Below are 72,089 nucleotides of genomic sequence, written 5' to 3' on the forward strand. Positions count from 1 at the left end.
TTTAATTCGTTCTACTTTCTCTTCTTCTACTATTCTCATGGCACCTAGCAGACGTAGCATTAGGACTTTTGTGAAAAATCAAGAAAAATCAAAAGGGAAAGAGAAAGTTGTAGAACTAAGGGTAGAAAATGAGGATGAACTGTCAACGATGTCAGAAGAGGATCTTTTAAAGTTTTTAGACTTAGGGAATTTGCCCGAAAGTACTGTCATTAGGAACGCTGAGTCTGACGAACCACCAGAGTCTTGTCTCAGAAAATGGTTGGTGCTCTACGAATACCCTTTTAAAATAGGTCTTAGACTTCCCTTCACCCCCCTAGCAAGGGGTCTGATGCAGATTTACCAAATCAGCCCTAGGCAAATTATGCCCCAAGTCTGGAGGATTCTGAGTGTCATCGACAGGGTGACAGCGTCGTGGGAAGAGGCCTTCACCCTCCACGACTTACTGTTACACTATGAGATTAGGGTCAAAGCAAAAAATAGGATAGCTCTACACGCAAAGGCGAGGTTAGAGCCTCTGGTCGGGGGAATACAACCGAATGACAGAGGTTGGAAAAACAGGTTTGTGTTTGTGAAGAGGTCGTCGCTAGGGGAAGCTCGACCGTCCTTGGTTGGCGGCTGGAATACCGAAGGTTTGTTTATTTTCAGTCTTTTTAAGTTCGTGTCATGTCGTTAACACTACTCTTACATCGTTTCTACTACAGGTCTTAACCCAAAACTGTTGTCGCATCGCGACGAATCTCAGAGTCTTTGTGACAAATTTCTGAAGGTGCCAGAGGAAGATAGGCAATTCAGAAGGGTTTTATTTATTTCTCAAGACAGTTGTTCATATATGGCATCTGGTTAGTCTATCTATTTTCTCTGACTTTTATTTTTGAGTAGGACTTTCCAAGGAAGAGTTTCGTGTTACTGACTCAGACACTCTTGGATAGGTTCATCGCAGTCGCGTCCTAGGGGGAGTTTGGACGGGCAAGCGTTAGCTGAGATGCTGCGCAAACGCAAGAGGGAGTCCTCTAACGACGCTGCGTCTCTGTCGTCAGCGTCAACGAAGATAGACACAGCAGTTATCGTCCACTTGGATGACGAGCATGACGTTGCGTCTAAGACGCGCAAAACTGACTTCCTGGCCCTCCGGACAAGAGTGGGCCTTCTTATATTGTGACCGTCCCTAACGATGGAAGAGATTAGGCAGAGGGCGGCTAAGCTGGAAGACTCTTCGCGTCAGGAGATCAAGAATCTCCAAGCGAGTATTGACGCACAGAAGAATAAGCTGGACCTTCTTGAGGCCGAGGTGACAACCAGGGTCAGGGCTAAATTCATGTATCAGTTCCTGATGAAGAAGACGGCGTCGTGGACGCCGCAAAAGGATATTGACCTATACCTCCAGTACATGGGGTCAATGAAGGACCTGATGGACGAAGAGGACTTGGCTGCGACGGCGGATTCTTCATCAAAAGCTGATGAAAACGCCCCGTCCTGTGCCGGGTTCATAGCGTCGGATGTGCCCCCTGACCCCGAAACTGAGAAGTGTCGCCCAATTGATCTTTAAACATTTGGTTGACCAATCGCTGATACGTGGCACCTGCATTTTTAAAACCAAAAGGCATAACCTTATAACAACATATACCTTTATCAGTGACAAACGCGGTCTTTTCCTGGTCGTCCGGATGCATCAATATTTGGTTGTACCTAGAATATGTGTCCATGAACGTTAAAAGCTCGTGACCTACCGTCGCGTCAACCATTGCATCTATATGAGGGAGAGGGAATGGATCCTTGGGACACGCTTTGTTCAAATCTGTGAAGTCGATGCAGACTCTCCATTTCCCGTTCTTTTTGCTAACCACCACGACATTGGCTAACCAATCTGGATACTTTATCTCACGGATCTTTCCGGTATCGATCAGCTTTTATACCTCGTCATTGATGACTTGATTCCTTTCAGGTGCGAATTTGCGTCTTTTCTGTTTTACGGGCTTGTGAGCGGGGTCGACGTTGAGCTTATGCGTAATAACGTCAGGACTGATTCCTGTCATATCCTCATGGGACCAAGCAAAACAATCTTGGTTTGTTTTCAAAAAATCAACTAACTGACCTCGTATTTCTTGCGACAACGTCGCTCCGATTTGAACGACACGATCGGGGATGGATGAATCGAGCATCACTTCATCCACGTCCTGCTCGCTGGGCGCGTCGGGCGCTGATCCATCCTTTAATTGCTAGATGGACGCTTTCTGGGTTTTGAGCGACGAACTATAGCATTCTCTTGCAGATTTCTGCTCGCCCTTTATTTCTTGGACGCTCCACTTGGTTGGAAACTTCAGCGACTGCTGATAAGTTGAGGGGACGGCCTTCATCTTGTGTATCCATGGAGTGCCGAGAATGATGTTATACGCGGAGGGGCAATCCACAACGTTGAATCTGGTTGACAGGTTGACACCTTTGGCTAGCGTTGGCAATGTGATCTCTCCGACAGTATGTTGAGCCTCTCCACTGAACCCTACCAAAACAGTAGATTTTTTAGTAATATCTTTATCGCACAAACCTATAGCTTCGAGGGCGCTTTTGAATATGATGTTGGATGAGCTGCCCCCATCGACTAACACTCGCTTCAACAAGCAATTGCTGACAGTCAGGGATACGCCTAATCCATCGTGATGCTCCACGTCGCAGACGTCATCGTCGTCAAAGGTTATTACCATTGCTTCGAGCTTGCGTTCTTCACCTGACCTGCAAGATTTAAAAACGGCAGACGAGGGAGTACCCTCTCTTGCTAGCCTTTTAGCTGCGGAATACGTTAGTCCACATACATAAGACCCACCGGAAATCACGTTGATTACCTTTACGTGCGTGGGCGACGCAGGTGGGTCGCACTGCGAGGTATTCCTAGCGAAGGACGCTTTACCTTTATCGCTCAAGAGGTCTTTAAGGTGCCCCTTATTAAGCATGAATACGACCACTCGTCGCAACGCAATGCACTCCTCCGTCTTATGGCCATGGTCATGATGGAACTAACACCACCTTGTTTGATCTTTTTGCGCTTCCGGTCGGTCGCTCTTTTTTTGGCCAACGAACGGGTGCTCCGATTTTGGATAAAGCATTCACGACGCCTCCAATATCGACGGAAAATCCGTAAGAGTCTAGATCGGGGAAGGTCGGCGACTCCGTCCTTGCGTCGTTACCTGCATTTTCGACAACGTCAGTAACATTGTTTACCTGGTTTGAGCGGTTATAAGGGTGGCTTCGCCAATTATTCTTCTTTGGGACGAAAGCCTTCCGGTCAGCAAGGGTCTCTGGTGCACGTCGGGTGGATATGGTGTTGAGGATGGCGTCATCTTCCTCCAATCTCATCTGTGCTAACGCTCGCGACTTGACTTCCTCGAACGTCTGGCACGGGTACTTTGTCAAACAGTTGTATAGCTTTGATCGCAAGATTAATCCTTTCCTGAAACATTCAATAGCAGTTTTAGTATCAAGATCTTTAATGTTAATAATTTCTTTATTAAAGCGATTATAATAATCGCGAACAGATTCTTTAGGTCCTTGAACGACGCTATATAGGTCGCTCGTCTGCTTTTCCAGGCTACGACTGCCTTCGAACTTCTCATAGAACTTATTGACTAGGGTGGAAAAATTGCCAATGCTTCCTGGCCTGAGAGATCCGAGCCATTTAAGAGCGGGACCAGTGAGCGTGGCTCCAAAAGACTTGCACATGCAAGCCTCTACCAAATGCAAAGGAATTGACGCTTGCCACATCCGCTGCTTGTACTGTGCGACATGCTCGCCTGGATCGGTTGAACCGTCATAATTAGCAGCGAGGGTAGGCAGATTGAGCTTTTTGGGAAGCATAGCCCTCGCGATCCTTTCGACGAATGGTGACTCTGCATAACCGTCTGGATGCTCCACGATGCTTGGCGTCAGAGCCCCGGAGAGCTGGGACATGAGATTCATTAAACGCTTATTCTGCTTTTCGATCTGGACCATGCGCTTTGCCATGAGATTCGCTTCTCCTTCGCCTTGATCGTTCTCTTCATTGTTTAAGGGATCTTCATCCTCGTGCACTTCGTCGTTCTCAGGCTCCTCACTATCTGATTCAGAAAGGTTCCCCATGAAAGGGATGTCGTTCATGTTAGCGCGACGTCGGACCTTCGAAGTTTTGGATGACGCTAACTCCTCCTGCAGTTTCTGGATTCTCTCCTGCGACGTCATGAAGTCGGTAGCTAGCCGCTCGTTGGCTTGCTTCATTTCGAGCATTTCTGCTCTCATTTGTTCATATTGTGTCTGCATTTCCTCGAGGTTAGGTGTTTCTCCCATTTGATGGATTTTGAACAGTAGATAGTCTGGTTATGCCCCACGGTGGGCGCCAAATTGTTTATGCTAAAATTTATCACTTATGACGAAATTAAAGTTTGGGACGATTTAACCAGATTATGTTTAAGACAACGCAAAAAAAGAATGCAAAGGGGATCAAAGGGGATGAACACACAAAATGGTGACGCGGAAAACCCCAATGAAGGTGGGTAAAAACCGCGGTTGGATGGAGATCCACCAAACTAATATGGTTCACTATCTTTCTTAGTGACTGACTGCCGTTACAAGAATGTTATTTTCTCTCTAGTGTTCTTCCAATTATGTTGCGTAAAAAACACGTCAATGACCTCTCTCTCCCTTTTATATGCCTTCTTTTTTCCCTTGGCTTTTCCTCTACAAAAATGAATTCACTAATTATTAAATTAACTTTGGTGCTTCAATCACGGGAGATCTTCTCCATTTACGCTCCAACGTCATGATTCGTGCTCTTAAACGGCTGAATTTATGCCTCACTACACTCCTTCCTTATTGAGCTGGACTGTTGCCACTTAATGCTCTGCTCCAAGCTAGCGTCCCTCGCTGTGTCATCAAGTCATAATTACTTTGTCGTCATGTCAAATGGCATCATGTCGTCGAGTCATCACATCGTTGCGTCAGTGTCATCCTGTCAAAAAAATTCAGCCATAACAACTTCCATGTAGCGGCATAGTAGTAGTCGAAAGCTTTGATTGTTTTATTTTATCCATATGAGCCACGAAGGCAATATAAAGTACAAAGACGAGGAGTGGGGGTTCGAACTTGAGATCTATCGTTTAAATCACCTCCATCTTAACCACTATGCCAAAACATTCTTAGTTCGAAAGATTTAATTGTGATTAATATATATTGGACATACAATAGTCTTTGTGGGAATTGGTTTTTCGAGCTCGTGATTAGAATTTGCGGCTCGAGCTCGGCTCGTTAGCTCGATTAGGCTCAGGCTCGGGTCGTGAGCTTGATTAGGCTCGGGTCGTGAGCTTGATTAGGCTCGGGTCGTGAGCTTGATTAGGCTCGGGTCGTGAGCTCGTTTAGGCTTGACTCTTCTCTATCTTTTTTGTTTTCTTTTTAATTTTTTTTTTACCTTTTCTTTTTATCTTTCTTCTATTATATACCTTAGTTAATATCTTAAAAGAAATACTTAATATAATTTTTAATATATATAAATAATTTTTTAATATAATTTTTTTTTAAATATAAATATTTTTTTTAATAAAAAATATTTTTTTAGTATAAAATGATAATCAAGTTGTTCACGAGCTTTACGAGCCGAGCTTTGCCTAACTCGGCTCGGCTCGTTTAAGTCTCGAGCCGAACCCGAGCTCGAGCTGAGCTTCAACTAGCCAAGATTTGATCAAGGTTTGACCGAACCGAGTCCGAGTTGCTAGCTCCCGAGCTTTTCATACTCATTATCACCACCAGAGGTAGGCATAGTGTATAGTGGCAGAGAATTTCATATATGGGAAAATAATTCATTATGTGAAGATGAAATATATATAGTAGTTAGGTAGTAATGGAATGTACATGTAGAAATGATAGAAGTAGAAAGAATGGGCTGTAGGAACACACTAAGGCCATGAATAAATTATGGTAGCTTTACTAATGGGTATTCAAGGAGTAACTAGTAGCTCATGGGATTAGGGAGTATAAACAATAGTAGTTTCATAACTTCATGCTTGGATACTAATGCTTTGTAGGGAGATTGTCATTAGACTGCAAATGATGTTTTTAGAGAAAAGGTGATTTGGACGAATATTACCTGTAAGAGGCAGTAGACAATAGCTTTTTTGGAACAATTATGCGGGTGCCATCCACTCCAGTGAATATCTATATGATATCCCTTTTATATTTCCTTTCTTGGTTATGGGTGGTTGGCAAAGCTACCCATTTTCCCCTGGATCTAGGACTCAAAGGTTGAGGCTATGACTTAGTCTCCTTGCTTTTCTCCAACTATGTTAAACTTTTTCACCAAGTATTATTTTCCCATATGTCGACAAACATTATCAAGTAAGTGGGGATGATTATCATAATAATAGGGATTACTTTGACTTAGTTTTATTTGCTTGTAACCACTTTTTATGATTCTAGGAACTTCTTGTATTGCCTCTTGTAAAATTTTGTTAGTCTAGTAACTTCTCCACGATCTTCTCCATAATCACACGTAGCTTCAACCACTTCTCCCATTGATATGTCCGTTGAATTTTTACCGTTAGCAGTTGGTTAGTTAGGCTTCCACATTCTCAGCCACTAACACACGCGCACTTCCACGTTCACACGCCTTGTTAACAGGTTGGTTGTTGTGGTTCCTAAATTGTAGGAACTACCTCAACGCATCTATTTTTGAGCGCTTGTTTAGGTTAGATTTTGGCGGCTCCTTGTTTATAGAAAAATCAAAAAGACTGCACACAAACTAACTAAACAGAATATTATGGAATCATAATATATCAAATTTTTACCTCCATAATATTAACAGTTTGTCACAAATAAAGTTTAACAACTTAATCTTGATTAAACTCCTAATCGATTCTTCATAAGTTATTTAACATATTATTTGTGAAGTCTAAAAATAAATAAACTAATTAAAACAAAAAGAATAAATCTAACAAAATAAAATAATCAAAACAGAAAGAATAAATCTAAAACACACGAAATTAAATCTAACTAAAAACGGACTAATAAAATAAAATAAAATCAAATAAACTTTAATTATTTGTCATTCTCAAAATAATGAAATAACAATACTCCCCGTTTTTTATTATGACAAATAATTAACAAAATTTTTTATGTTTTGATGTTTTGAAAGAAAATCTAAGGACTAAGACTATAACTCACAAAACAAATAAAATACACAAACTATACTTAAGTAAACTCTATTGAGACTGGGAACAGGATCAGACTTGACTGGGAACAGGGATGAGAAAAACATACATACGAACTAAGATAAAAAAATTTTAGACACTATATCTCTTCCCCCTTTGTGATTATCAAAACCAAGGAATGTACCTGCAGCACTAGAGAGTCAACAGTCTAGGCAGCAAGCAAGTTGCTCAAACATAGATCTCATAATATTAGCCATCCAAACACACAAACAAAATAGGCATGTAGAAAGCAACATTATAGACAACAGATACTTACGCAATATGCAGAGTAAAGCAGAAGAAAGTAAAGAAATTAAAGAGAAATTAAAAGTACTTCATGTGTCTCAGAAGGACACAAGAAGAGAAATCCAAAAGAGATTGTTTAATAATTACAGCCACAAAAAAAACTTGTTCGATTGTTCTAAAGTTAAGAGAAGTTAGGGTTTGGAGCGTTTGAAGAGAGAGGAGACCACAGAATCAATCTTGGAGAGCACACCATCCACCTTGTTCCTGATCCCCGTATCAGCATTTTTTATGGCAATCAGTTGTTGGTGCTGCTGAGAGTCCAGAACATTTACAGTGGCTTCAATGGCATTGATCCTGGTGTGTAGAAGGGTCACGGAGTCCTGAATTTCCTGGAGTAGCTTGTTGAGCCCAGTTGTAGACAGCAACGGAAAATCCACAGCAGTAGAATGAACTGGATCAGAGTCTAGGTGAATAAACATTGTTTCACCTTGATCCTGCTCCTTCAGAGACTTGGACCCAGCCAACCTTTGACTCTTCCTCACAGACCCACTTGGAACCCCCTCTTCATCCAACTTCCTCTTGCTACCACCTCAACCTTTACCGGAGTTTCTTCCCTCTTAAAATCTATCTTCCCATCACTAGTAGAAAAAAGGCTACTTGCTGCGGTTAAAAAGTGCCCTATTGCTGCGGAATAGGGCGCGCAGCAATTAAGGGCGCAGCAATAGGTATTAATAATATTGCTGCGGGTTTTAAACCGCAGCAATATTACGTAATATTGCTGCGGTTTTAATGACCAAACCGCAGCAATATAAGGAATTGTGGTGACATAAGGTGGCCCAAAAAGGTAATATTGCTGCGGTTTCTGGCCCAGAACCGCAGCAATATTACTTTTTTATAATAAAAAAAGTAATATTGTTGCGGTTCTGGGCCAGAAACCGCAGCAATATTACCTTTTTTTAAAAAAAAAAATTTTTTTTTGTTTTATATTAGGGAAGAGGAAGCTATATATGCAACCTTGATGAAGATATGCAGCAATATGCTAATAAATTTTTTGCATAAATTTCGGCAGAGCTCCGTTTGTAAATTGGATAAACCCATAATAGGGACTTAATTAACCTGTACAACAACCAATAACATCTCCGAATCCACCATCCAAGCAAATCAAAAATCCATCAAACAACCACCATGATCTCCAACATACATCATCCAATATTCAAGCCAACAAACCAACATCATATTCAACCCAACCAACATAAATACAATTCCATAATAATCCAACAAAAATATTTATATCACATGATAATCCATCACTACAAAGTTGGTTGTACAAGTGGCAATAATGTATATGTTCGTCTAAAGTTAGAACAAAAAAAAGAATATTAACATAAACTAACTAACCTATGCAATGCACTCATCAACAAAGTATCTTGCCCACTTATTCTTCACCTCATTGATTTGATCCTCCGTATAAGGATCTTTGGTAAAGGTTTGAGCAACCTGAAAATAATTTACCAAAGTTAGCATCAAATAGTTAAAATATATTAAATATGAAATGAATAATTATATAAACTTACTTTGTCCATATCCAACGAACCAAAATATGAAGCGAGTACGTCAAAAATCTACCGCATCACAAAATAACAGCACTCCGTGCCTCCTTGTTGTTGCGGGCACTTTATCAAAAGTTATAAGAAAATGAGAAAAATTACCGCATAATGAGAATAAAGTAAGCTTTAAATTGAATCAAGCAATTCGATCAATACATACCTCAACATATTTCCACAAAAGCTTCTCTCGACGAATTTTGTGGCCGCTCATCCGAAACCTCCTAAAAGCACTAGATAACACAACATTGTTTGATTTAGTCCTTAATTGTGGAATGTTACCATCTCAATTCATAAAAAGTATATCAAACATATATCAACTTACGCTATCATAGGCAATTTAAGCTTTAACTTCCGCTGTTTGTGATAGCTGGCAGAATCGAAGATATAAACTATCCCATGCACAGGACATATGACAAGTAGCATCCAATGTTGGCTATTGAAAGATTAAACAACAATAATTACTTGAAAAATCACATATCATGCAACAATAAATATTTGTAGATATTAAGAAAGAATATTACTCTTGAAAGATTGGCGCGAACATGATACTAGCATTTACATCGACGCATCCAACCATAGCATGCAGAATGTACTTTGTTACCTCCTCCGATGATGAATGCGACTCCATAACGGTGCTTTGCGGACACATCCAGCAAACACGTCCAATAGAATCCCCAAATCCAGCCAAGTCCGACTGCGTAGCCCTAAAAATTGGCAAAAGTAAACTATATGTGAAAAATACAACTACCATATAATTAAATGTTAAAAAAAAACATAATTTGATTATTGTTACCTCATGTAGACTTGGATAATAGAAATATTAATCATTTCTCCTCTCAAAAACTGACCAATATCCTCTTGGTCAGAAAAGCGGTGCCATCATCTGTCAAATAATGGAACAAGGATCTCGGCAAGGTAACACCAACAGCATCATCGTCTGCGACGGCAAGGGCAAGCGTATCTGCTAACTCCCTGCAGTCCTCAGTAAGGGAGTCCAAGAACGATCGATCGTCGATAACTGGACTAAACTGAGAAGCCGAACCGGCTGATGAATGCAACTGGCTAGAAGATCTAACAGCCTCCCCGAAATCCCTTTTTGTTTTTTAGGTGTCGGTGTAACCTAATAATTATTTTTCAAAACGGGCATAAGATTATGAAATTTTTAAATTGAAAGCTATTATATTTACAAAAATGGAGGCCTATATGAACAATTACCTCATCACTTAACATTTGTGCTAAATTTTTTGGCCATTGCACCCAAGTACCCAAAGCAGTAGCTGTAGTGTCGATCTCATATGCAGGGACGGGAACAGGTAGTGGCAAATGACCATATTTCTCTATAATTCGATGAATTTTCACTTTCAGGTGATCATTCATCATTCTAGACCCATGAATTGTAGTGGTCTCATCAAAAGCATAAGAATATGCATCTGGCACTAGACAAGTCTCTCCACTAGTTGGATCTACCAAATACAATCGACATGGAACCTCGTCCTAACAGCAACACGTAATATTGATATTATTTGAATAAAACACACATGTAAATATAATAATTATTTGTATTAGGGCGCCATGTATATAAGATAATATTTTGTATAAAGCACATGTATATATAATAATTATATGTACCTTCAGCTGAGGAAAATGAGTGTCTGATCCAGATAATGGAGTACGTAGATGAGTGGGCTGTGAAGCAGCTACCTCAGGAGATGGACCAGGAGATGGCCGAGGAGGTGGCCCAAGAGGTGGCCCAGGAGATGGCCCAGGAGATGGCCCAGGAGGTGGCCCAAGAGGTGGCCCAAGAGGTGGCCCAAGAGGTGGCCCAGGAGATGGCCCAGGAGATGGCCCAAGATATGGCCCAAGAAATGGCCCAAGAGGTGGCCCAGGAGATGGCCCAAGAGGTGGCCCAGGGTATGGCCCAGGAGATGGCCCAGAATATGGCCCAGGAAATGGTGAAGCAGATGTTGGAATAGGAGGCTGAGTCGGCTGTGTAGGAGGAGATGGCATAGCAAATGGTGAAGGAAAAAATGATACAGCCCAGGTGACTGAGTAGGTGGCTGTACATGAGAAGGAGATGGCCCACCAGATGGTGAAGAATATGGCCCGGTAGATGGATGTGAAGGTGAAATCATCACATTCTGCATATATGTGGCAATGTCCTCCCTCCACCTTTCACTCATTTTCTGTATGAGTGCCTCCTCTTGTTCCTTCATCGATCTCCTATAGTGCGTACGAGGTACGTGTCCAAAAGCCTTGGTATAGCCAACATTAACACCCCCAAAACCGTAACAGCGACCCGGATGATCTGGCTTCTCTCCAAGAGCCATAAAAAGGGCGTCTCTGTTACGAACCGGAATGAATTCACCCTTGGCTTGCTTCTCCTTGTACTCCAACTGCCCAAAAAGCAAGTTAACAGTAATAATGTAGTTAATAAATGAAAAAATATTCATGTCAAACTAAAAGTTAATTATAATGATATACATACGTATTTGTCAGCTGCTTTCTTTGTTTCCTCATCTGGAATGAATCTCTGTTTAGTAACAGGATCTTTCTTATGCATCGCGTACCACCAATCATCACCCCGGTTAAAACTGGAGGACACCGAGGACGTTGGTGTACTAGAAGACGATCCAGAATCAAAACTTGGTGGGCCGAATTTCTCCTGTCTCCACAACTCTCTAGCATCTCCATAACTCCTCTGACCTAAGTGGTGATGATGTGTGTTCTTCTTTGCGCTCTCAAGCGCCTTTTCTCGCTTTTTCTGCAAAATAAAAAAACACATTAAGTTAGTATAATATTATTTAAATCAATAAAACCAAGTTAATAATAAGAATACAAACTTACTATAGCATGATCTGACATCATCTTTTCTTTGAAAGTGGCCCAATCCTCCTTCTTGATGTGCTTGTATACGTCAGGCGGACTATCACCTAACTTCTCTTTTTTTGATCTAACTCTCGTCATTGTTATCCAGCCAGATACCAATTTGCTCTTAAAATCCCTCCATCTAACGTTCAGAGCAAACAAGTAGAGCTTCTTGTATCGAACCTCGTCGGGACGGTGAAACATGTTCTGTTTTTCAAAATAGGCTAAAATGACTAATTTTGGTTCCAACTAGTCTATATGTTGTATTTTCAATCAAATCTACCTATAAATACATCAAACTAAGTATATATGATATGTTAGAGTTGTTTATAACTTAAATTAGCATGAAACAAGTCATTTTCATTCATTTGGGAAGAAAAAGGCCCGAAATGGCCTAAAATGGCTAATTTTGGTTCCAACTAGGCTATATGTTGTATTTGCAATCAAATCTACCTATAAATACATCAAACTAAGTATATATGATATGTTAGCGGTGTTTACAACTTAAACTAGCATGAAACAAGTCATTTTTATTCATTTGGGAAGAAAAAGGCCCGAAATGGCCTAAAAGGGCTAATTTTGGTTACAACTAGTCTATATGTTGTATTTGCAATCAAATCTACCTATAAATACATCAAACTAAGTATATATGATATGTTAGAGTTGTTTATGACTTAAACTAGCATGAAACAAGTCATTTTCATTCATTTGGGAAGAAAAAGGCCCGAAATGGCCTAAAAGGGCTAATTTTGGTTCCAACTAGTCTATATGTTGTATTTGCAATCAAATCTACCTATAAATACATCAAACTAACTATATATGATATGTTAGAGTTGTTTATGACTTAAACTAGCATGAAATAAGTCATTTTCATTCATTTGGGAAGAAAAATACCCGAAATGGCCTAAATTGGCTAATTTTGGTTCCAACTAGTCTATATGTTGTATTTGCAATCAAATCTACCTATAAATACATCAAACTAAGTATATATGATATGTTAGAGGTGTTTACAACTTAAACTAGCATGAAACAAGTCATTTTCATTCATTTGGGAAGAAAGGCCCGAAATGGCCTAAAAGGGCTAATTTTGGTTCCAACTAGTCTATATGTTGTATTTGCAATCAAATCTACCTATAAATACATCAAACTAAGTATATATGATATGTTAGAGTTGTTTATGACTTAAACTAGCATGAAACAAGTCATTTTCATTCATTTGGGAAGAAAAAGGTCCGAAATGACCTAAAAGGGCTAATTTTGGTTCCAACTAGTCTATATGTTGTATTTGGAATCAAATCTACCTATAAATACATTAAACTAAGTATATATAATATGTTTGAGTTGTTTACCATAGTGTCTGTCCACATCACATCCAACAAGGTAGGAGAAATGTGTCTCCATGACCAGTTGATGTTCAGCTTCCGTATAGAAAGACCGATCCAAACACCATACTTGGCTCGCCATGGACCTAGTAAAGAAACAATTAAAAATCCAAATATGAAATTGTAATAAGCTAAGTATTATAAAATACATCTATTTACCTGTTGGTCATCCCAAATCATTGAACTCTAAGATCATATCTCCTGTGTTGTGGAGATTCATCGTGGGACCTCGTTTACTCTTTCGTGTTGCCTTTGGATTTCCACTTGACTTCTTCCCGCTCCCCTGTGCACCATAATATGTAGTGGTCTGACCTGAACCTAAGAATCAAAATAAGAAAATTAAATTAGAGAACGAACAAGTAAATTACATAATGAATGTTTAAAAAATAGAAATAAACGCGAACCTAACGGGGGTGGCTGCCCATCACCTGTCACCTCAATGCCAAGTAAGGCATTCCTATCAGCCTCTAGCTCAAATCTCTCCATCCACGCATCTAACGCATCTGCCTCACGATCACTAGCCTCTCCCTGGTCAGGCTCCTTTTCTGGGTGAAAAGGGGCATCGGAATCCGATGAATGCTCGCTCGAATCGTCACTAGCCATATCTGTAGCATATAGATAGAAACAAGATATAGTGTTAACGAAATTTAAAACAATATACATCATCACATCATTGTAACAAAATTCAAAACAAGCCAAATTACTCATACAGAACATTTTTTACCTTTAATTTTGGTCAATAGGTTGCTCAATGACTGTTATACCTTCTTGGTGATCCATTCGCATGTAACTATTTTCAGTATCAATGACTGTTATACCTTCTTGCTCAATGGCTAGCTTTTTATTTTACAACAGTAAAAACAGTGCTTTAAAAATGATTAGCTATAAATTATTGAGCGCGGTATATTAACCATAGTACCAAAAAGCATAATCCAAAAGCACAACACATATATGCTAATATATTGAGTCAAATACCACAATGTCACAGAAGGTAAAATCTAAGATATTCTATACATAAAGAAGATTTTCGACAGAAGCAGTTCCAATGGTATCAACTTCGCACACTTGATTTTCTACCACATGTAAGCAGTCATGTGTTACTGAACTACCCTTTGGAGCGGGTTCCTGATTTTCTGCCACAAGTAATCAGTCATTTGTTGCTGAACTACCCTTAGGAGCAGGTTCTTGTTTTTCTGCCACAGGTAAGCAGCAACATCAAACATCAGTAATGGTATTGGGGCCCATCGAAACAGACAGGAAGAGAAATTTTTGAAACATAACAGAACTATTAGGGAAAAAATAGAATTACAAGTCTACTTTTCCTCATAAAGCCATTATTGTGTCTCCATATTAAGAGTAAATAGTTTGGAAGTGTAGCCTCAATTTAAGTAGATAGTGTAAAAATAAAACAAATCAATTATGAAAGAGAGTTAGTTGGGGAACAACATACATTCATATGGAATATGAATAGAGGGAATGAAAATAGTTAGTGGAATGGTCCACATCACATTAATTCAGCGGGTGCTCTGGGAAGTATTTGCAACTAAAAATTTATATGTAGATCGACCAATATAGCAAGTATCCAGGACGATTATTTGTGGAACAAATCTTATGGCCATTTGGAAGGTGGTAATAAATGGTAGTAATAATAATGATTTTTCATGTTATATTGTAAAAATGTCTCAGGTAAATGCTTATGGTAATGGATCTCATTATCACTCAATGACACCTCTAAAATGGTAACAAATGATAATGATAAGTTATTTATAGGAAGGGAGGTATACGTGAATGGATAAGCATTACCATTGGGTTCACAAATTTACCTATTGATTTATACCATAACTATCATTTAGGACAGTCTGCCAAACATGCAAACAAATAATAAAATGAGCCATTATTGTGTCTCAATATAAACATAATGAACCTCATTCAGATGAACACATGACAACAATACTCGGTGAAATTATTAAAAGCTCATAAGATCAGCAAAATAACCTTCATATTATTTGCAATTGATGGGATGAATGAAGGAACATGGAAACGGTGGTCGACAATCTTCGTATGCTCCTCTGAACCTGGCATAATTGCTTCATTGACTTTTGGAACTTGTACATGCCAGTAATCAGCTAGCATCTTCTGCCTCCTCAATGCTTCTGGCATATTCTCCAGTGGATTCAAACGCATGCACTGAATATCCTGCCCAAGTATAAAGGAGATGATAACTATTTACTCCATGTATATCAACCACAGTCCTCCATTTGACATGATAATGATTACCTCATGATGAAAAGAATGTCCTTACATATTGAAGTGAAAGTTAATAAATTCTGAAAAGAATTTGTAGTTTGGCAAGTAAAAAGTTGGTCACTTGAGTAATAGAAGCGTTAAAAGTACTATGGAATATTCACAAATTTATTATCATTGTTATAGGTAATTGACATTCTTTTTGAAATGACATGTATAGAACAGCAATGAATTCACTTGGTTGTGCACTTCCACAAAAGTGTGCAATTTTCCCAATCTAAATCAAATAGGTTTTACATAAAGAAGATTTGTTCGGCATGTTCTATGATAGGTAGGAGAAGAGCCAACTAGACATCAAAGAAAAACAAGAGGAAGCAGAACCAAGTCAAAGTCCCAAGTTAATTATGAGAAAAATGTGTAGTAATATATAATGACACAAGCTTTCAACCAAAACAGCATGAGGTAATTGTACAGCAACAATTCAACAATGTCAAATCCTTAATCCAAATAGGACGGTGTTGGATGTAGGAGCCAAGATATCGTCTCCAAAGGTCATCTACAAAAATCCTCTACCTCCATTCCATTTTGTCAAATTGCTATATGCTTTTGTAAACCCTATTTCTTCATTACATTTTTAATGTCCATATTTGCCCCCCTGGCTTCCAAAAATCTTCATAGTTCCAACTTTTCATTATCTTTACGGTCCATCGCCCAATCAACGTTTCAAAACTCACATGCTAAAAAAAAAAACATAGTCTGTCATATCTTGTCGTCAATATCCGCAATATCAGCTTTCTTCCAAATATCTAATTCATAGTTCTATACCTTGTGATCCCACACATCCATCGTAAAATACACAGCTTTGAATATGACCCTTCCTAATGCTATGTTTTGCTTGAGTTAATTATCAAAAAATATTCATTCACTAATAATTCAACTATCCAATTTCCAATTAAACCATTAACCATCACAAAAAAATTCTTTCAATAACAATCAATTAATGAATTCTATTAACTAATAACCCCAATACCATACCCAAATTTACAAAGAACCATAATTTGCAATTAATTCTTTCACAACAATTAAAATTCACACATAGAACAATTAGAATTCTCTAACAATTAAAATGCACTAACAATTAATATTAACCATCACAGAAAAATAAAAGAAAAAACCTCAGATCCAGACAGTAGGCGGCAATGGTGGTGAAAACCGGAATGCATAGGCGCGATGGCTCACAAGCCGCTCAGGTGAAGAACTGAAGGACGAAGAACGGCTTCGTGTTATGCAGTGAAGAAGAACGACTTTGTGTTATGCAGTGAAGAAGAACGTCGAAGAAATAAAAATGTGAAGAATGCCTTCATGTTATGCAGCAAGCCATAGAACGAAGATCTATAAAGACCAGTCGCCCTTCTCTTCCTCTTGATTTTACTTTTGCCAAAAATTCTCCCTAATTTTCGATTTCAAAGAGGAGTGAGAGGGATTAGAGAATTAGGGTTTGAGATCTGAAGAGGAGAGAGAAAACAAGAATAGAGAGAGGAGTTAGAACAATCTAGAATCGTGGCCTTGAAAATCAAATGCTCCTGTTGACTAATTCAACCCAAGCATTTATAAAAAATTTAATGAAAATTTTTTCGAATGCTTGGGTTGATTAGTCAACCGGAGCACTTAACAAGTAGCAAAACATGTTTTTTCCCACAACAAGAATGTCACTCTTTTCCGTCCGCCAAAATGAGACGCTAAAAACACGGGATCGGACGCTAAAGAGCTTAGTGTCCGATGACGGACGCTAAAAGGCTGATGCAAAACCCCTGGTTGCTAATTGTCCAATTAGCGTCCGCTTAGTGTCCGAAATGTCCGAGTTACCGAAATGTCCGAGTTAGCATCCGCCTAGAAGGTTTATGACGCTAATTAGCGTCCGATCCTAATAGTTAGCGTCCGCTTATAAGCAGACGCTAACTATTAGGATCGGACGCTAATTAGCGTCCAACCTTCTAGGCGGATGCTAATGATTAGAATCGGAGGCTAAACATTGAATCCAAATGCTCAAACAGACCCATCATTATCAGCTTTCATTTTACTTTATTATTTTTATTCAATTCATTTTATTAACTTTCAATTATTATCTAAAAATGAACAATGTCAGAATAACAAAAATTGAGAATTAAACAAATGAGAATTTTATTTAAATTAAATATATAATTACAATCTAATACCAAAATTTAGTACTATAATAGTATAATTACATTGTAACTTCAATCTAATACAACAACTACAATCTAATACCAAAATGCTCAGACTCATCAGTCTTCTTCCTCCCTATCCCTTTCACTCCAACCTTTCTCTCCTCTAGAGAAGCAACCGCAAGTACAAGGAAACCTTCTGGCCTGTCGATTGTTGTGTATCCATACCTTGCAGCTTCAGCTGAGGCATCTGAACATACGATAGCCCTCCCAAACTGTCAAAAGTCGACAACAAAACGATACATATAAGCATTTTACTACAAGTATGGTATAATCCTAGATGAGATGATTGAAAGATCCAAGTACATAAGTTTCTGTTAAGTAGCATTAGTACCATGTAGCCTGCTGCAGGAAGAGAACAGATTGAGGGAAGGAAACCCTTATGTAGATGTCTTAGCAAATTTGAACTTCGGGTTCCTGCACGAGTTCATTCAAGACTATGAATACACTAACAACTCATATGAAATGGGGAGTTACTTGACAATATTACATTCGAGACTGAAACGTCAAAAGAGTAACTACTAATACACACAACGGAGGAATTACTTGACAAAGATTTAACTACATGAATATTTTTTCAAACCATGGAACAAAACTTCCTATACCACACCATAATAGGACTTTGTTTGGCAACTTCTTTATCTCCTCATAAGACGGTCCAACGCTCAAATCAACAGCAAGGATGTTCTCCACAGAAACATCATAACTCTGAACAAATTATATATCAAGAATCAAAACATATAATATCTATCAACTATGTGCTGCTACTTCTGCAGTAGTACTTACAATTTTGCCAACTTTAATGGGTTCATAGGTCTTCTCCAGATTGTTGATGATCATCTTAAAATCATCAGATTCTGTCTAGGGGAGTTATTTTGCATCCGAGTTTCTTATAACGGTCTGATAATGGATCATCTAATGTCGAGCCACTCATATCACCAATCAGATGTGAAGCCACTGTTATACCCCTAACACTCTCAACTAATTAATCATAACCGAAAGTTAGATCACCAATTAAATTTTACAAGCGAGAAAAATGTTCGAATCGAAGAAATTACCAAAGAATTTCATTTCCATAACCATGAGTACACAACAATTAGCATAATCCCAAACAAAATACTCCTGAACGCTTTATTTCACACTGAAAATTTAGCGCCTCAACATACTCTTTCAGCATAATCAACTATTGAAAAGCGATTTCGAATTTGTGCTTTCAAATGAACGAAAGAGTAGTCAATCTGAAAAGTGCAAATAATCAATTCCTTTTTCAGGTTAGCTTATACCTATTTAATCCAACCTTAAATTACCTAAATTACTCCTCTTCACAATAAAGTAAATTTGCAACAACTTTTAATCAGCATATTACAAATCAACGCAGCCAATAAAATAAAACACAATTCCTTAATCCAACAAAAAAAATTGAACTCTCTTAAAATTTTCAACTAAAACTATCCAAAATAAGTAAAAAAAAAATTATATAAAAAAAAAAAACTTACTTGAGCAACCATAGTAGAAGAAAGCATCGATTCAAGGTTACAAACTTCTTCGATCTCAATATTTTCACCAAATTAACATCCAAAAGAACAAAAAATTATCCAGAAATAAGAATTTCTACTTTCTTCAGCTTAATTTCACAAACAAAAATTCCTGAAAATTTTCAAAAAACCAGGAATTCGAAGAGAAAGACAAATAAGAGAGAGAAAATGGAAGATTTTGGGAAGTATGGAGGATGTGAAAGAAAACGCAGAGGATGCCAAGCAAGAGAGAGAAAGTGTGTAAGGAACAATGCACAAAAAAAAGGCTTAAGTTTAGATTAGTTCAATAGCGAACCCAAAACAACAGATCCAAAAACCCAAACCAAAACAACAGCGAAAACAAAGATCTAAAAACGAAAATTGAAAACAAAAATTCAAAAACAAAAAATTTAAAAAGCGATAATTCAAAAACTGAAAATTTAAAACCAAAAATGAAAATTCAAAAACGAAAATTAAGAAACTGAAAATTTAAAAAGCGAAAATCAAAAAATTAGAAATTGAAAAACGGAAATCCAAAAACAAAAATTCAGAAACGGAAATAGAAAAATGAAAATCCAAAAACTGAGAATTCAAAAAGTGAAAATCCAAAAATGAAAATTCAAACGACAATTAAAAATAAAATAAAATATACCTGATAAAGAAGCGACGGTGATGCTTGAAGACGGCAATGATGCTCAGAGACAGAAGCGGCGATGATGCAACCAACTGAACAAAACTCTAACCAAAACCAACTGAATAGTTTGAGGGAGATGAAGAGTTAGACAGAGAAAAGAATTGAGGTGAGAGAGAATTGAGTGAGAGAGGACCATATGGAGTTATGGACAATTGGACGGTTTGGTCGATTGACTTTGGTAGGACCGATAAATTAGCGTATGCCTAACGGACGCTAATTTACTTTAACGGACGCTAATTAGTGTCCGTTTTGTAAACGGACGCTAATGAGCGTCTATTTACGAGAACGGACGCTAAAAAACAAGAAAGCAGACGCTAATTTGCGTCTGTTATAAATCAGACACTAATTTTTAATTTATCGTCCACTTATACTGTCGAACGCTAAATTCAGACGGTAAAAAGCCGGATTCTTATTGTGTCCACTAGTGGTTCCAAGCGTATCTTTTCAAACCTGTCCCTATATAGAGGTTTAGTCAATATGTCAGCTATTTGATTTTCAGTTGGACAAAAATCAACTTTGACTAATCCCTTCTCTACATTGTCTTATAGGAAATGATTCGAATGTGAATATGCTTGACCCTAGAGTGATGAACTGGATCCTTAGATTGGCAAATGGCACTAGTATTATCATAGAGTATAGGAACGCAGTTAAATTTTATGCCAAAGTCACGTACCAGTTGCTTGATCCATAATACCTGACAGCAGCAAGCAGCAGCTGCCACGTATTCAGCCTCGGCTGTGGAAAGAGCAATTGTGTTCTGTTTCTTTGAGCTCCAAGAAACCAAGCTTGATCCTAGGAACTGGATAATACCCGAGGTGCTTTTGCGATCACCAAGTCTCCAGCATAGTCAGCCTGACGGATATAGTCTTACTAAGTCAAAGATGTCACTTCGAGGATAGAACAAACAAAGATCATCACTTCCTTTCAAATATCTAAGAATCCTTTTGACAGCTGTCAAATGAGATTCCTTAGGATTTGATTGGAATCTAGCACATAAACCAACACTAAAGGAATATCAGGCCTACTAGCAGTTAGATAAAGTAAGGAACCAATCATACCTCTATATAGTTTCTGATCTACGGACTTACCACTTTGATCCTCATCTAACCTTGTACCTGTTCCTATAGGAGTATGGTTTGTTTTTGCTTGATCCAGTCCATATTTTTTCAATAACTCCTTTACGTATTTTTGTTGATGATCATTGTTCCTTTTTCAGTTTGCTTGATTTGCAAACCGAGAAAGAAGTTTAACTCTCCCATCATGCTCATTTCAAATTCACTACGCATTAACTCAGCAAATTCTTTACAAAGAGATTCGTTAGTTGCACCAAAAATTATATCATCCACATAAATCTGAACCACTAGGATGTCTGTTCCTTTGGATCGAAGGAACAGGGTCCTATCAACTTTTCCTCGTATAAATCATTAGAAAGTAAGAATTTTGAAAGTCTTTCATACCATATCTAGGAGCTTGCTTAAGCCCATAAAGAGCTTTATCTAGCTTATAGACATGATTCGGAAGATCCGGGTTTTCAAAACCAGGAGGTTGTTCCACATAGACGTCTTCAATAAATATCCATTTAAAAAGGCACATTTGACGTCCATTTGGTACAACCTAAAAGCCATGAATGACGCAAAGGCAATCAAAATTCTTATTGCTTCTATTCTAGGTACAGGAGCAAAGGTTTCATCAAAGGCAATACCTTCTTATTGATTGTACCCTTTGGTTACGAGTCTGGCTTTTTTTCTTATGACTGTTCCATGTTCGTCTAGCTTGTTCCTGAAGACCCATTTCAGTCCAATCACCTTTTGGTTTTTAGGCTTGGTCTCAAGATGCCAGACCTTGTTCCTTGGAACTCATTCAGTTCCTCTTGCATGGCGTTTATCCAGTCAGACTCCAGTAGGGCATCATTGTGATCTCGTGGTTCTGTCATAGACAAAAAGGCATGGAAAGCACATAAATTTTTCAGTTGGAATCTCGTTTGAGTTCCCTTTTCAATATCACTTACTATTAAATCCAATGGATGGGATTTCAGGTGTTTCCAAGGTCTTGGTTCAAATCTCCTTGTCTCTGCTCCTCCAGCTTGAGGAGCTTCATTCGTCTCGTCTACTGGATGAATTTCTGGTGCCTGTTCCTCCTGTATAACAGGATCAGGAACACTATCTCTTCTTCAGGAATATGTTTTTTGTCGGTTCTTGTAGGTGTTAGTTCCTCATCAATGTTTAAAGACTCCTCAATACGAGTCAGTCCTATTTCAAAGTCATTTTCATGACTTAGTTCCTGCAGAGAGTTAGTTTCATCAAAAACATGGACACTTTCCTCAACACACATTGTTCGTTTGTTGTAAACTCTATATGCTTTACTACTTAAAGCATATCCAATAAAAACAGCCTCATCACTTCTAGCATCAAACTTTCCTAAATTGTCTTTACCATTGTTATGTACAAAGCATTTACAGCCAAAGATTCTAAAGTACGAGATATTGGGTTTTCTTCCTTTGAGAATCTCATAAGGGGTCTTCAAGACAATAGCTCTTAGCATGACTCTATTGATTATGTAGCATGCTGTATTCACTGCTTCAGCCCAGGAATTCTTCGGAAGATTGCTTGCTATGATCATTGTTCTTGCCATGTCCTCCAAAGTGCGATTCTTCCGTTCTACCACGCAATTTTATTGTGGAGTTCTAGGAGCTGAGAAGTTGTGATCACGACTCATCAAATTTGGAGTTTTCAAACTCCTTACCATGATCAGAACGCAAGTGCTTAATTTTAAAACCACTTATTCTTTGAGTTCTTTTTGCAAAGTTAACAAATTCATCAAATGTCTCATCAAATGTCTCATCTTGAAAAATCATCAACTATAACAAGCACATATCTCTTACCAGATCGACTTTGGATTCGAACAGGGCCACATAAGTCCATATGAATCAATTCAAGAGGACTTTGTGTACTTACCATTTTCTTTGATTTGAACGAGGATCTAACTTGTTTACCTTTTGCACATGGTCCACAAACTTCATGTTTGAGACTTTGATAGTTGGTAATCCAACACCAAGTCCTTACCACTTAGCTTCTGGAGAATGCCATACTTGCGTGACCACATCTTTTATGCCAAAGAAGTGGTTCATTGTCGACGGCACTTAAACAGTTAGATTGTTCCTAGGAACAAGGTTGAGATCAACAACGAGGTGTTCCCTTTCCTTGTTCCTTCAGAATTTTGGTACCTGTTCCTGCATTACTTACTACCAACACTCATCAGTAAAATTTACACTGTTCCCTTTGTCGCAAAATTGAGAAATACTAAGCAGATTGTGTTTTAAACCCTCGACCAAAAATACATTATCTATGGAATGTGACTTAGACTTTCCTACCTTCCCTATTGCTACAATGTTACCGGAAGATTGTCTCCGAAAGTCACAGTTCCTCCATCATAGGCTGAAAGCGAGAGAAATTCTCTTTATCTCCTGTCATGTGTTTAGAACAACCGTATCGAGGTACCACAGGTTGTTCCCCTCACTTTAGCCTGTATCAAAGCAATCAGTCAGTGGTAGGAACCCAGTTTGACTTGGGTTCCTCTGTCGGGCTAGTATTTCTCTTAACTTTCCAGTACACTTGCTTAACTAAGTGGGTGTTCATTTCAATATGTTCTTCTCTGGAGGAACAGTCAGACACTAGGTGTCCACTGTTCCCACAGTAAGAGCATATTCGGCTGCTTGGAAGATCAACATATTTTTTCATTTTGTTTTTCTTCTTGTGATTGAAACCTAACCCACTTCTTCCTTCATTTTTATATTTTTGTATCCAACTCACTGGATCAGGAAGTTTCGTTCTTGAAGATTCCATTTTCTCTTTAAGTACCAGATATTTACTTAAAACTTTTTCATGTTCGAATTTTAACTTTTCGAACTCGGATCTGGTATTTATAGAGGAACTGGTTCCTTCAGGAACGAATAGTTTCAATTCAGCCATTTCCATATTCAAGAAAAATTTTCATTTTTAGCATTTTCAAAAGCTTCTCGAATACGTCGGTTTTCATCAAAGACTTCAAAGAATCTTTCCTCAATGTTTGCATTCACTGTTTTAAACCAATTTGAATGTCCTTTGGTGACTTCTAAGGCTTTTTCTAAATTTTCTTCTCTAACACAAATGGCCTTGTAGTCATCCAAAGTTTCCAAAAGTAGTTTTATTAATTGATTCTTTGAAAGTTCTTTTAACTCTTCTTCAATAACATTTATGCGTACCTTGTTGTTTGGCAAGTCTTCTTCCTCGTCTGTTTCGCCATGAGACATAAATGAGTTGTCTCCTCTTCTGGTTGTTCTTGCTCCTCGTCTGAATCCGATTCTCCCCAGGCAGCAACCATGGCCCTTCTCATATCAACTTTTGAGAAAGGTTTTTGCTGTTCCTTTCCCTTCTCCTTATATTTTCCTTTGCTCTTTTCATTTTCCCAGAGAGGGCATTCCTTTATAAAGTGATCCGGACTTCCACACTTGTGACATCTTAGCTTCCCTGGCTTTTTCAAGTTTTTTCCTTTGTATTTTTGTTGAAGAACTTTTTGAATCTTTTCACGATCAGTGCTGCCTCTTCATCATCAGTTTCTGAATCCTCCAGATCATCGACTTGAGAGCCAAAGCCTTAGGCCTATTAGAGTCAACTTCATGAGTTCCTAGATGATTTCATGAGTCAACAAGGAACCGAAAGTTGCTCGATATTGAATGTGGTGAAATCTTTTGTTTCAAGCAGGCAGTGACCTTTGCCATCCATTTTTCATCCGAGGAAGACTTCGTAGAACTTTTCGTACTTGTTCCTCGGAGTGATGATCTTTCCTAGGATTCAAGTTCATTAATATGTTGGAGAACCTTGTGAGCATCTCTTGAACAGACTCCTTAGGCTTCATTTGAATAGCTCATATTTGTGCATGAGCATGTCAATCTTTGACCTCTTGACTTCTTTGTTCCTTCGTGAGTAACTTGAAGAAGTTCCCACATTTGCTTGGCTGATTTGCATCCCATGATTCGATTGTGTTCATGGGGACCAAGACCACAGTGGAGAATCTTTTTGGCCAAGTTATTCATCTCCATCTTGTCGAAGTCATCTTTATCATAATTGGAGAGAGGCTTGGGGATTTCTTCACCTTTTTCATTTTTCTCTGTGAGTTCGAAGTCACCAATCTCTATTACTCTCCAAACTTGATAATTTTCGGCCTTGAAAAAATTTCCATACGATTCTTCCAGTATGGATAATACTTGCCATTAAACATGGGTGGACGCTGAGTTGAGTAACCTTCTTCCAATCTTTCTCCTGATGTGTTCATCGTTTCCAGGAACTAGCTCCTCAGTGTTAACTGATTTTGGAGGAACTAGGCTCTGATACCAATTGTTAGTCTTGGACGAACACTTAAACAACTACAAGAGGGGGGTGAATTGTAGTTGGAGAGATTTTCAAACTTTTTGCGAAAAAAAAGAATGATTGTAAGAAAGAAAAATTGCATGAAATAAGAAAGAACTAGGAACACGAGATTTTTACAAGGAAAACCTCCTAGGCCCAATAGGAAGAAAACCTTGACCACGAGGGATTTTGACTCAATTCTCTTTAATAACTTTAGGCTAAAAGACTCTCTTTCGTACAACCTAAACTCGGACCAACTCTGTTCCACTAGGAACTAGTTCCCTGTCAGCTTGTTCCCCCTGAACAGTTGACTTTCTCCCTTGACTTCACTCGAAGTCTTTTCTCTTTCTCTTTTTCTCTCAAAATGATTACAGACTTAGATTCACTCAACCCAATCTATAATACATCAATTACTAAGAAGAAGAAAACCGAATGTACTTTCACTAAAAATATTACATAGAAAATTCTGAAAGCATACTTAAAAAGATCGTTACAAACTACTATATGTAGAGACCAATCTTCTCGAGTTCTTCTCCACGATCTTCTCCAAGATCTTCTCCGTGATCTTCTCCATAATCACACGTAGCTTCAGCCACTTCTCCCATTGATATGTCCGTTGAATTTTTACCGTTAGCAGTTGGTTAGTTAGGCTTCCACAATCTCAGCCACTAACACACGCGCACTTCCACGTTCACACGCCTTGTTAATAGGTTGGTTGTTGTGGTTCCTAAATTGTAGGAACTACCTCAACGCATCTATTTTTGAGCGCTTGTTTAGGTTAGATTTTGGCGGCTCCTTGTTTATAGAAAAATCAAAAAGGCTGCACACAAACTAACTAAACAAAATATTATGGAATCATAATATATCAAATTTTTACCTCTATAATATTAACAGTTTGTCACAAATAAAGTTTAACAACTTAATCTTGATTACACGCCTAATCAATTCTTCATAAGTTATTTAACATATTATTTGTGAAGTCTAAAAATAAATAAACTAATTAAAACTGAAAGAATAAATCTAACAAAATAAAATAATCAAAACAGAAAGAATAAATCTAAAACACACAAAATTAAATCTAACTAAAAACGGATTAATAAAATAAACTAAAATCAAATAAACTTTAATTATTTGTCATTATCAAAATAATGAAATAACAAATTTGACCATAAAAAGTAGCCCCCCATTTTTCTAATTAGAGCATGCCGGAGATTAGAAAAATAGTCTTCAAGTCTGATCGCTGGTCAGTGTCATTTTCAGCCTCGCCTTCTAGGGTCATCATACCATTGTCGTATAATGGCTTTATTTGTTATCGTGCTTGCTAACGTAGTTCAGCTTCAACGATAGATGTTGCATAACCACCCATACATGAAATGTTCAAACATTTCTTGAAGTCCTACTGATATCACGAATCATTGTATGGTGTCCTTAACATTGTTTCATGTGCTTAGGCTACATAGACCTTGCCTCTATTATCATGATTATCCATGGTGCTAAAGTTATTGACGACGGGTGCCTATGTTTTGAAATTTTGAGTCATGATGCCTAATCCTCATGTTGAATCTGTTGCCTGGGTCCTAACGCTTGAGTCATCACAGAATGTTGCACAATTCTATCGTTTGTGTCAACTGTTCTGGCGTCAAGGCCATCATGAGATGCTAGAGAGTGTTATTCGGGCAACAAGGCCATTTGAGCGTTGTAGGACAAAGTTTGATGATAAAGTCGTCTCAAGTGTGATGGAACAAAGTTTGGCGATAAAGCCTCTTGAGATGTCAAATAAAGGACCTTTTGGCGGCAAGGCCATTCGTAATGTCCTAGTATGATGTTAGTCTACATGTGCTAACCATTGAATTACTTTCATGACGTCGTGCAAGCGTTATCACCCCGTTTGTATTAAACACATATGTCATGACATATAAAATACTATAGTGGTGTGAACATACGCTTATTTTTATCTCATGATGTAATGTTTTAACTTAATAATTGAAGTGATCATCGTTAGTTGGTTTGCCGACATGTATCATGAAAATCTATGTGCTTAGCTGGTTAGAAACTAAAAATGAGTACCTTAAGATTGATTGTATGTCACCATAGCTAGTAGATCATGTGAGCCTATGTCATATGATATTATTGACGAGATGCATTTTCCATAGTTTTGAAATTCTATGTAATCAACGTTTTTGAGATCACTGTTAGTCCTTGTGTCATTCTAGTGCTTAGCGACTACTCGCGTCCTCTAGTGACATGCATTAGGTGGTCTAGAGATATGTGTCGCGTCATCTTCTGATTAGCATCGTGTCGTCAAAATATAGGCGTCGCAACATCTGGTGAAACAAATGAAACAATTGCAATGAATAAAGTGAAACAAATGAAATCAACAATGAAGAAGGAATGAAATTACTTGAAGATTAAGTGAGGACTTTAGGATTGATTGTTTATTGATGATGTTTTGATACCCGTATGGATCGTCACAGTGCAAAGTTTCAGGCCCATTCACAAATTGGTTCTTGTCATGACTTTCATGATTGTGATCATAAGCATCGTCATCTTTGAATTTGTCATCATTGTCATGACTGTAAGCATATACGTCGCATATATGCCGTATCGTTGATAAAATTATAAATGGTTCAAGCAATCTTGGTGAAGGGATTAAAACCTGCAGTTGACGTTAGTTCAAGCAAAAGTAATAACCTCTTTGTCACTTTCCAACATAGAATAGTTGTCCTTGAGCTAATATAGTATAAATACGTATGTTATAGTTAAGTTAATGGATGATTTACGTATTAAGTCTTCTTCCCATTCATCTGGACTATTGTAACACCCCGATAATTCTCTCTTTTCCAAAATACCTTTTCAATATAAAACTTACAGAATCATCAAAGCATTATCGCATGTGTGATAACGTATCGGTTTATTCAGAATTTTGTAGCGAAAAACATATAATTAAACCTCAGAATTTAAATATAATAAATAACAAAATAACTTTAAAACCAAACAACATTATTAACTTTTAACTTCAAACCAAACTTAAATGTAAATGTATCTACTAAAACAATAAATATATCAATGTGCTACACAAGCTCTCCATTCCCCAAACCCCAAGATGAATCATCTGCACACCTGTAGATGTCAATGCACTAAAGAATCTACTCACCAAGAATGGGTCATCACAGGATCAATAAGGCAAAGCCATCATCAACAAATAACAAATAAAGTACGTAGTCAGCAAAGCTGAGTACTACATAATAAATAAATAAACATTCCTAACATGATACTTGTTTATGCTAAAATTTATCGCTAACGATGAAATTGAAGTGTGTGGGACGTGTCAACCAGATAATGTTAAGGTCAATGCGACGAAAGAATGCAAAGGGGAGTCAAAGGGGATGAACACACAAAAATGGTGACGCGGAAAACCCCAATGAAGATGGGTAAAAACCACGGGTGGTTAGAGATCCACCAAACTAATATCGTTCACTATCTTTCTTTGTGACTGAGTGTCATTTATAAGAATGCCAAGTTCACCTTAGTGTCTTTCTCACAATGTTGCGTAAAAAACATGAAAATGACCTCTCTCTCTCTTTTATATGCCTTTTCTTTCCTTTGGCTCTTTCCCAACGAATACAACAATAAATCAACTCATTATTACATTGCTTTCCTTGCTTAAATCACGGCGATCTCCTTCACTTATGTGCCAACGTCTTGACCCACGCTCCTTAACGGCTGAATTTAAGGCTGGTTAAACTCTTCCCTTATTTAGCCAGACCGTTACTCATTTAGTGTTCCAGCTTCAAATTCCACGTTGCCTGCTACGTCTTCGGGTCTAATTTTCTTCGTCACTGTGCCGTAGGTTGTCATGTCATCGTGTCATTGCGTCCTTGCGTTAATGTCAACCTGTAAAAAATTCAGCCATAACAGTTTGCCCCCAATTGTTGAAATCGGGGTGACACAAAGCCCATGAGACAATTGTAAAAAATTCCTTTAAATTAATCAAAGAAGTTCTGTCTAAATCGTTAGGAGATCAAAAAATCATAAGCTAAATCTTTGCACTTGTCAGTTTTTAGAAAAAATTCCGAAGGGAACATAAGGAAGGAAAAGGAATCCTCTCGAACGGTTTATCTTTGGCAACTCAAGAGTCGCGAATTGCAAAAAGGTAGTTTTTTTGTTTAAAATGTCGTTTTAATTATAACCGTTGGTCCCATTGTCATGATTACTTTAGTTGGCATAAATAACTAAGGCGGTTTTTTAAACAACTCAATCCCCACTTCCAATTTCATCAAATCTTTCTCTCTCTTTAAGTAAGGCAACTTCCTTAACTCTCTTTATTCTCTCCGCCGGGAAATCGATCGCTGACACCAGGTAACTTCGCACTTTCTCGCTCTTTTTTCCTTTGATTCGCTCTATCTTTTCTTCTTCTACCGTTCTCATGGCTCCAAGTAGACGCAGTATTAGGACTTTTGTGAAAAATCAAGGGAAGTCGAAAGGAAAGGAGAAAGTTGTAGAATTAAGGGTAGAGAATGAGGACGAACTGTCAACGATGTCAGAAGAGGACCTTTTAAGATTTTTAGACTTAGGAAATTTGCCTGAGAGTACTGTCATTAGGAATGCCGAACCTGACGAACCTCCAGAATCGTGTCCCCAAAAATGGGTAGTGCTTTACGAATACCCTTTAAAAATAGGTCTTAGGCTTCCTTTTACCCCCCTGGCAAGGGATTTGATGCAGATTTACCAGATCAGTCCTGGACAAATCATGCCCCAAGTCTGGAGGATTCTTAGCGTCATCGACAGGGTGACAGCGTCTTGGGAAGAGGCCTTCACCCTTCACGACCTACTGTTGCACTATGAAATTAGGGTTAAAGCAAAAATAGGATAGCTCTACATGCAAAAGCGAGGTTAGAACCTCTGGTCGGGGGAATTCAGTCAAACGACAGAGGTTGGAAGAACAGGTTTGTGAAGACTATAACTTTTAAATTACTAATCGTCGTACTTTTTGGGTCGCCTATGGGGGTGACCATTTACTACGTTGCTTCTGAAAAAATTTCTTATCCTAGATAATCTTATGTCTCTACTGTGTGTCACATGCATGTATCCTAGTCGTTATTCTGATGTTTCTAAAGGATTAATCAGGCGTTCTATAGGCCATCCTTGGTCGCTCAGACGTATCGCTTGGACTTAGTAAGAGTCATAATTAGTCATACGGACGTATCATTTGGACTCAATAAAAGTCATAATTAGTCATACTGACGTATCGTTTGGACTCGATAAAAGTCATAACTGATCGTTCAGACGCGCCGTTTGGATTAAACGACTTCTTAGAATACACATAGGAAATACACAAAACTTACATGTGCCCGTCAGGGGGATGGCTGAAATGTCACCAATAGCTATGATTTTAAAATGACTGTGCCCCTGTCGTTGCATCGGCTGAGGTAATGGTGGAAGTCGTTGGGACGTTCATAAGTTGAATGTGGACAACTTGCCTACAGCTTCAACAAATACCCCGTGAGAGAACACTATGGTCGCTAATCACCTAGCGAACCAATTATAACATTACCAACCAATCCACTTCTCTATGCATATATGTTTTTTTTTTCTTTTTTTTGTCTGAAAATGAAAACAAAGCTCGCCACTTGGCTTTTAAAAGTAGTATCGTTTGAGGTGCGTGGCATTCCAACTACGAGGTACTGAGCTTCCGTCATGTCGAACCAATTGGTAGGCTCCATGGCCTACTACTTTACTGATTTGGTATGGCCCTTCCCACTTCTGGCCTAGTTTGCCAGCGTTAGCCTCTTGTGTGTTTTGGAACACTTTTCTTAGGACCCAATCTCCTTCGACGAAGAACTTGGCTTGAACATTTTTGTTGAAGCTCCTCGCTACTATTTGCTGTTGTGCTGCCATGCGCACCAGCGCTGCATCGCGCAATTCCTCAATGGTATCTAGGTCGTTGATCAATTCGTCGCGGTTCCGTGGTTCCGTCGCTAGGCTGCATCTCGCAGTCGGGACGCTCACCTATGTTGGCAGGACAGCCTCGCAACCATAGACTAATGAGAACGGAGTTTGTCCGGTGGCGGTGCGTGGTGTTGTACGATTAGCCCACAAGATGGAAGGCAACGCCTCCGCCCATTTACCTTTCTTTGCTGTGAGCCGTTTCTTCAAAGAGTCAATTATCGCTTTGTTGCTGGATTCGGCCTGTCCACTAGCTTGCGGGTATCTTGGTGTTGACGTTAGCAACGCTATGCCCCACTCATCGCAGAAGCGTCTTGTTTCATTGCTAATGAACTGCGATCCGTTGTCGCATACTATCTCGGATGGGACACCAAATCTGCAAATGATGTTAGTGTAGATAAAGGAGATCACTTCTTATCACGTACCTGCTGAAAAGATCCTCCCTCAATCCACTTAGAAAAATAGTCAGTTAGTGCCAACATAAAGACCTTCTGTCCTGGGGCTGGAGGTAACTTACCCACTATGTCCATTCCCCACTTCATGAAAGGACAAGGTGTTAGAGTAGGTTGCAAAGGTTCACAAGGTTTGTGCGTCATACCTGCATGTCGTTGACAACTATCACATTTGGCGACATACCTTGTTGCGTCCTTCCTCATTGTCGGCCAATAATAGCCCATGCGCAATACTCTATTAGATAAGTTGCGCCCTCCTGAATGATTCCCACAGGTGCCATCGTGCATGTCCTTCAGGACTTGCCCCACTGCTCCTTTTCCAAACAACGTAGGTAGGGGCCTGCGGCGGACCGTTTGAAGAGTACTCCCTGAATGAGGACGTATCGCGACGCCTTGAATCGCATTCTGCGTGCCTCCGCCTTATCTGTTGGGAGTACATCGTTAGCAAGGAAATCATAAAATGGTTTTGTCCAACTGAACACTTACCTCGTCACGTCGGGTTACTTCCTGACGCGGGACCGTCTATATTATTGACACCCCACGACTGTCTCGAAGTTGGTCGGTCGTGGTTGCGACAGCGTCTCCAATATTTTAGCGATGGCAGGGTTTGTCAAGTGAACAATAGGGACGGACGTAAACGAAACGTCCCTTAAAGAAGATCCGAGGTTGGCCAATGCATCCGCTTGTGTATTTTGATCCCTAGGTATCTGCAAAATATCAAACGAATTAAATACTTTACTTTTACTCTGAGCTATTTCCAGATACATGGCCATTTTAGAGTCTTTTGCTGGAATTCGCCTTTGACTTGGCTGACTATCAGCAGTGAATCGCTGAAGACTTTCAACGCTTTCGCTCCCATGTCTTCTGCTAACGTCATTCCGGCTATGAGCGCCTCGTATCGGCTTCGTTATTCGTCGCTCTAAATTCACAGCAAATGGCTCGTACTATCTTGCCCCCTGTGGTGACTTTAGCACAATGCCTAGACCAGCGCCAGAAAATTAGAAGATCCATCGACGAACAATATCCAGTATCGTCGTTTACTTGGTTAATCCTTGCCTTCGTCGTCTGCGAGCTTTCTAGCTCTGGGCTAAAGTCCGCCACAAAATCTGCCAAAGCTTGTGACTTGACAGCAGTCCTTGGATGAAACTGGATGTCGTACGCGCTGAGTGCTATTGCCCACTTGCTCATGCGACCTGTCAATTCCGGATGTCGCAAAACAGACTTGATAGGATAATTAGTCATTACGACTACAGTATGCGTTTCAAAATAATGCCTAAGCTTCTTAACAGCTACGACTATAGCTAAGATGAGTTTTTCTAATGAAGAATACCTGGTCTCCGCGTCTAGCAGAGACTTACTGACATAGTAAATTGGTAGTTGCTGGCTCTCCGCCTCCCGCGTCAGGACAGCGCTGACGGACACGTTACTTACCGCGAGATAGAGCTGCAACGTTTCCCCATGTTTGGCTTTGACAGCAATGGCGGCGTCGCCAAATAGTTTTTCAGCTTTTGCAACGCATCTTCATGTTGTTGCGTCCATGCGAAGCCCTTGTTCTTTCTCAGGACGTCATAAAACAGATGACACTTCTCAGATGACCGGGATGAAACGATTTATGCGGCCACGCGACCGGTCAACTTTTGTACTTCCTTGACGCTTCGTGGGGACTGAATGTTGATGATGGCTTTATTTGATCTTGGCTGGCCTCAATTCCCGCTGCGTCACGACGTACCCTAGAAATTTTCTCGGACACTCCAAAGGTGCACTTAGTAGGATTTAATTTCATGCATACCTTCGTAATACGTCGAAAGCCTCCGACAGGTGTTGAATGTGATCGCTGCTCGCTTGGATTTGACGAGCATATCATCGATGTACACTTCCATGGTGTCACCCAGTTGATCTTTAAACATTTGATTAACTAGTCGCTGATACGTGGCACCTGCATTTTTCAAACCAAAAGCCATAACCTTGTAACAATATATACCTTTATCAGTGACAAACGCTGTCTTTTCCTGGTCGTCCGGATGCATCAATATTTGGTTGTACCCGGAATACGCGTCCATGAACGTTAAAAGCTCGTGACCGGCCGTCGCGTCGACCATTGCATCTATATGAGGAAGAGGAAACGGATCCTTAGGACATGCTTTGTTTAGGTCTGTGAAGTCGATGCAGACTCTCCACTTTCCGTTCTTTTTGCTGACCACCACGACGTTAGCTAACCAATCTGGGTATTTTACTTCGCGGATCTTTCCGGTATCGATCAATTTCTGGACCTCATCATTGATGACCTGGTTCCTTTCAGGAGCGAACTTACGTCTTTTCTGCTTCACAGGCTTGTGAGCGGGATCGACGTTGAGCTTATGCGTGATAACGTCAGGACTGATACCTGTCATATCTTCATGGGACCAAGCAAAACAATCTTGGTTAGCTTTCAAGAAATCGATTAACTGACCTCGTATCTCCTGTGACAATGTCGCTCCGATTCGAACGACACGATCGGGGATGGATGGATCGAGCATTACTTCATCCACGTCCTGCTCGCTGGGCGCGTCGGGTGCTGACCCATCCTTTAATTGCTAGATAGCTGCCTTTGGGGGCTTGAGCGACGAACTATAGCATTCCCTTGCAGACTTCTGCTCGCCCTTTATTTCTTGGACCCCCCATTTGGTAGGAAACTTCAGCGACTGATGATAGGTTGAAGGGACGGCCTTCATCTTGTGTATCCATGGGGTACTGAGAATGATGTTGTATGCTGACGGGCAATCTACGACGTTGAATCTGGTTGGGAGGTTGACGCCTTTGGCTAGCGTCGACAGCGTGATCTCCCCGACAGTATGTTAGGCCTCTCCACTAAAACCTACTAAAATAGTAGATTTTTTAGTAATATCTTTATCACACAGACCCATACCTTCGAGGGCCTTTTGAATATGATGTTGATTGAGCTGCCCCCATCGACCAACACTCGCTTCAACAGGCAGTTGCTGACAGTCAGGGATATGACTAATCCGTCATGATGCTCCACGTCGCAGAAGTGGTCGTCATCAAAGGTTATGGCCATCGCTTCGAGCTTGCGCTCCTCGGCTGACCTGCAAGATTTATAAACGGCGGACGAGGGGTACCCTCTTTGCTGCCTTTTGGCTGCGGAATACGTTAGTCACATCATCAGATCCACCAGAAATGACGTTAATTACCTTTACGTGTGCGGGCGACGCAGGAGGTCGGATTGCGCGGTATTTTTTCCAAAGGACGCTTTACCTTTGTCGCTCAGAAGGTCCTTAAGATGCCCCTTATTGAGCATGAACGCGACTTCGCGTCGCAACGCAATGCACTCCTCCGTCTTATGCCCATGATCATGATGGAACTGACACCATTTTGACTGATCTTTTTGCGCCTCGGGGCGGTCGCTCTTCTTCGGCCAACGAACTGGCGCTCCGATTCTAGCTAAGGCATTCACAACGCCTCCGACGTCGACGGAGAACCCGTAGGAATCTAAAGCAGGGAACGTTGGCGACTCCGTCCTTGTGCTGTTACCTGCACTTTCTGCGATGTTAGTAACATTGTTAGTAACATTGCTTAGGGACAAAGGCCTTCCGATCAACGGGAGTATCCGGCGCGCGTCGGGTGGATATGGTGTTGAGGATGGCGTCGTCTTCCTCCAACCTCATTTGTGCTAATGCTCGCGACTTGACTTCCTCGAACGTCTGGCACGGGTACTTCGTCTGGTGATTGTATAGCTTCGACCGCAAGATTAGTCCTTTCCTGAAACATTCAATAGCAGTCTTAGTATCAAGATTTTTAATGCTAATCATTTCTTTGTTAAAGCGATTATAATAATCGCGAACGGATTCTTTGGGTCCCTGCACGACGCCATATAGGTCGCTCGTTTGCTTTTCCAGGCTGCGACTGCCTTCAAACTTCTCATAGAGCTTATTGACGAGGGTGGAGAAATTGCCAATGCTTCCTGGCTTGAGAGATCCCAACCACTTGAGAGCGGGACCGGTGAGCATGGCTCCGAACGACTTACACATGCATGCCTCTACTAGATGCCAGGGGATCGACGCTTGCCGCATCTGTTGCTTGTATTGCGCGACGTGGTCACCCGGATCGGTTGAACCATCATAAGTAGCAGCTAGGGTAGGCAGGTTGAGCTTTTTTGGGGAGCACAGCTCTTGAGGTCCTATCAACGAACGGTGACTCTGCATAGCCGTCGGGGTGCTCCACGATGCCTGGTGTTGGGGCTCCGGAGAGCTGGGACATGAGCTTCATCAAGCGCCTGTTCTGTTTTTCGATCTGAGTCAGGCGCTTCGTCATAAGGTTTGTTTCTTCTCCACCTTGGCCGTTTCCTTCGTTGTTCAAGGGCTCTTCGTCCTCGGGCTCTTCATCATTTTCAGGTTCTTCATCATCCGACTCAGAGAGATTCCCCATATAAGGGATATCATTCAGATTTTCTCGACGTCGGGCTTTCGAGGCCTTGGACGATGCTAACTCCTTTTGTAATTTCTGGATCCTCTCTTGCGATGTCGTAAAGTCGGTAGTTAGACGCTCGTTAACTTGCCTCATTTCGAGCATCTCTGCTCTCATTTGCTCGTACTGCCTTTGCATTTCCTCGGGGTCAGGTGTTTCTCCCATTTGACAGATTTTGAATAGTAGATGGTCTGGTTATGCCCCACGGTGGGCGCCAAATTATTTATGCTAAAATTTATCGCTAACGATGAAATTGAAGTTTGTGGGACGTGTCAACCAGATAATGTTAAGGTCAATGCGACGAAAGAATGCAAAGAGGAGTCAAAGGGGATGAACACACAAAAATGGTGACGCGGAAAACCCTAATGAAGATGGGTAAAAACCGCGGGTGGTTAGAGATCCACCAAACTAATATCGTTCACTATCTTTCTTTGTGACTGAGTGTCGTTTACAAGAATGCCAAGTTCACCTTAGTGTCTTTCTCACAATGTTGCGTAAAAAACATGAAAATGACCTCTCTCTCTCTTTTATATGCCTTTTCTTTCCTTTGGCTCTTTCCCAACGAATACAACAATAAATCTACTCATTATTACATTGATTTCCTTGCTTAAATCACGGCAATCTCCTTCACTTATGTGCCAACGTCTTGACCCACACTCCTTAACGACTGAATTTTAAGGCTGGTTAAACTCTTCCCTTATTTAGCCAGACCGTTACTCATTTAATGTTCCAGCTTCAAATTCCACGTTGCCTGCTACGTCTTCGGGTCTAATTTTCTTCGTCATTGTGCCGTAGGTTTTCATGTCATCGTGTCATTGCGTCCTTGCGTCAATGTCAACCTGTAAAAAATTCAGCCATAACAATACTAATAAATATTAAGCAGGGATAAATAACAACATAACAAATCTAACAATCTGTAGATAACTTGACCTGAACTAAACTTTAACAATTTTTTTATTACTTTAATGGAATAGTCATTGGACCGAGTTGTCTCATCTAAAAACCATCCTTCAGCTAAGAAGACGAAATAAATGCGCGACTGCATATTCCATATTGACCTACGATATCGAGGAACCTTTTTAGTAAAAATAGGAACAGTGATCAATCGAATTCCCAGAAAAAGCCATGACACGACCACTATGTATCCCAACTCCTGATTGTCCAACTTCAAAAGTGCACCAGTCTGAAGTTCATTGCTATCCAAGTTTCACTTTACACAATTTACCAAAATTACTTAATATGACACACAAGCAATACAGATAATATATAATCAAACACTCAAAACTTTATTCCTTTTTATCTTAGGATTAAATAATTGATCATACAACTTACAAACCAAGATTAATTCCTTCTTATTTCAATCCTTCTTATTTGTTGAACCTTACCAACAACCAACTTACCTTTTAAAGGTAGAAATTATCAACTTACCAAATAATGTCCACAGTCCTCATAGAGTAGTGAAAATATTAATATAAGGGAACACATGATTCAATCATGATCCAACTAATAAATATATTAGTATGTACATACCTTGTGTAGACAAATTGATAGGCCACTTTTAACAACTTTAGAAGTCGCCTGCAGAGAAATCTCCGCCTAACACAACTAATAGAATTTATAATCATACTCCAAATAGATTCCGGCAACTTTAAAATACTTTAAATTCCCTTTAAAAATATTTAAAATATTGTTTTTATCATTAAAATTATTACAAATATTCCCTAGCATAGTACAACTATACTAGTCATGAAAACCCTTAAAACTCCATTAATAACAATCTTTTTAAAATTCCAGCAACTTATAAATTATTAAAACTCCCTTTAAACATACTTAAACATGGTTAAAGTCATAAGTTAAATCAATTTTATAGTTTATAACATACTACTATTGTAACATCCCGTCAAATACAAAGAAGAGTGGACACTAAAGTAAAGAAATAGTGCAACTAGCGGCAGCGGAAATACCACTAAGACGGAGATGCTACTCCGGAAGTAGAATATGAAACTCAAGATAAGAATAATCCTTCAAAGACAAATATTCAACTTCCGAAATCGTATATAAAAAGGGAAATGAGGTCCCATACCCTCATTCCTACAAGTCTCAAAACAACGTATGATTTCCAAAAGAAACCTCAAAATAGAGAAATCCAAGCCCAAAAGACAACTAAAAATCCATGGTTCCAAAACATGCGATAAAAACAAGAAGGATAGCTACTTAAGACCTACTAAGTAACTAGTCCTAATTCCTACTTCAAAGTGCTCGTCCACTATGACTAGCACCACTTTCTTGCTCACAAGGTTAAAACGCACAACCCCGATCCAAACCGTGACGATCCTAAACAGCATCACCATTTGCATAATAAATCAACAACTTCCACAATCAGTTGGGAGTAACTAGTAGTTCTCCCAGCTCAAATAGAAACAGATAATGAAATTAAAAAAATTAAAAGCAACATCAAAGAACACATTATCAAGATATCATTCTCACTACGAGGTACAAATAGTCATAAGCAACCAATAAGGAAATCCAATATCACACCAACTCCCGGTCAACCATGCAACAAATGCGGTCAAACAAGCTCAAACACAACAGGCCATGCCGTCTGTGAGTAGAATCATTGGACCATGCCGCCCAAGGCCTACGGTGCATATTCGAGGACCATGCCACCCGTTCGGAATAGCTAAATTCTACGAATCATACCACCCGTAAGTGAACCAATGGACCATACCGCCCAAGGTTAAGTAACCAATTCCTAGGACCATACCGCACTTAATTAGGATAATCAACTCAAGTTCCTAGGACCATGTCACCCTTAGGGTCATCAATCCAAATTCCTAGAACCATATCGTTCTTAGGATCACCAAACACAAATTCCTAGAACCATACAGTTCATAGGATCAATCCAACGCTACAAGCACAAGGTATACACAAATCCATCTAATCCAACTTTCATAGGAATACACAACAAGGTATACAACCAACAAGGTTCAAATGTGAGTATACACAACGAGCACAAGCCCTCAACACACTCCAACCAAATAACCATAAGCTACGCAACAAAATTGGGCACATACCCTTAATATAATTACTAAAACCTACCCAACTTACTCAAACATGCTTAATAAACATGCCTAAGACCATCCATCAACAAATAACCCTGTTGTAACCAAATTTGGAATTAAAACAAAACACGCGAACAGGGAAAAATAGGCCCTCGTCGCGAGGTGCGACAACTGTCACGAGTCGCGACACTTTGGCCGTCATTAATCGTTACTTCAACCATTAGTATTATTAGATTTTTCTTCACTATGATGAAGTATTGAAGAACATTTTATTTTTATTAGTTAATGTTGGTTAATCTGGGTTAGGTAAACCAATAATACTAATGGTTGAAGTAACGATTAAACCATCATTAATGTCACAGTTGTATAATATTACTAAGTATAGGGTTATTTTGAAACTCAAAAGAAAAACGGTTTACCATTGCAATTGTTCCATAGTACAGGGTTACCAGTGGGAATTTTGTTAAGGCATGCTTTGGAAAATATTTGAAATACTGTTTGGATTTGAAAAATGATTTTAAATGGGTTTGAGGAACCCAAATACTAATTGGACTAGGAAAAAGAACTTCTAGTAATGTTAAGATTGTATTCATCAATCCTATTCATCATTCAATCCTACTTAAAACCCAATTGTGTTTTCCTAGGAACCCAAATACTAATTGGACTAGAAATAATCCAAACTATGGGGAGTACGTTCTCAAAATAATCCAAACTTTTAATTATCCTATATATAGTAGACCCACACAAAATTCTCTCTCTTCCCTTCCACAAGAGAACTGGCCATCACTTATTTCCTTCTTCCTTACGTTTTTCCGTTCTTCTTTCTTTCTTCTCTTTCAAGAAATACTTTCTTCTTTACCAAGAAATACCATAACTCCACCACCGCCACTATTCACCGCCGACCACTGCCACTAAGCTGTCGACGCCGCTGCTGCTGGTCCTTGGACCGCGACCTCTTCCTTGTTCTCTTTTTTGTGGTGGTTTGATTTCTTTTATTCTTCCTCAAGTTTTGATTAAAGATTATGTTTTTGTGATTTTTTTAGTACATTAGAAGCTCTACTCTACTTTTTTAATGATGAATCTATGCTTATATAAATTATGTATTGAAAGAATAAAAATCAAATTTGATTATTATGTTTTAATTGGGAATTTAATTATCAAAGCATAGATATTTAGGGTGTTAAAGATTAGAAAATCATAGTTGTAACACCCCAAAATTTCTCTGAAATTTTCGCGCGTTAATTATTACTATTGAGTTTAAAAGTATATTTTTTACTAATATATTTTCCGATAAGTATAAAAACATATATTTTTACACCTACATCTCTGTTCGATAATATTTTAATTCATTTGTAATGTGTTTTTATGTGTGGCATTGTTCGTAGGTGTACAATGCTCGTATCTACGTTAATTATATTAAACGGGCAATGTAGTGCTCGTGTTTGTGCAAAGTGTAAAATGTGATAGTGTTGTAAGTACGTAATTGTATTACGTTAATTATTATAATTTTCAATTTATAAAAATATTCACTAATATATATATATTATTTTGAAAGTTTTACTTGGTGCCTGAAATGTACATTGTACTAGTGTTTTCGTACATTGTATTATTTGTATTAGAGGGTCTGAATTTCTGATTTTATTCATGGTTTATGAAGAGTTTTTAGATAGCCATATTAAGCTCTTGTAACGTCGGGTTAACCAAGAGTCATCTCTTCACTTACCTCTCTTAATACACCTTTTAATGACCATCTCTTCACATTCTTTTTCTGAAAATAAAAGTCGATCACAACAATTAACTCATACTATCATGTCCCCCTGTGGCGACTTTAGGAAAAAACAAAGGTGTTTACATATCGATCTTAGTTTCGGACTGAACTTAGCAACAAAATTAGATGACGCTTGTCACTTTGGGATGTCCTCTCACGTTAACTGATAGTGTAGAAACTCGATGCTATGATCAATTCTTTATTCATCCTCGAGAACTTTATTTTATCTCAAAATAAACTGATTGTTGCAGCTAGTCATGACCGAAGCTGGAGGATAATAAAATGATACCTATTATGGCTTATTTTTACAGATTGACATTGACACAATGATCCAACGACTTTGACGTTACGACGTGAGACTAGCTGCAGTAATGTGACATGAAGACTAAGTCAATGAAGTCAGAAACTAATAATCCGAGAAAGAAGGAATCGAGCTATATTCTGCTTGTCCAACAAAAATAAAAGAACCCAGCAATTGCACAAAACAAGAAAGTAGCTACAGTAACGCGAGCATAGCATAGAGGAACAAACAAATCCTTAAAAGAGAAAACGGTCATTTAAGGCCTATTTTGGTCTTTTCGCGTCCAATTACTAGATTTTGAATCATTTAACCCAAATTATTTTTGAACATGATAATATAGGTATAAAATAACTAGTTTGTAGATTTTTAGGCTTGCATTTGTTGTTGGTCGAATTACGGGAACGTAAACATGATTTTAGGTCTATTCACGTCCAGTTTGAATTTCTCGAGTCATTTAAACCCAAATTCATTTTGAACATGATAATATGAGGTATAATATAACCATTGTGTAGATTTTAGGCTTGCATTAGTTCTTGGTCGAATTTCATGAACATAAATGTGATTTTAGGCCTATTTTGGCCTTTTCGTGTCCAAGTATTAGATTTTGAGTCATTTAACTTCAATTTTTTTTTATGAATATGACTATATAAGGTATAATATAACTAGTGTGTAGATTTTTAACCTTCAATTGTCGTTGGTTGAATTTCGGGAAGGTATATGTAATTTTTAGAACTTTAGACTACGGTAAATGATTGAATTATTATAGTATGTATTTTATTCCTTGGTTGTTTTACAAGGTTTATATGAATAGAAGTTTGAAGGGCTTCACCGTGGAGGAGTTAAATGATGTTCGCAATAAGTTGCGACTTACCTTTGTGACGATTGCTTATGAACGTTGTGGGAGGATTATTTTGTGATATTATTTTTCCTAATATATGTACACTTTATCAATTTTATGTACGCTTTATACATTATTTCAATATATTTTAGATTTTATTAAATTTTTTTTTATTGCATTTCGGTTATATTTTTCCACTAGTGAGAAAAACACAAAGTAAGAGGGTGTGGGAGGTGATCTATGGGTGGGCAAGGGAGGGGTGAGGTGTGGGAGGTGGTTTATGGGTTGGCAAGGGTGGGGTGGGGTGTGGGAGGTGGTTTATGGGTTGGCAAGGGTGGGGTGGGGTGGGGTGTGGGAGGTGGTTTGTGGGTGGACAGGTGTGTGGGCATGGGTGGGGTGGGGTGTGACAGGTAGGCCGGTGGGTGGGGCAGGGGTGGGGTGGGGTGTGGGAGGTGGTATATGGGTAGGGAGGTGGGTAGAAGGTGTGTGGGTGGGTAGGTGGGTAGGCAAGGGTGGTGTGGGGTGTGGGAGGTGGTTTGTGGGTGGGCAGGGGTGGGGTGTGGCAGGTGGTCAGGTGGGTGGACAAAAGTGTGGGGAGGTGGGCGGGTGGGTGCGCAGGGGTGCTGGGAGATGGGTGGGGGCTGGCGTGTTGGGGGCAGCAGGGTGTGGCCTGTGGGTATTGCTTTGAAAAAAAATTCAAAAAGGGTTATGGTTTTAGGCATAAATCGCAGTCCTTCTATATTTAAAGGGCTTTGGTTTATAAAAAAACGCAGCCTTTTTGATTATGAAGGGCTGCGTTTTTTATTAAACTGCATCCCTTATAGGGTTGCGATTTTTCTGCCAAAACTGCAGCCCTTCAAGTGCTGAAGGGCTGTGATTTTTTTTTAAAAACGCAACTCTTCCTTTTGGTTGAAGGGCTGCTGGCCAAAAACGCAGCCCTTAGGGCTGTTTTGACTGCAACCCTTGCATATTTTTCCACTAGTGATTCGAGCCATAGTTGAAATACTTCAACAACATATAGAGGTTGGCAAACAACAACTTTTAGTTTTTTCCCAGAACACGATACAACCTAATAGGTCTCCAACGGATGGTGGTTTAGCCCCCGGTTTCCTCTTTGCCACCTTCGATCACTACAATCAGGTTCATTCGGAGGCCCTCTTTAGAATGGATTGTTCATGGATCAAGCATACACAAAGGGGAGCGGTAGCATGGGTCGCTGATTTCCCAGGGGTAGCTTCCTCAACAAGCCATGCTCAAAGATTTTTAGCTTCCTCTGCTTTTCACACGGAAGCTAGAGCATGCCTCCTTGCTCAATTTTGGACGCGACACACTACTCTCTCATGTATCCTAATCTACACCGATTCCGCTCTACTTGTTCGACTATGGCAATCTCACACAGCCTCAAGACATTTCGATCCAACATAAGATTAATGATATTTGATCTATGGCGGAATTTTTTAATTGGTGTCGTATCGTCAAGGTTCACCGGAATAATGTTGCTCCAGCCCATGAGTTAGCGACTCTCTATCGCATGTCTAGTTTGCCATTCCTTTAATATTGGTTTTGCTCTTTTTACTTTTTTTGTAAGATTTCTTGTTGTCAAAAAAAAAAATACAAATTTGAAACATATTAAACGTTGTATAAATGGAATGATAAAAGATAATTAAAAAAATCTTACAGTATCACTCAATAAAAAGATTCAGAACAATGTGGTAAGTAATTTTATACACAAGTCTATAGTACTATATTGGAGAAAAATTGGTCTACTAAAAGATTAAGCTACCCACTTTGTTCTGGTGGTACACAGGTATATAGCCTTATGGTACATCGAAACTTGTTCTGGTGGCTCATTGATCATTTGGGTTCCTTTTGTTTTTGCTTGATTACAACAATTTAATGATGAGCAAAATAGTTCACTAATAGGGAGATTCAAATCAGTAAGAACAAATATTAGTTAAGCACAAATTTTTGGATGTAATCATTCATAAATCACCACTTTTTTTTGTAAAAGAAATTTAAATGGTATGAAATAAATGACTTAATGACATGAGATTCATGTAACTATTTGTATAGTCCATGTGATTTTTGTTAGAGTCTATGTCATTATACATGTTATACATATAATAACTTTTGGTGTAACATATTAATTATACCCAAGACGCCCTCTTAATTAAGTAATTGAACCTGTGACCTATCGTTCACAGCACCTCAATCTTAACCACTAGGCCAAGACATCCTTTGGAAACTTATATACTTCCTCCGTTCCGTTTTAAATGAAACGTTTGCTTTTTCACGCAACCCAACGCGCTTCTTTAGTCATTAATATCTTTAGTTGTGTAAACGTAAAAAATATAAAAAGTTATAATTTGATAGTATACATCGACGAATCTAACAAGTCCACTTGACTATGTTTTTCTTTATATAATAGCGATAAATTGGAGTTAAAATTGATTAGTGAATAGTGTCATTTCATCCAATGTTTCATTTAAAACAGAACGGAGGAAGTATTAAATATGAGTAATCTACATGTAATCTATAGAGATAATAATCTCCCTATTATATGAAAGAAATTTATGAAAGCTCATGAGGAGAACCATATAGGAAACTGATAGAATTGGATCATGTAATAGTGTCCACAATCTGGTATGTACCTAGTTGGCCACCTTTATCATTAAATTTCATACAATGTGAATTTTATTTTTAAAAATTTTCTCCCCCAATCCCCTTTTTGGCTAGGAAGTTGTTGGCTGTGTTACTACATACATGTAGGTGGTAGAGAAGAAGGTCATTTAATAGGTCTCCATCCTTTGGATATTTCATAATGCATGTACCTATAAATCCCGCTTAGCTCTTCGTGCTACTCCCCGTTCATAGACCATCAAACACAAGTAGGAGAGTTGGGAAAGAGAGATACAACATTTTTTCTATATACTATACTATATACATTATATCTCCATAAAAAAAAAGTAGATAAACATGCATTGTGCTACATTCTCTAAGATAACTATCTTGAATGCTTTGTTGTATATTGCAACATTATTGTTAGGCTTAATTTCACCAAACGTTGAAGCTCAAAGAGCCTTCTTTGTGTTTGGAGACTCGCTCGTAGACAATGGCAACAACAACTACTTGGCCACCACGGCAAGGGCCGATAGGCCGCCATATGGGATCGACTCGCCGGACGGCCCTTCTGGCCGCTTCTCTAATGGTCTTAACATCCCAGATCTTATTTGTAAGTCCCATTTTTGCTAAAAAACAGGCCATAGGAATTATTGCTAAATCATTTCAATAATTAAATAATAATCATATTTTGTGGGCTTTCCAGTGGGCCCCACATCAATTTATGGATTTTATTGAAAGCTAAACCAACCAAACTAACTCATTATATTTTTAATAGGAAAGTTATTAGTTATCAAGTGACATATAGCTAGTACGTCGAGTAGAAGAAAACTAACTTATAGACCTTTTTGTTAATGTTCCTCAGCAAATATGGTCGCGATCATACAATATTACACACTCATAACTCATAATAAGCCATATATAGCATGAGCTGTAATTTCCATATTTCTTTTCCAAATTTATCTATAGACAGGTTGTCAGGCAAACAGGCTTATTGATTTACTAAGTCCTGCATGTGAGCGCCATACATATCGATTCAAACATCTCTTTTATGATATCTTTGGACTTTCTAAATGGTGTAGTGACTACTACCCTTTATACTTGTTTATTGTAATAGGAATTTTTTTTTTTTTGACGGGATAGTAATAGGAACTTAGATATATGTAGATATGTAGCCTAAGGAATAAGTTTTGAAATTTTTAAACAATATATAAACGGTAAATAAACATAACACTAATGTATGTGTGAAAAATATCTATATCTTTTCCTTTTTTCTGTTGAAAGTCACCTAGCATCACAATATAATAATAGTGATTAAAATAATTTTGTAATGACTGGTGCTTTAAGTCAAATACTTTTTGTAAAAGTACCATACTATACTATTTAAATTAACAGTGTTTTCCTTAACTAGCACTTTAATAAACTACTCCCTTCGATCTTTATTAGTTTACCCGCTTCTTTTGCACAAAATTTTAGGAGAAACAATGTTGTGAGACATAGAAGGAAAGAGAAACTATTATTTTATGTTAAAGTTGAATGTATGTGTGATGGAAAGTTTAGTGCTTCCATTCCAAAAATAGAAACAAACGAGATGAGTAAACTAATAAGGGACATCCCAAAAAAATACGGGTAAACTAATAAAGACCGGAGGTAGTATTTCTTTTTTAAAATAATGTACATATTATGAAGCACTTTAGGTACATTTTATACAAATATTATATATATATATATATATATATATATATATATATATATATATATATATATATATGTGACCTTATTGAATTTTTATTTTTATTTTTATATAATTACGACCTTGTTACGTAAAAAAAATAGCACTAAATTGAAACGTGAAAATACTTATTAGGTGAGGAACTTGGAATAGAATATCTATTGCCCTACCTAAGCCCTGAGCTCAACGGAGATAGACTTTTGGTTGGTGCAAACTTTGCTTCTGCCGGCATAGGAGTTCTCAATGACACCGGCGTTCAGTTTGTAAGTATTATACTATAATTTTGTTGCTCTTATTAATAATAATTCTATTTGCTAACTGATTTTGAATAGTGATTTGTATGTCACAGTTGTATGATAAGGAAGGAGTGATTTTACGTATATTAATGGGTAACTTCTATAATTAACTAGTAAATGTGAAGGATCTTTTAAGAATATAAGATTATATTGTGGATTTCATATATATTTGTTTTATAGGATAATAATAGGTCTTATATAAAATTTTGGCAAAACATGAATAGTACATTTCCCTTAATGTATTAAAAGTTGTATGTCTCACTTTTATTGATAGACAAACTTCTTTTTAGGTGTATAGAGATCAGGTCATGTGCATGTGGTGTACGTAAAAGATCAGTAGATGTAACTTTCATGCATTAGTTTCTTTGCTGCTTCTTTATTGGCTAAGCCATTCAATATGTTAGTTATGGCCATTACGTTCATCCCACCAACAGAAATTAATTAAATAGACTAACATAAGTACTATATAACTACCCATATAGTATTGGTTAGATGAAGCTATCCAGATTAGTAAAAAATGTATATAGACTTGGTTCACACTAAATAAGTGTGAATCTGGTGATAATTCATGTGATTTATGAAAAAAAAAATACTATTCTTAAAAAAATAGATATAAAAGATGAGTAAATTTAATTTGTGAAGTTTGACTATGTGAAAGAAGGATTTTTACGTCACAAAGTGAAAATTTCATCATGCTAAACTAATGTGAGAAAGAGTAACTATATTAAAATAACCAGTCACTATAATAGATATTAACTATATATTATAACTTAAAAAAAGGAAATTTTTTTTTAAATAAGTCAACCTTTGCGCGTTCTTTCCATTTTAAGTCTATCTTTTGATTATCCCTAATTGAGTTAGGCTTGTATGTCTTTTTTCTTCTATTGAGTTTTAACCTATTTGTGGTAGGTTACTTATGATACGTGTTACAATGTCCCTTCTTCTAAAACAGACGAGGGAGGTGAGGGTGGGAGTGGGACATTGTAACACGTATCATAAGTAACCTACTAAACAAGTCACAAACAGGTTAAAACTCAATAGAAGAAAACAGACTTAAAATAAAAAGACCGCTCAAAGGTGACTTACTTAAAGATATTTCTCCTAAAAAAAAGATCACTATATTAAATAAGTGGTTTTGGTCCACAATAATATTATTATGGACCAGGTCCACGCAAAATTAACTCTCCAAATTATTAGAGTAGTGAAATTATTTGGGGATGTACTTTAGCTATCTATGGAAACATTTTCCTCGCCTACATTCTCATCAATAACTTCCTTATTCATATACATTATATTAGCTACTGCAATGTATTGTATTCCATTGCAAAGCTTGAATGATGATCGATAAGAACTAGCTGAACAAGTATATATAACCTTTTAAAATTGGAACTCAAAATCACATATCAAGTCACGTTTTCATCACATGGACTATTGAATAGATATACACACATTACAAGTTACGACATCTCATCAAACTTCGACTTGGTAATTTTGATATAATTTGTTTTTCTCATAGTTTGTCATTTTCTTTCTACTAAGTATGTGACCAGAAATAATTAATAATTCCAAATAAATACTATGTCGATATGTTGGAAATGAATATTTTAAACTCGATAATATATCTCCAATTATATATAACCTATTTAAATAAGAAGGAGAGAACATCTCATGCAATATCAAAAAATCATTGTTCTCCAAAACAAAGGAAGATGATGCTATTTGTCGAAGTGGATAGAGGCCCAACCCCTAAAAAGTTTCCGACTTATTATGTTGTCTAAAATATCCCTAGCTATTAAGAGTTATCGCATGATAATTTAATATATAAACCTTTAAGCTAGAAGTTAGAACCCTAATTTATGATTCAAGATACGCTATTGCTTCCATCCACCAAGCGATAAACCCTTTGTTGATAAATGAACTCATATGACAACTTCGTGATGTCTAAAAATGTTGTGTGCACTTCTTTTATATTTTGATCATAGCCAAAGGTATACCTATATGTCATTGCTAATAATATTATTAATTATAATATTTTTGTAGCTCAATATATTAAGGATAGCCAGACAGTACGAGTTGTTTGAGCAATACAAACAACGATTAGCTGCACAAATTGGAGACGAAGAAGCGGAAAGTCGAGTTAATGGAGCCCTTTATCTTATCACACTTGGTGGTAATGACTTTATTAACAACTACTTCCTCCTCCCAATCACTGTCAGGCGTCTTCAATTTCCCGATCTTGATAACTATGTTAATTTTGTCGTCTCAGAGTATCAACAAATTTTATTGGTAAGTTGTAATACTTCTATTTACATTAAGACGATTTTTTTTTAAATAATAGACAAGCTCTCGAAATGTTAAGAATGCAAGTTTCGATGGTAAAAAAGAGATGTGATCAGAATATGTATCATTGATTACGTAAAAACAACCCAAAGAACAAATATTGGTGCTTATATCTTCTCATTAACTAAAAGGAATAAAAATAGCAAATTTAAAGGAAAAAGATAGTACTTACTAGTACTACAAGTGAGTCAATTATGTATCTTCTCATTAATCTAGCTAATGTGCTTGAAACTTGACATATATACATTACAGAGTTTATATGACTTGGGAGCAAGAAGAGTGTTGGTTACTGGAACTGGACCACTAGGATGTGTCCCTGGTGAGTTGGCCTCACAAGGCAGCCAAAATGGCGAATGTGCCCCTGAACCACAACGGGCTGCTGACCTTTTCAACCCAAGGTTGACCCAAATGCTTCAAGGGCTAAACAGTCAAATTGGCACCGAGGTGTTTATTGCCTCCAATACACAGGGGATGTTGAATAATTTCCTAAACAATCCTCAATCCTATGGTAAGTTACATTATTTACTAATTATTTGTTTGATGGGCGAGTTACATTGAATACACCATAACAAAAAATAATGTGAATAAAAGGTGTTCATATCCCCATATAAATTGGGCATATGCCAATTAGGAAAATATACTCATAAAGTCATGATTATTATTAGAAGCACCACATTTTGCACAAATAATAATATCTCTGTATTCATTACTCATAAAATCTGATTTTATAAATGTTATACACCCTTCGTCCCATAACATAATGTTTGTTTCTTTCTCTTGAGGTCAAATTTTAAAATTTTTGACCAAATATTTTCATTAATATATAAAAAAAAATACTCAGATGGGATCTTGTTAGGTTCACCTTAAGATGTAATTTCTTAATATCAAATTTAATTTTTTTTTTATCAAATACGAAATTGGAAATATCGAAGTTCAAAGCGTCTTACAAATTATGCAAAAAGGAAACAAGCAGTATAGAATGAGATGGAGAGAGTATTTTTTTTTTTTTTTAATTGTAGTACTTACCTTATTTATTCATAGATAATACCAGTTCAACACAACTACATACATTAGTTTCCGCACAACTAATTAAGCCTCTTTGCTTGTTAATTGTCCTTCAAGGTTCATTGTCATGATTTTATGTAAATTTTTAGTTTATGACCTAAACAAAGAATTTCCCAATTTTATTATTCTCTTCCATACTTTTATAAAATTATTTTGTATTTATATTTTTCTTTCGAATTATGACAATATTGTCAAAACAACATTATTTCTCCATCTTCCCCTTCTCCGCTCCTAATCACAGGTTCTCAATTGTCAGATGATCGATCTAACTTACTTGATTTTAGTTAGTGATGGAATCAAATATAATTGTCATTTGATTAGGCGTAAAAATTACCACTTTTCTAGAAATAGTATGCTAGTGGACACCTTTTACAGAAGAAATCATTGGGGTCTTGTTCTTAAAAAGACATTGAACTCCAAAAAATATTTAAAGATTTTTGGAAAAATTTCTTATCATAAACAAAGCAAGCAAGCAATCTGGAAAATAAAGTGTTCCCACGTGAATGCATCCCAACCTTGGCAATGAGAAACCTTTTGTTCCTTAATAATTAAATAGCCACCATAAAGTTGGTGATATCACCAAAATACATTAATGAGTTACTATATGTTAAATATGACAGGATTTGAAACATCAAAGGTAGCATGTTGTGGACAAGGACCCTACAATGGGCTAGGACTATGCACTGAATTATCAAACTTGTGCCCAGATAGGAGTGTTTATGCTTTTTGGGATGCCTTTCACCCCACTGAAAGGGCTAACAGGTTCATTGTCCAGCAAATGATGATCGGTTCCGTCGACCATATGAGTCCTATGAACCTTAGCACCATCTTGGCTATGGATTCTAGGACCTAATAATTCAGCTTGTTAATGTGTTAATTAAGGTTCTAAGAACTAAATTTGGTGTGTGGATGATACATATGATGGTCATTCCTAGCAATCCTAGCTATGTGTACTTTTGGTTTTCTCTTCCAATTGTAATCATCAATTACTATATAATAATATATAGAGAGAGATTGCAATCATGAGGTAAGTTAAGTGGCTTGAAAAGTTATTTGCATTTCTTATTTATTTATTGAACCAAATAATGTTGTAATCATTCAACTTTCGTTAAGAAAATATAATGTATCACTTTTTTTATTCCAAATCATTTCTATGTATATCAATTTTTACTTGTGGTAATCGAAATTCTCTCTTACTCTTCATCAAAAAAATTATCTTTTTCTTTTTAAACCTAAAGACTAAAGTTCCTAGAGGACATCTTTTTTACCACAATAATGTTTGACTAATAAATTTATTGTTAAATATTAAGACGGTGTTGTGTTTGATTTAATGCGAAACAATAGTCAATAAACAACAATAAAATATAAGGGAGAAAACAATAAAGAAGATGAACAAAAAGCTCAAGGATTTGCATGGTTCAGTCAACGTGACCTAGTTCACGGGTGGGGGGTTCAGATTTCTTCTATAATCTTCAATGGACAAACTTAAATGATTACAAGAAGTCTTGCAAAAGGCTTAGAGGTTTAATCGCCCAATAAAGTCCTTTTATATGACATAATGACCTATAGAACCCTAATAACCTCATGAAAACCCTAAATTAATATAAGCAACAGCCGTAAATTGATTTAGAAAATATCTGAAATAATGAAAAAATTACCAAAAATGACGAAAAGTGAAAATTTGTTCATTGCCCCCCGAGCAAAACACCAAAAATGAGGTAGTGAGGATCGAAGATAAGCCACCCGCTCGAGTCACTAAACCGTCTGTCCGACCGATTCCAAATCTTCTTCTTTGTCGAATTTAAAGACAACACCAATATTATTTATTGACTACCTAAAAACACTACCTAAAAGCATGAAACACATTCTATCTCTCAATTATGCAACTTTCAAAAGAGTTTATTTGGACTTCGTTAAACTTACCTTTTTCTAGAGCTGATCAAAAAATCCTAGCTCACGGGCTTGGCTCGGCCCTAATTTGGGGCGGATTTGTGCAGAATTTTTTGGCCCACAGTCGGGCCAGCCCAATTCGTTTTTTTAGCTTTGGAATGGGCTATGGACAAGCCAAAAATGACTTTTTAGTCTTTTTTTTTTTGCCCGGTCCGATTTTGGCCTGAAATAGCAGGCTTTGGGCACAAAATTTTTGCCCTACCCATCCAATGGGAAATTTTTTTAAGGCTTGGCCCGACCCGACAGCTTCAGCCCAAAAGTTCTTTAGAAGACCACTCGCAATTAACATAGTCCTTGCCATATCCTCCAAGGTCGGTTCTTTTATTCTACTATATCATTCTATTATGGTGTTCTTGGAGTTGAGAAATTGTGATCTAGACCCTTATTGCTGTAAAATTCATCAAACTTGGAGTTCTCAAACTTTTTACCATGGTCAGATCTTAGATGTTTTAATTTAAAACCACTGGTTTGTTGAATCTTTTTAGCAAATGTTAGAAATTCACTAGACGTTTCATCTTTGCTATGAAGAAAGATAACCCAAGTGTATCTTGAATAGTCATCCACAATAATCAATACATATCTCTTACCTGATCGATTTTGGATGCGTATAGGGTCACATAAGTCCATATGAATAAGTTTCAATGGACTTTGTATGCTTACTATTTTCTTTGATTTGAATGAGGATCTCACTTGTTTCCCTTTGGCAGATGGATCACAAACACCATGGTTCAAGAACTTAATTGTTAGTAATCCAAATACTAAGTTTTTCCCTTTTAGTTTGTTTTGTAGGGACAAGCTAGTATGACCGCGACGCTTGTGCCCTAATAGGGGATCTTCTTCAATCACGCTTAAACATAGTAGATTGTTCCTAGAAACGAGCGAGGTTGAGATCGACCATGTAGGTGTTTCCTTTCCTTGTTCCTTCAAGGATCATGGTTCTTGTACTTTTATCGCTAACAACACATGGCTCATTAGTAAAATTCACTATATTCTCTTTATCACAAAACAGAGAAATGTTGAGCAAACTATGCTTTAAGCCATCGACCAAAAATACATTATCTATGGAGTGTGACAGAGACTTACCTATCTTTCCTACAACTACAATATTACCAGTTAGGTTGTCTCGGAAGGTCACTGTTCCTCCATGGTGTGCTGAGAGTGAGAGAAACTTAGATTCATCACCGGTGATATGCTTAGAACACTGACTATCGAGAAACCACAGGTTGTTCCCTCTCACTTCAGTTTGTATCCAAAGAAACTAGTAAATGGTAGGAACCCAGTCTTGCTTGGGTTCCTTTTGTGAACTCAAACCGTCCTTTGATTTCTGTACTTGTTTCACTATGTATATATTTCTTTCTATACGTTCTTCCCTAGTAGAACAATCAGATACTATGTGCTCACTGTTCCCACAGTAGGAACATATCTTGCTACTAGGGAAATCAACATATTTTTTCTTTTTAATTTTCTTCTTGTAATTAAAGCCTAGTCCATCTCTTCCTTCGTTTTGATACTTTTGTATCCAATTTACAGGGTCATGCAGTTTGTTCCTAGAGAAACTCGGTTCCTTCTTTAGCACCAGATTTTCATTTAAAACGTCTTCATAACCAATTTTCATTTTTTCAAAATTTGTTTTGGTACTAGTAGGAGGAACAAAGAGTTACAACTCTGCCAATTCCATTTTTAAAAAATAATTCTCATTTTTAACCTTTTCAAATGCTTCTTGTATACTTCGGTTTTTATTAAAAAGGTTAAAGAACTCTTTTTTAGTATTGATTTTTAAAGAATAAAGCCAATTTGAATGTTTCTTAGTGACTTTTAAGGCATTCTCTAGTTGATCCCTTTTTACACACATAGCCTTATAGTCTTCTAAGCTTTCGAGAAGTAATTTCACAAGTTGGCTTTTGTTAAGTTTTGTAAGCTCTTCTTCTATAGTGTTAGAACATACCTTGGTATTTGATGACTCTCCTTCATCTTCAGATTTGGCCATGAGACATAGGGGAGCAAATTCTTCTTCTGCCTCAACCTGCTCCTCTTCAGAATCAGATTCTCCCCATGCAGCAACCATGGATCTCTTCATCTTTGTTTTTCAAAAAGGTTTTGGCTGATCCTTGTTCCTCTCCTTGAATTTGTCTTTACCCTTCTCGTTATCCCATTGGGGACACTCTTTGATAAAATGATCTGGACTTCCACACTTGTGACAACTTAATTTAGTAGGCTTCCTTGTGACCTTCCCTTTATAGTTCTTGTTAAAGAACTTCTTGAATCTTCGCATGATCATAGATGCTTCTTCGTCGTCTGTCTCTGACTCTTCTTGATCATCTATTTTGAGAGCCAGAGCCTTCGGTCTCATAGCGTCTGATTCGTGAGTTCTTAGATGCAATTCATAGGTCATCAAGGAACCTGCCAACTACTCTAATGTAGTGAGACCTTTGGTTTCCAATAAGACAGTTACTTTAGACATCCATTTCTCATCCTGGGAAGACTCCTCAGAACATTTCGAACCTGTTCCTCTAGAGTAATGATTTTTCCAAGAAAAAAAAAAAGGGGCGATTTGCTATGGATTTTCTTTCTCTCTCTAGTTTCCTCTCTATTAACTCTGCTTAGTGGTCGCCATGGTAAAGACATCTAGAGCTCTGGTGAAGAATAATCAATGAGCAATCGAGAATGAAGGGTCCGTCATCTGGGAATGTGAATCAAAAAATGAAATCGGTCGATTCATTGATTGGTGTTCCAGCATTAGACATCGATAATGAGACTGAACTCATCCAGGAGGAAATTTTATCTCCTCGATCATCTTTAAGGGAATTACAGAGACAATCGAAGGTTGGTGTGCAGTTTTCTGATTGGCTTGAAACAATCAATCAGGTTGCGGCTCAACAAGCACCTGATCAGAGTAAACTCATAGTACGTACTGAAGGTATTACTCCTTTACCTATACTGTTCTCACCTGAATCGGAGGATGATGGTATTAATGTTAATGAAAATGTTGCTATAACTCTTGTTAAGATCGAGTTATGTAATATTCAGACTGAATTAGATTTCTGGAATTCTGATATGTAATGTAATGTTGTGGGTGCGAATCCTCCTATTCATGTATTAAAGGGTTTTGTGAGAAGGATCTGGCCATATTATCACAGGTAGAAAAGGTTGATTTGCGTCAGACCTAGGACCCCTATTTGTGTTGGACATGGGTCCGACGGCACAGGTCTCGACCCAGATGACCTACAACTGATCTGCGTCGTATGTGGAAACGACGCAGATATTTTAGCTATTTGCGTCGCACGTTGTATACGATGCGACGCAAATTGGTCATTCCAGCCCGTACAAACTACAGGCGGGATATAAGTGGAATTTGCATCGCACATAGCAGGGGGTGCGACGCAAATCAGTCATCTGCATCGCACCTTGCACCATGTGCGACGCAGATGACCTCATGTAAAAAATAAAAAAAAACGCAGTACTAAAGCATGAATGCTTTAGTACTGTATTCGAGGAAAAAGAAACGAGACAGAAATTAAACGAAATCAGAACAAAAAACGCAATAACAAAAAACGCAGTAACAAAAGAAACGAAATCAGAAATTAAACGCAGTAACAAAAAACGAGATCTAACAGAAACGAAACGAAATCAAACGAGATAATAATAACCAGTGAACCTCAAGGGTACAAATTGTCTTGCATTGATTAAGAAACGAAAAAAATCTAACAAATATCAAAAATAAAAAATGCAGATATAACATACAACAAAAAACGAAATTAAAAAACTAAACCTAAAAAAAAAAACCAGATCTAACAGACAGAAATTTAACTCGTTCTTCAAATCAGATCTCGTTCTTCAATCTCGTTCTTCAAATCGTCAAAAACCAGATCTAACAGAAAGAAATCTGGTTCTTCTCAAATCTCGTTCTTCAAATCTCGTTCTTCAAATTTAAAAAATAAACATAAATATGCCAAAACAAAGAAATTCAGAATAAAATTTGAACTAAAAATACCTGAGAATCGCGAAATGGAACGAACGAAATTCGCTGCTCTTCTTCGAACATTAAATCTGAGAAAGGGTTGTGTTTTTTCAATTTTCATCGTTGCTTACTTCGAATGTGATGTCGTTGTTGGTGTTTGAAGCGGCGGAGTTTAAAAAATAACGAATGTGATGTCGTTGTTGGTGTTTGAAGCGGCGGAGTTCAAAAAATAACGAATGTGATGTGTTCGGGCGGAGATGGAGGGGTTTGAAGAGAGAGACAGAGAGAGAGGCGCTGAGAATTGAGAGGGAGGGAGAGGCGCTGAGAATTGTGAGGGAGGGAGAGGTGTGTGAGGCTAGGGTTTCTGAAATAAAAAGGGTATAGTGGTCTTAATATGCGTCGCACATTGAATAGGTGCGTTGCAAATTGGGTATTTTGCAACGCACCTAAAAGACGTGCGACGCAGATAGTTTGAAATTTTTTTTTAATGTAGAGACGATTTGCGTCGCATGAGTCAAGGTATCTGACGCACATTAGGCTTTGCAACGCATGTAAAGCATGTTCGACGCAAATGGGACATATCTGGTGCTTATGTAACCATGTTGTGCGTCGCACTCCTCTTTATGTGCGACGCAAATTACGTTATTGCGTCGTTTTGCCTTTCATGCGATGCAAATAGGGTGACGCAAATCGTCTTTTTTCTACTAGTGTATGGTCTTGATAAGGTTGCCATGATCAAAAAAAGGAATTAATATTGTCAGATTCAACTCTGTGGAAAAGAGAGAACAAATCCTTTCTGGTAACCTAGTATTCTTTGATAATAATCCTATGATGTTGAAAGCTTGGGATCCTAATACTGATATTGTGAAGGAGGATATTAGAGTGTTGCTTATTTGGGTTCAACTTACACTGAACTTTAAATACTAGGGTGAGGCTTGCCTGTTTAAGATTGCTAATCAGATTGGTAAACCTGTAAAAACATATCAAGTTGCCTCAAAACGTGAAAAACATAAATATGCTCGTGTTATGATAGAAGTGAAAGTGGATTAACCTTTTCTTGACCATATTGAGTTCATAAATGAATGTGATGTGAAAGAAAGGGTTGGTGTTATCTATGAGTGGAAGCCTGTGTTATATAAGGCTTGTAAAAATATGGGTCATTCCCAAGATTAGTGTTAGAAGCGTGTGGCCAGGAAAGAATGGAGGAAAAGGAATACTAATGAGCCTCCTAAAGTTGATGTGGCTCCTGAACCTAGTGCAATGAGTCAAATGCAAGCAACTACTAATGAGTTCCAGCCAGTGAAGAGGCCTGCTCGAAGGAGTTTAAATGTGGTTCCTGCCCCTACAGTGCAAAATGGATTTGAGTTTCTTATCCCCCCAACACAGTCTAACGAGATTCAGGTGGTTGCGTTTTGTGTTTTAAATGGTGCTGAACAGGAAGATGAAGGAGCTGGGAGACCCCTTGAGGCACATGGATAGAATCATTTTATGGAATGTGAGGGTCTCAACAGTCTGACAAAACAGAAAGATGTTAAGAAATTCCTTGGCATGAAGAATGTTGGACTAGTGATCCTCCGAGAGACCAAGGTAAAGGTTATGAACATGGGTAGCCTTTTATCAAAATGTATTTAGTGGTTGGTGTTTTTTCACTAACTCCTCTTTTCATAAAGGGGGCAGGATTGTGGTGGCTTGCAACCCTTAAAGCTTCCAAGTTGATATCATGTATATGTCCAGCCAAATTATGCACTGCAAGATTATTGCAAGGTCTGCTGGTAAGCAATTTAACTACACATACATTCTTGTATGCCTTCAATGATGCAAAAGGTAGATCTGATGCTTGGGAAGATTTGGTGAAATTGGTGGATCTCTGTAAGGGGTCCTGGATTATATTATGTGATTTTAACTGCGTTATGAGTAATGAAGAGAGAATAGGGGCTATTGTTAGGCAACAGGATATCGAGGATCTTAGAGTGTGTATGGAGAAATGCGGGATGCAGGATTTGACATGCTCAGGCAACTTTTAGACCTGGAATAACAAGCAAAAGCGTGAAAGAATAGTATTTAGTAAGTTGGATAGAGCTATGGTCAATGAGAAATGGAATAAGATATTGCCCACATCTGCAACTCACTTTATGCCTGAAGGGCTTTATGACCACTCTCCTATTGTGATCAATGTATACCCCCTCATTAAGAATAATAGAAGACCCTTCAAGTACTTCACAATGTGGAGTACAGCTAGTAGCTTTCAGCTGATTATTTATGAAGGCTGGAATTAAGAGGTAGCAGGCACCCCCATGTATAGAGTTGTTGAAAAGATAAAGGACATAAATAGAAGACAGAAGAAGTTAAATCAGGAGGGTTTCTCTGATATTCAGAGTATTGATCTGAAAGCTCTTTTTCATTTACAGGAATGTCTAGAAAAATTGAAGAATAATCCTAGAGATGGTAGCTTGTGCTTAGCTGAAAGAAAGGCTGCTCAAGATTACAGAGTGAAGCATCACCATATCTCGTTCTGAGTAATGTCGAACCCTAATACCACAAAAAAAACAAAAACAAAAAAAACCCCCAATTGATGAACAAAGTTGGAGGAAAATCAAACTGTTTAAAACCAGAAAATTTGAAAATCAAAACCCAAAAAACCATAATCATGAACTAAATTAACAAAAACCCTTAAATAACCCAGATCTAAGCAAATTAGACAAAAAATTAAAAAAAGCTTTTGAACTCACCTTTGAGATTTCGAACAGAGAACCAACCCAAAAATGAAAATTAAAGGAGGATGAAAGAGAAACAAAAAGGGGAGAGAAAGAAAGAGGGGGATCGAGAGGTGAGAGAGAAGAGATAGATGAGTGGATAGAGAGAATAAGAGGATAAGGTTAGAGGGAATAAAGTAATGTCGAAAAAAAAATGTATTCTTACCGTTGATTAGGCCGACGGTAATATATTTTATCCATCGGAAATTATTGACGGGTTTCAAGATCCGTCGGTAAAATATTGTACTACCGATGGAATGTTTGTCCGTCGGTAATTACCAACAGTATATTTGTTCGTCGGTAAAGTCCATCGGTAATTCTAATTTTACCGGCGGATACTTTGGCCATTGGTAAAATCCGTTAATAGAGACGCGGATTCTTGTTGTGAGAAAGAAGTGGAGTTATCTCCAAAAGCATCCCATCTTGATTTAGACCTTTGCTTCTAGAATTCCCATTTCATCTCTAGTTCTTCTTTTATATTACGCGACAATTGAAGGCTTAAGTCCACTTCTGTTAGACCATGTATTCCTTCCCGGGCATTGGACACTTTCCCATTTATATCACTCCAGTTTATGTTATTTTCCTTTCTGTGGGCTAGACACCAATCCTTGGCTTGAAAGAGGAAATTCCCTAATCTCCTTTGTAGCTTAAAAGCTTCAGAACCTGGGATATTGTTAGACCAAATTGATCCAACTGTCCTTTTGATATCTTCCATTTGTAGACACCAACTTTCCAGTTTGTAGGGCCGTTTTCTTTTGGTTATGGGGGGTTTGATTGGAGAATTATGGGGCTATGATCTGAGAGAAGAATTGGTAGATTGGTTATTGTGGTGTTTGGAAATGTATCTTTCCATTGTGGATTACACAGGGCTTTGTCCTCCCCTTCTTTATTATTTGTCCAAGTAAAAGTTACTCCATTGGAGTTAAGGTCAATCAAGTTATTTCTTAGTCTCTAGTTTGTAAAAACCGTTGCTCCTTTTAGGTCTCTTCTGCCTCCTAATTTGTGGGAATGGAGTTTGATTTGGTTAAAGTCTCCTATCAGAAGCCAACTTGCGTTCCTAGGTTCCTTGATCTCCGATATACAACTCCAGACACTTGCTCTATTTTGGAGTATAGGGGATCCATACACAAACATTACATAGTACTAATTACCAGTGATCAGATGAACATTACAAGCTATTACATCCTTCGAGTTGAATATAACAAAGAGTACTAGGTTCCGAGGCCAACACAAAAACAAGCCACCACTACTATTATCATAATTAGACCCTATGCACTCATTGAACCCCCATCTATTGAAAATTGGTTCAAGAGTGTCTACAGTACATTTAGTTTCAGCAAGGAAAATAAAATCTAAGTTATTACTACTAGCCAAATTCGAAATGAAAGAGTGCAGAGGGGAGGAATTGGAACTCAGTCCTCTGCAATTCCAACTTAAGATATTCATCCAACCCTTGAAGATTCATTCAGGCCACTCGCGTCATTGTTACTGCATGTTTCTTCTGTAGAGTGGGAGAAGCTTGAGTAGTTGTCTTTATCTCCTTTGCTGAATCCAAAAACCAGAATTCCTTTCCCTTTATCAAACTTCTGAATCTTCTTCCTTTTCCCTTCCTTATAGAAATTGTTGTAAGCTGTTGTTGGTGGTATAAGGTTAAGGTTTGGGATTTTCTTTGGGTTTGTCTCAAAAGAATGTTTTTGCCCACTTTCAAAGAGATTTAGGGCTAGGAATCCGGAAGGGCCCGAGTTGTTCACTCGCTCATCTATCCGATCTTCTTCTTTTGACTGAGTTCCTTGGAAAATAAGGGTAGTAGAGGTGTTCCTGAATTTTGAATTTGGTAGGGGGTTTGATAGCTTCAGGAAGAGGAGGTTTGTTTAGATCTTCTTATAATCCCATCGGATCTTCAGAGTTTTTTAGGGATAAATCTAAGTGTGCAAAGAAGAAAGAGGTTTGGGATGCTGGTGAGTTTTTTTTTTTGGGGGGGGGGGGGGGGACCATATATGTGGAGTGTTCCAAAGGAGGGAGGGTACCAGGATAGCTGGGCTTTGTTTTTTAGTGGGTTTTAAGAGGGTGTTTGTTTTGGCTGAAGAGGTGTCACTAGTTTCATGGGCTTTAGACTTCTAATGTAGAGTCTTATGAGGGCCTATGGTTGCATTTTTCGAGGAGTGGGCCTCAGAATTTTTCTTGGGTTGGATCTTATAATTCTTTCTATAGTCCATGTAGGATTGGGCTATTTTCCCAAGTTTGTCCCAAGTTTCAAAATGAAGCCCTTGATACTTAGCCCCACTTACCTCAAAATTATCCAAGTTGTCACTGACTTTCTCAAGAGACTTTTAGTTTTGCTAGATAGAACCCAAAGAGTCTACTTACTCATGAGAGTTGCTGCTTGAACTGAAGATGTTGTTAAGCTCTAGACAGTCAATGGATTCGAATGGGATAAACGGGTCAGAAAAACGGGTCAGAGGGTATGTAGATCCTGTCTGAGTCAGTGTAACAACCCTGAATTTCCAATACTTCTAAAAACAACTTAATATGAATAAACTCGGAAATCCAAAGGTGCTACGAATTGATAATTATTCATGATAACTGCAGGGCTAATGTAACTAACTAAAATAATAAACAATAAGTTTTAACTAATTATTACATAACAACTAAATAGAATGTAAATTAATTATTACAAACCAGAACATAAATCTTATAGTCAAATAAATAACAACGGAAGTCTTTTTTAAGTCTTATTAAATCGAAAGAGATCCAACGCACTCTTTAAACCAACTGGAGCTAACTAGCTTCACGTCCCTGCACATTGAACACTGTAATATCAGCCAAAGGCTGAGCAAGATTAATACTGTAACAAAACAAAACCATTCAATGTGCAGGTACGATATATAGGAATATCTTACAAATTCATTTAAAAGCTGTACAGATTATATATAAAATATAGTAACTTTAATTTCTAATAACCTCAAATCCAATCTTTCTTTCTTTCTGAACTATTCTGTAAAACTTTAAAATATAACCTTTCGTAACCTGTGAGTAGGAAGTAATAAAAATCCAATGAGCTAGCTAGGCTCACTAGACAATGTAAACACCAAAGTCCCTAGTATGCATACCCCTAACTTGATAACGTACCAAGAAGGAAGACAAATGGCAAGAGTATTGATCAACATACTCCCAACTACTAAAATATACTGTCGAGACACTGTTAACTCAACATACTTCCAAACTCGGAGAATACCGCTTACCGGCAACCCCACAATAAAACTCTATAAACCCTCGTAAGGGTGAGGAACTTCCTCCTTTCAAAATCTCAACTTGGTACCATAGAGGAACTTCCTCCTTCCAATATAAATCTCATAAACATATCTCAACTCTTTCAATAAAAATATCGAGAACAATATAAATCTCAAAGTATAAACTTTATAAAACCATCTCGTTGTTAAAATAAATATCTAAGCAATGTAGAATAATTTCTGAACTCATCTATACAAGCACAGTGAAAATTCTTACCTTATCAGCAACCACGTTTAACAAATCTCAATCTCAAGTCAAAAAGGTTCCTCTACGAACCCGCAATCTACTATATAATAATAGTATCGTATAAGTCGCTTGACTATACTTCACATGATTCAACTATAATTGGCATTACCTAGCTAACGAGCTTTAATTATTATTTTTTCTAACACGACTCAAGCACATCAAAAGAACACAACCACATGTAACAATAACAACATTTCCCTATTCATTCTACTGTATTCTATTTGCTCGCAAGCGCAAGTATTTTGATTCATCCCTAACAAGCATTTTACCCACTGTATAACTTCATAAGAAAAACAATAATACACCTCTTATATAATCATATACTACCCAAATCTTAAGGTGTTATTGGACTGAAGAAGTTAATAAAGTTCCATATCATCCAGTATAAACAAACCATAGACGTATTATAGACATATGCAGTGTTAAGTTTCTCTAATAAGGCCATTTTAATTATTACCAACTTGAGAAAGGTTAATAGTCATTCACAACCCACAATATTAAGTTGGAAAAAAGGAAGAACAATTTCGAGGAGACAATACACTACATCCATGAAGCATATGAATACAATTTGAGAACTCATTCCCTTTTGACATGGTATAAATGACTTAGTTCACATAACAGCAAATCAAACATAGCAATTTCCATGCTAACAACTCATAACCTAACCTTAAACTACATACCACTCACGTTAATCCTAATAAATTTAATTAATCAAACAACCACATTAATGTACTATTCAGGTGAACTATTAATCAACTAACAAATCAGAAAACAAATTATCAATACCTTGCCTAATCAAACTAAGAAAGTAAATATCACTTATAATCAAAATTCCGAGCAAAATATAGAGAAAAAACATCTTTTATTTATCAAACAACCATTATATATGACTAATAATTCAGATTAAGTTTTAAAAGTAATAAACTTTGAAATCTAAACTCAAAAACATGTTCATCAACTCGAATTAAACATTATACAATAGCCAATTAGACAAATTTCACATGACATAAATTTCTCCCAATTTGATTTACTCAAGAACCCTAATTTAACAAAAACCCCAAATTCAAATTATCAACCAAATACGAAATTAAAACTTAAAATCATAACTTACTTGATTAGGGGAAGTACTAAGGGTGAAACTACACTATAGAAGACCCGAAAAACTGTTCCTTAATCCGATTTTCGACCCGGAATCTACAAGCCCAAGAACTAATTCATCTCTGTCAAACTAACGAACCAGATATGAAGATGGAGATGATGGATCAAGGCTGATGTGTGATAATGGTTGACGCAAGAATTAAAGGATAAAATAAAAAAACAAAAGAAGAATTTGCACTTACAGGAAGAAGTGAAGAAGGGACGCTTTGTGGGGAAGAATAAGGAGTAATGGTGGTGAATGGTTTTACACTTTTACTGTTGCTTTGCTGTAGTTTATGTTTAGGTATTAACTTTTCTTTTTTCTACTTTATCCCTCCTAGTCTCCTTATAATACTAGCAATATATAATAGGATTTGGATAGTTAACCTAGTAAATTTAGGAATTTGTTTTTGACCCTTCTAAGGTAAGGTTAATAAGTGGGAAATAAAAATACATTTAATAAAAGAACATTTTAAAATATCTTTTTATAAACTAAAATAATATAACTAATTACTAAACAGGTACAAAAATACGGGGTGTTACATTCAGTGAGTTTAACTTTTGTGAAAAGATGAGCCAGGTTTGTGTTTGAGGGTGAGTGTGGGCTAGTGGTTGAAGAATCTATGAAGTGGTCCATGGAGTTGACCTTTGAGATTGGTGAGCTTTTAGTATAACATAGAGTAATGTATTTTTCTCGTGGAGGAAATTTCCCGAAAAGGTGGGTGGATTTAGTTTTTTTTTTTGTGTTATGGCTGTTTTTGGGAGGGTGATTGTTTAAATAGGCGGTGAGATAGTACCATAGTAGTAAATGCATGGGGAGTTTATAGAGAATTCGAAGGAATAATGAGATAGCATTATAGTGGAAGAGAGTATTGCCTAGCCCATTTAGATCATCATTACCAAACTATGGGAGGGGAGGATAAGTTACAAATAACTCCTTGCATGGGGGAATAAAGCATGGGGTAAAAGGGTAATTTGATGCATTAAAGTAAATATGGGATCGAGTTGGGAGAGTAAAGGATTACGGTAGGCGGAAGATTTTTCGAGCTATGTAAACCCCCTTCCGTTGTACTTAAATTTTGCTTTAAATACTTACCTGTGCACAGTCACTTTACTCGCCTCCCACAGCACGTTTTCACCCATTTTCGTTTGGAGCCTTTGCATGTGGAGCTTTTGGTTTGATCCGTCGTTGAAGATTTGTATCGTTTGGTCGCCGGTGCTGATTTAACTTCTTTTTTTCCTGTTGAGCTTTCTTCATCTCTCTCCTTTCGTTTTCCATTCTTTTGACGTCATGGTCGTTCCTGTGATTTTCTGTTTGAGATTGTTGGTTCTGTTAATGATTGCCCTGGTTATTTTGGTTTCCATCATGACCCGAGTCCCAGAATCGCTTGAGAACGAGTCATTTTGTGACTCATCTCCATCTTCTTCCTGTGACTGTGTTTTTTCAGATGGATTGTCGCCCTCTTCATCTCGCTCCCAAGAATAGTCGACTAGATTTATTTCTGTCGTGCGGTTGCGTTCCACCCTTTTAAGCCCTATGATTTTGTTTGTGAATAAAGGTAAAAAGGGGGGGATATGTAGGGCGCTTCATTTTGGATGATTGTGTTTGCCATGACTATATCAAAATGACTTCTTGATACTTCCATTGGCATGCGACATCTTGGCCTCTAGTTGCCAATTCTACCACATTTTGAACAGAAAATAAACACGCCTTCATATCTAAAATGAACCCATTCTGGAGTTCCATTTTCGTAATCAAAGAAGAAATCTGGTATTAGAGGGTTATTGATGGGTATGTCCACTTTTTCCCTAAGGTAGTCTTTGAATCCTTGAGATGTTGAGGAATTATCAAAATAGAGGACTCGACCAATTCTTTGAAGAGCTCTTCTGGCTATATGGGTTTTGTTATAGAGAAGGGGAAGTCCTTCCACTTTTACCCAAATTTGGGCGTGTAAAAATTTGTGGGCTTGGTAGGATTCATCCGGTTTGCATATCGTAAATAGAAAAAGTGCTCCTTGGAAGCTTGCAGAGCCTAATGCTGCCAAGTTTTCTTTATCTCTATGATCTAGGCAGAAGAAGAAGAATGGTTTGCCAAGTTTCTTTACCTGAATTTCGTCATGGGTGATCTAGTGATGCAGCACCCAGTCTTTATGGAGCTTTCTTGGAAATCTCGTAGGTCCTTTGCTTTTCCTACAACTGCATTCAGAAGCAAGCTGTCTTCTGGTATTAGATCGCCATCTTGCGCTGAAATTCTATGGCCCATTCTTATGATCATGAAGTTCTGCTCTTGAGCAAGGTTTACATTCTGGTCTTGGTTCATTTTGCTAACGGGGTTTTTCTAAAAGGGAAGATTGTTTTATGAATAGTCTATTTCTCTCTCTAATTTCTAGTGTGAGAGGCTCTCAACTCTTAAATGACACTTGTTAATGAGTTTTTTTTTTTACAACGGCTAATAAAGAGGACTAGGCTACTCTTTCCTTGCTGTAGAGGCAAGAAAGTGAGCCTTTGATACTTCCTCTCTTTTCACTTTAATTATTGAAATAAAATTAAGGTTAGCTGATCGTGACTTTATTTGGACTATAAGGTTCCTAATTTTTATCGGCGCATTAGTTGTAGATATCAGAGCTTGGATGACTTCCAGACAATCTGATTTAATCGATATTGCTCTTGATCTTGTGATCAAGCTTTCAATTCAGTGTAGGATAGCTTTAGCTTTGGTTTGAACTGGCGAGATAGCAAGGACTTTTATTGACTTCCAGATGTTTGTATTATTCTCATTTACCTATGCAATGGTTGTTGTCCATGAGTTTGAAGCATTTTTATCTTTTTTCCAAGAGTCATCTACTTGGAACATTCTAATTCCCCGTCTTGAATGCGTCCTTGCGTCCACGCAAGTTGGAAGCTGCTACTAGCAGTTTAGTTAGTGTTATGAGTTCCTTTGCTCTGGTTCATGACATATATGATATATTATTCGTGAGAGTTTCAGTTCACCATGTATGGCTTATATGGTAGTATGTTTGGCAAGTATGATAAAGTTCAAAGTTATTCTCCGTAACTTTGTAAGCAGGGGCGGACCTACTAAGGGTCCTGAGTGGCACAGGCCCTCCCCTTAAAAAAATCATTTTTCTTTTTTATTTTTAACGTCAGACAACATTTTACATACAATAAAAGTGATACCCACGCAACAAATTAATTCAAAGCAACTTGCTCCAGTGGTAGAGACTACTTTACCGCAACTTATTGCATGCTTGTACTTATGACGTTGGTTCGATCCTTCAACGGTGTATACCAATTCCTGTTTTATATTTTCCTTTTGCTTTTTAGTTCTTGCTCTTTCTCTTCCATTTACCATTTATTCTTTTCTATTTTGGATCTTCATTACATTCTTTTGAAAAGTATCTATCTCTCTTAATTTTAACTCTAGATTTAACCATTTTTTTTTTGGTGATATAATCATTATTCTCCTTCTGTTTTCAAATTAATTCAACAATTTGACTTTGTACACTATTGCTATATTAAGTATGACGAAAATTTATTTACAAATACTTAAAAATTAATTTTACTATGTAAAATTTTGGAAATTTATCAATGAACTTCTTGAAAATTTTAGGAACAGATAATGGAAGATATTAAAGGTAAGAGTCGTGTCTGTTGATAAGTGTTAAAGTCAATATGTTGAACTTGCAAAAAATGTAGATAACATTAAAATATCGATATAATGAAGGTACATCTAATAAATTACTCAAATAATATAACGTTTAGTTTTCTTATAGTTAAAACTGAACTTGTCATTTGTGTATTTTGATCATTTTCTATGTGCTTGGTTTAGTTAGGAATTAGGACCCCCCCCCAAAATCCAAAATTCTAGATTCGTCCCTGTTTGTAAGCATTGCATAATACCATGCATTGTATTATATTGTTGGTCTGCTAGTGTGTTTTTTTGCATATATCTTGTTTCTTTTTTTTTTCTTTTCTATTTGCGCTTGGTGTGTATCATATGGGTTGTATGTGAACTGTTATTGGTTGTTCGGTTATGACTTCGTTTATCTTGTTGTAAGATTATACATGTAATTGTTTTAGTTGTTTTTATTTTATTTTTAAAAAGATGGTCGTATTATATTTGTTAAGTTATTTTTGTGACTATTTTTTCCCCTCTTGTTATATAGAAGAATGATTTTGGGGGGTGTTTGGTTGGGATATTTTTAATGGAATGGAATGGAATGACATCCATTCCATTATTTGGTTGGGCATATTTAGGGTAGAGTCTCATACCCAAGGGTATCTATCTCCACCCCATCTCCCTAGAATCCCAATCTCCCCTCCCTCCCCCCTCCCCCCTAAGTTTCTAACTCCATTCCCCTCAAGTTTCAAACCTCAATTTGTGTGGAAGGGAGATAGACTAGACAAGAGAAGTCGGCCGTCACCGACCACCCATTTCCGACCACCACTGTCGTCGACCACCCTTTTTCGACCACCACCGACCGACGACCATCTTATTTGCAGAAGGTATGTCCTCTTTTCGTCCCCAATTTCTTGTCAATTACAGTTTCGAATTGCTGTTGTTCAATTTCGTAACGATTTCTTGGTAATTACAGTAACAAATTGCTATTTTTTTATCATGTTTCTTTTCTCTTTCATCTTAGGCGTTGATATTCTATAAATTGCTTTGAATAGTGGCGTGATATCACTGTTACTATTTCGAACCTGAGACTTTTGTTCAATTACAATAATGGTGTTGATATTCTATTCGAATTGCTTTGAATAGCGGCGTGCTTTTGTTCACGTTTGTTTGATTACAATAATGGCGTCAAAGGTGCAAGCTAGTAAATTAAATTATGTTGAATTGTCACGTTTTACTAATGAGCTTCTTCTATATAGCCTTGCACTTGTTTTCATTAGGAAAGAGTAAAATGATACAGTCTCAAAAACCTTTTGATTTTGGACAGAGGTAGTTTACAAGTTTTGACTTGAGTGGTGCTCCAAACTCTCCGCCCCTTCTTCTATTATTATTCTCTCCCTTCCTGGTTGATGCCTGTTGTTCCCCCTACTTCTTTGATTCAACTTGGCTTATGAAAATGAATTGCGCTAGTTACTTAGTAGGCACCTGCATGTTTTTTTTTTTAGAATTCCTAGGTATAAACTCTATTTGAAAATAAAAGAAAGAAAATCCAACTACTATGGATGGCTTACCTTAATTTAACTTGTTCTTCTTGTAAGCCAATAATGTTTCTCTTTTGCTTGTCTAGAGCTCCTGTTGTAGAACTCAACTTTTTAACTGAATGTTGATTCCTTCAGTTTGCAAAAACGCATGCATATTCATATACAGTTCTTGAGAAGTTTTACTTTGTTGATGACAGATTATATGTGAATGGTGATGAGTTGATGACTCTTTCCGATATAGGCCCTCCAAGATGTTATATATGAAATGCTTGTGTAAATAAGAAATTGCATATAACTGTAATCAGACTGGCACATACGGAGGTTATTAAATGAATGGAATTGTTTGAAAAATACTCATTGCAAACTATCTCTGGCTCTAGTTTTATATAGTGTTGAACCCTAGTTTTGATGATGACAAAGAAACAAAGATGCAAACTAAGTAGTGAACTAATGAGTTATTTAAGTGTATGATTTTTAAGGTATCAATGAAAGGAACTAGGAGAATACGAAGTCAAGGAAGAAGTCAAGAGAGGATTTCAAAGGCTAAGTAAAGAAGTTTCTATAAGTTGATACTGGAGCAAGCATTGGATCAAGAAGAATAAAAGCAAGGCGTTTTATTTTCTAGTTCCATTGTAAAGGAACAAAGTAAGGATGGTAAGGAACATTGGCAGTTTTATTTGAAATGAGAGTTTGTTCCTTTCTAAGGAACAAACTAAGTGGCACTAAACGAATCTGTTAAAGGAACTTGATTATAAAAGGAACTAGACTTAGGCGTGCAGTAAAATAACGGTACAATTATGTAATTGAGTAAGTCATGCCTAATAATAGGAAATCAGTTTTACCTAAGTAAAATCAGTTTTAATAGAAAATTTTTTAAAGAAAGATTTTGTTTTTCGAAAAAGATAAGAAAATATTATCCGGTTTATAGAGGTTATTTTAAAAGATAATATTTTCTTAAAGATTAAAATTCATTTTAATAATAAAACTGTTTTGATATTTAAACTGATTTTCGGATAAAGCTCAAGAAACTCCTAATCTTTAGGAGTTGTGGCTAAAACATATCCACGTTCAAAGAGATCATGGGATCATGGGACATGATAGGAACGTGTTCCTTAGGGGAAGGAACATCATGGGTTAATGGATTTAACATGAACTCGATTTTAACTCCCACGTTCTATGTGTTGTCACTATAAATATTGAAGTCTAAATAGTTCCAAAGTGTGTCTGACTAAGTAATTAAGTGAGTTTAACTAATTAAGTGTCAGTGCCTTCATTCTCTCATAATAGCCATTTGTTCTTTGCTTTCTTACTCTAATTCCACTAAGCTTATTTCGATCAATTGTATTTTGGTTTTTGGGGTAAGGGAACTTTGAGTGAAGTTCTGTAAGAGAGAGAAAACTTCGAGTGAAGTTGAGAGGAACTACTGTTAAGGGAACAGTGGCTCAGGAACTTGAGTTTAGGAACTCAAGGTGTGGCTCGAATTAGAATTAGGTTGTAACAAAGTTGTTTGGCCTAATTAGTGAAAGAGTTGAGTTTAAAATCCCTAGTGGTCGAGGTTGTTTCTTCTTGTTGGGCCCAAGAAGTTTTTCCTCGTAAAAATCCCTTGTGTTCCTCTAGCTTGTTTATTCGTTTAAGTTTAAATTTCCGCAAAAAGTTACGTTTATTTCTACACCTACAATTCCCCCCCCTCTTGTAGTGTTCCTAGGGAAATAACAATTGGTATCAGAGCTAGAACTCACGTAAGATAGGAAACCCTATTGAGAAAAAGATCCAAGGAACAATGAATACCACCGAGAAACTTGAGGAAGGTTACTCCACTCAAAGGCCTCCTATGTTCAATGGGAAGTACTACAACTACTGAAGAACCGCATGGAGATATTCATCCAAGCTGAAAATATCAGGTATGGAGAGTCATTGAAGTTGGTGATTTCGAAGTCACAACTACAAATGACAAAAATGAGGTAACTCTAAAACCCCTCTCTGATTATGACAAATCTGATTTTGAAAAGATGGAAGTAAATGCCATGGCTATTAAACTGTTGCATTGTGGATCATGGGATGCAAATCCGCAAAGCAAATATGGGATTTACTAGAAGTAACCCATGAAGGAACTAATGAAGTTAAAAGATCGAAAATTGATTTACTTATGAATCAATATGAACTGTTCTGCATGAAATCTAAGGAAAGCATCGGAGACATGTTTACTCGTTTTACTAACATTATTAATGAGTTGGCTTCTCTTGGAAAGTTTATTTCATCTGAGGAACAGGTTCGAAAGGTTCTTAGGAGTCTTCCTAAGGACAGATGGATGGCTAAAGTCACTGCTCTTCAAGAAACAAAAGACTTCACTAAGTTCAACTTAGAACAGCTGGCAGGGTCACTTATGACTCATGAGCTTCACCTTGATACTGAATATGGTGAAAGCTCCAAATCAAAATCAATTGCTCTCAAAGCAGATGATGAAGATGATTCGGATTCAGAAGAAGAAGAAGCAGCCCTCATGGTTCGAAAATTTCGAAAGATGTATAGGAACATGAAGAATGGAAACTTCAAAGGTAAAACTAAGAAATTTTCTAACAAAGCTGCTTGTCATAAATGTGGTAGTACAGATCACTTCATCAAGGAATGTCCTCTATGGGAAAATGACAAAACCAAAGAAAGGAACAAGGAACGCTTTGCTGAAAGGAACAAAGAATCAAAGGCACCTTTCTCTAAGGCAAATGTGCGCAAAGCTATGATAGCTGCTTGGGGAGATTCAGAGACGGAAGAAGAAGAGGAACAACAAACTGAAGAAACAGCAAACCTTTGCCTCATGGCAAACACTGATGAAAAAGAAGATGAAGAAAAAGTTGAGGTAAGTCAACATGGTCTTGAGTCAGACTTAGATTGTAAAACTAGGCCTGAAATATATGATCTTCTTTATGATGCAATTCTTGAATGTAGAGATGAACGTGAAAAACGTAAACAAACTGAACAAGCCCTAAAGGTCTGCAAAGAACACATAGAATGGCTTAAGAAAATGAGAACAGATGTTGAAACAAGATTCTTTGATTTATTTGATAAAAACTTAAAAATCAAAGAATGTTATGAAAGTTTGAAAAATGTAAATTATCTAATTAATTTAGAGATTTCACACTTGAAGGAGTTTGTCCCTATTCTGAGTTCCTTTGATATAAGATCAACTCCTTTGAAAGTATACAGATCTAAGATTGAAAATTTGAATAAAGAGAAAAATGTTTTAAAGGAACAGATCTGTAGTCTTAAAAAGGAACTGGTTGTTGCAAGGAACAGAGGCAAAATTATGGCAGTTCCTAAGTGGATTGAGAAACCACA

At 37.6% G+C, this 72,089-nt stretch overlaps 2 protein-coding genes and 1 long non-coding RNA gene across 3 annotated transcripts; 1 reads left to right on the forward strand and 2 right to left on the reverse strand.

Moving 5' to 3' along the window:
• Positions 1-10,693: 10,693 nt before the first annotated feature.
• Positions 10,694-11,686, reverse strand: LOC130592198 (uncharacterized). Its single transcript, XM_057396393.1, has 2 exons — positions 11,537-11,686; positions 10,694-11,448 (listed from the first exon to the last, which is right to left on the reverse strand). The coding sequence occupies exons 1-2, from the start codon at positions 11,630-11,632 to the stop codon at positions 10,753-10,755; spliced, it is 792 nt and encodes a 263-aa protein (XP_057252376.1). The 5' UTR covers positions 11,633-11,686; the 3' UTR covers positions 10,694-10,752.
• A 33,284-nt stretch (positions 11,687-44,970) lies between these two features.
• LOC104899348 (GDSL esterase/lipase At4g28780) lies at positions 44,971-51,284 on the forward strand. Its single transcript, XM_010686524.4, has 5 exons — positions 44,971-45,441; positions 46,696-46,823; positions 48,897-49,142; positions 49,449-49,704; positions 50,882-51,284. The coding sequence occupies exons 1-5, from the start codon at positions 45,186-45,188 to the stop codon at positions 51,112-51,114; spliced, it is 1,119 nt and encodes a 372-aa protein (XP_010684826.2). The 5' UTR covers positions 44,971-45,185; the 3' UTR covers positions 51,115-51,284.
• A 10,192-nt stretch (positions 51,285-61,476) lies between these two features.
• On the reverse strand, positions 61,477-62,536 carry LOC125499487 (uncharacterized). Its single transcript, XR_007276360.2, has 2 exons — positions 62,430-62,536; positions 61,477-61,718 (listed from the first exon to the last, which is right to left on the reverse strand). It is a non-coding gene; the product is annotated as an uncharacterized LOC125499487 (long non-coding RNA).
• Positions 62,537-72,089: the final 9,553 nt, after the last annotated feature.

The sequence above is a fragment of the Beta vulgaris genome, chromosome 7 (genome assembly GCF_026745355.1).
Source record: "Beta vulgaris subsp. vulgaris cultivar EL10 chromosome 7, EL10.2, whole genome shotgun sequence".
Taxonomy (NCBI): domain Eukaryota; kingdom Viridiplantae; phylum Streptophyta; class Magnoliopsida; order Caryophyllales; family Amaranthaceae; genus Beta; species Beta vulgaris.

What these genes read in the sequence shown, in the direction of transcription:
- LOC130592198 (XM_057396393.1), bottom strand. Translation starts at nt 11,632, where the DNA reads ATGATTGGTGGTACGCGATGCATAAGAAAGATCCTGTTACTAAACAGA. An exon ending in AGCAGCTGACAAATACGTAT is followed by an intron (nt 11,449 to 11,536) that starts GTATATCATTAT and finishes CTTTTTGGGCAG; the next exon opens with TTGGAGTACAAGGAGAAGCA.
- LOC104899348 (XM_010686524.4), top strand. Translation starts at nt 45,186, where the DNA reads ATGCATTGTGCTACATTCTCTAAGATAACTATCTTGAATGCTTTGTTG. An exon ending in ATGACACCGGCGTTCAGTTT is followed by an intron (nt 46,824 to 48,896) that starts GTAAGTATTATA and finishes ATATTTTTGTAG; the next exon opens with CTCAATATATTAAGGATAGC. An exon ending in AAACAATCCTCAATCCTATG is followed by an intron (nt 49,705 to 50,881) that starts GTAAGTTACATT and finishes TAAATATGACAG; the next exon opens with GATTTGAAACATCAAAGGTA.